Source organism: Cibotium barometz, chromosome 2 (genome assembly GCF_041138505.1).
Source record: "Cibotium barometz isolate CiBa-2024 chromosome 2, ASM4113850v1, whole genome shotgun sequence".
Taxonomy (NCBI): domain Eukaryota; kingdom Viridiplantae; phylum Streptophyta; class Polypodiopsida; order Cyatheales; family Cibotiaceae; genus Cibotium; species Cibotium barometz.
This window is the reverse complement of record NC_141047.1, coordinates 19,960,318-20,032,406: the sequence shown is the minus strand read 5'-3', so window position 1 is coordinate 20,032,406 and position 72,089 is coordinate 19,960,318. Positions and strand designations below refer to the sequence as shown.

At 37.9% G+C, this 72,089-nt stretch overlaps 3 protein-coding genes across 3 annotated transcripts in view; 2 read left to right on the top strand and 1 right to left on the bottom strand.

Annotated features, from left to right (window-relative positions):
• LOC147640780 (uncharacterized) overlaps positions 1–19,458 on the top strand; it is a 20,687-nt gene extending 1,229 nt beyond the window's left edge. The window contains exons 4-9 of the mRNA XM_086810983.1: positions 1–73; positions 997–1,195; positions 1,237–1,391; positions 1,506–1,840; positions 16,677–16,773; positions 19,246–19,458. The exon at positions 1–73 is cut by the window's left edge and continues 59 nt beyond it. Coding sequence (XP_086667109.1) covers positions 1–73; positions 997–1,195; positions 1,237–1,391; positions 1,506–1,840; positions 16,677–16,773; positions 19,246–19,458 — 1,072 coding nt within the window. The remainder of the gene's footprint in view (positions 74–996; positions 1,196–1,236; positions 1,392–1,505; positions 1,841–16,676; positions 16,774–19,245) is intronic.
• Positions 19,459–24,816: 5,358 nt separating this feature from the next.
• LOC147640779 (uncharacterized) lies at positions 24,817–26,348 on the top strand. The gene is made up of 2 exons (XM_086808976.1): positions 24,817–25,367; positions 25,710–26,348. Exons 1-2 carry the CDS (start codon positions 24,861–24,863, stop codon positions 26,076–26,078), a joined length of 876 nt encoding a protein of 291 aa, XP_086665102.1. The 5' UTR covers positions 24,817–24,860; the 3' UTR covers positions 26,079–26,348.
• An 18,243-nt stretch (positions 26,349–44,591) lies between these two features.
• On the bottom strand, positions 44,592–48,586 carry LOC147640778 (uncharacterized). The gene is made up of 3 exons (XM_086810972.1): positions 48,572–48,586; positions 47,345–47,578; positions 44,592–47,111 (listed from the first exon to the last, which is right to left on the bottom strand). Exons 1-3 carry the CDS (start codon positions 48,584–48,586, stop codon positions 44,592–44,594), a joined length of 2,769 nt encoding a protein of 922 aa, XP_086667098.1.
• Positions 48,587–72,089: the final 23,503 nt, after the last annotated feature.

Below are 72,089 nucleotides of genomic sequence, written 5' to 3'. Positions count from 1 at the left end.
GACCTATAAGGAAAACCCTGTCGTCTTGGTGAAAGAAGAGGAGGTTAAAAGGGTGGTTGAAAGTATGTCAGAGGTTAGCAATGCACATGTCCTATTTTTTGATGGTTCATATCGGAGAAGCCATGATGCAGCGTCAGGTGGCATAGCCCTCTACGACCCCCAAGGGAAGCTTATTTGTAAGCAGGGATTTAAGGTGGCTGCCCATAGTAATAATGAGGCAGAGTATTCTACATTAGAAACCGGGCTACACATCTGTTTTGAAGTATGGAGTGAAGAGGCTATGCATCAAGGGTGATGCTCTTTTGGTGGTGAAACAGGTTCTTGGAGTGTGGAAGAGCAAGAATCCCTCACTGAGAGAGATGTGTTTCAAGATCAAGAAGTTATTGAAACAATTTGAGTCATGGAGCATTCGACACATAGAGCGGTCTTTGAATGGGGAAGCACATGATGCTGCACAATGGATGATTGGAGAGCTCTTTGTGTTAAGGGCTGATGCACCTCTTTATCTTGGAAGGGAGACACTTGCCTAAGAAGAAGAATTTTTGTTGATAGGGATCATCCCCACGACCATAGAGAAGGCAAAGAAATATGGATTTGTACGAAGAGCATGTAAATATACCTTATTTTGGGAGATGTTTTGTACATGCAAGGGGCTGATTTGGTGCTAAGGTGTGTACCTTGGAAGGAGGAGCTTTACAAAGTCTTGGAGGAAAACCATGAAGGAACCTGTGGTGGCCATTTTGCCCTAAAGATCACACTACATAAGATTTTGCAAGAGGGTTATGTATGGCCAAGCATACAAAAGGATGTGTATCATTGGTGTAGGTCATGCAAAAGGTGCCAAACATTTGGGAAGCGAGTTCTAGAGCCGGAGTTGCGCAGAACTATTTTGGCATTTGATGTTTTTGAGAAATGGGGTATCGATGCAATAGGGCCACTACCTATCACCAGTAGGGGGAAAAGTTATATTTTGACAGCGGTGGTTTACCTGTCAAGGGGGCAGAAGCTAGAGCAGTGAGACACATCACAGCTAAAGATGTAGCAAAGTTTGTATATGAAGACATTTGCTGCAAGTTTGGGGTACCATTAGAGCTTCTTTCAGATCAAGGGCCAGGATTTAGAGCAGATTTGATGGAGTTTTTGTGTGACAAGATGAAGATTAAGCAAAATTTCACCACCCCTTACCACCCACAGTGTAATGGCCTAAACGAAAGGTTTAATGGAGAATTGGTGCAGATTCTTACAAAAGTGACAGAGTCTTAGGGCAAGAATTGGGATTTGGAATTGCATGGGCCTATCGGACATCAGTGAAGACAGGTACAAGATTCACCCCTTTTCGTCTTGTGTATGGAAAAGAAGCATTGCTGCCCATAGAGGTGGAGTTACCTGCGGTTAAGCTTTTAGAAAAATTACTGGGGCAGTCTAATGATGCATTCAAGGAAAGGCTTTTATACCTACAAGAGGTTCAATTGGACAGAATGAACTCCTTGAATCATTATTTGTAGATGCAAGACAAGGCTTTGGAGAAAGTAAATGAGAAAATCAAAGAGAAGGGTATTAAGGAGGGTGATCTAGTCTTGCGATACAACAGTAAATTGGACAGGACCTTTCAAAAGAAATTCCAAGTGAAATGGGAAGGTCCTTTCAAAGTGGTAGATTGCTTCCCAAATGGAACTTACCAATTGGCTGATCTTGATGGGATGTTACACGCCTCGAGGGTGAATGGGTTACAGCTAAAGAGGTACTATGCAAGACTTATGGTGGTGGAAAAAGAAGAGATGCCCCAAGATGTTGTGCCGATGGAAAACGCTATATTTTTTGATGCCGAAGGTGTCACAAGGTTGTTTGCTGCTGCTGCTGATCATGAATGATCTAGCAGGCTAGGGGATGGGCAAAGTATGTTAGGCATTTTTTTGATGCAAGTATTAGAGCATGTGTATATACAATGCATGGCCATCACAAAATAAGACGTGCTCATCTCCGAAGGTTTGAGAGTTTGTGGGCCCCACATGGTTCATGCTATGGTACTGCATGACTTTTGCTTTCCAATGTACAGTTTACTATGCTCTATGAGTAAATGGCTTCTAGTTATGGGTAGCGTCAAGAGGAAGTTAGAATAATGGCCGCCGATGTGGAAAGACAAGTGGATGGCAGTGGGTCCCACTACGCGTGCCTTGGATGATGTACACAGTGAAGTCACGGCCAGTGTCGGGTTGGTCAATTATGCAAAGAGGCCATCATTTGGGACAATAGGGGGTCAACTCCATGTGATTCGGTGTGCGTGGCGTGACAGAGACGGAGCTTTGGGTAGCTTCCTGTGGAAGCTTTATGCATGTGAAGTGTGCGGCAGACACGTGGAAAGCGACAGCTGGCGATCTTAGCCGTGTGGGCTCTCCCGGAGTCCGATTTGGTCACTTAAGGTGCCCATGGATGGCCACTTTCAAGGGCTAGGTCTGAAACCTGTAAAAATTGCAGAAAAAACCCGAGAGCTGTGTGGAAAGACCAAAGAATAGGAAGGAAGAACCGCTACCCTATTTTGAGTGTGCTGGGAGACTATTTTGGCCTTAATCTGCTCATACGACCTCGGATTTGAGCAATTGAACATCCTAAGTGGGGGTATTTGGCCGCTCCGGATGCAGTGGTGCAATCAATTTGGCCTAATTCCTCATCGTTTGTCTGCTGTTTAAACTGTGTGTAAGCTTCTCTTGTGTTTGAAGCTACTGCTCCATTCCTTGAGTGTTGTGGGAGATTTCAATGTGTGTATTGGCATCTGTGTTGAGTGGTGTCTCACGTAGTGTCTTCTCCTCTTTGTTCTCATCGTGTGTGTGTGTCCTGTCTCGGCCAGGCTTGTTGTGAGAGCCGAGTGGTGCCTCCCTTTGTGCGTGTGTATTTCTAAGAGTGTGTGAGAGGAAAGCTATAGAGGCAGTCCTGAGTTGTTTCCTTCGCCGCACAACGTGAAGTCCGGTTCATGCGAGAAGACGTGAAACAGCAGTTCACGCGAAAAAAACCACCCCTATTCGGAGGCCCGTATCTCCTAAACCGTATATCCGATGAAAGCGCTCTAGGGCTCATTGGAAAGCTGACATCGAGCTCTTCGACTTTGGATAGGTCATCCGAAGTCAAAATTGATCATTTTGGCCTTTGACCAGCAGCCTCAAAATTTGACCCGAAAATCGAGGCAAAAAACAACCCAAAAACCACATCGCAAAAACAGCACGAAAACGATGACGAGCCATATTCAGGCTACTTTTTGAGGGTCTAGACGACAAAATCACGGACGACTCAGAGAAATAAAGTTATAGTATCCCAAAAATACTACAACTCCCTCATATAGGATTTTTCAAAATTCCTTTTATAACACCCTCAGAAATGTGCTGCGAAACAGGGAAAAAATTCTCGAAAAAAAATTCATCTTGAGACAATGATGGAAAATAGGTTTTAGGACCTTCTCTTTGTTAGAATTCGTGGTGCTCATGCTAGATCAAGTATGTGGAGGAGAGGGACTCACAAAACACAAGAAAAATATCTTGCTTATTAAGTTGTTTATGAACACAACTAGGCCTTGCTCCAATACAAAATGCCTCCTAGCTTCACCTTTAAATAGGTGAGCTAGTGGACCTTAAGTCCCTTCACACACACACCCTTCTCTTCCCCTTCTACATAACCTTAGTCTCTTAAGGTTATGTAGAAGGGGAAGAGAAGGGTGTGTGTGTGAAGGGACTTAAGGTCCACTAGCTCACCTATTTAAAGGTGAAGCTAGGAGGCATTTTGTATTGAGCAAGGCCTAGTTGTGTTCATAAACAACTTAATAAGCAAGATATTTTTCTTGTATTTTGTGAGTCCCTCTCCTCCACATACTTGATCTAGCATGAGCACCACAAATTCTAACATGGTATCAGAGCTTAGGTTGATTAGGCCACTTTGTGGTGTAGAATAGGTCATTTTGCTTCACTTTCCCTTATCCTTTCACTTGTGGAGCTGAACCCCCTGGCAGTGGAGGGCCTCCAGCAACTTGTGGAGGCAAGAACTCGTGGAATGATGAACTAGGAACTTGTAGAGGAGTCTCGGGTGCACATATTCGTACAGCCAATCATTGCGCAGCAGTTGCCGTACAACCATACGTCATGTATAGGCAGTTGTAGGCTACATAACCTTAGTCTCTTAATACTCTTCCATCTGGGGAGTTCCTAGCATACGCTTTTTTTGAAAAAATATCTCGGCAAACGAACACCCGTTTGATCCAACGAAGAGTACGCCAAGCCTCTTGAGGCTGTAAAACGGGCTATGGGAAAGTAAAAAAAGCAAAAAAAAACTGTAATTGCTCATTAAGGAGCATTTAGGCACTCAAATGTGGCCACAACAAAAGGAGTACCAAGGATCACACAAGGACTCAACCCAATGGCTGACATCTTTGAACCATTGAGATCTATGCCACCAGTTCACCTCCCCATGCCATTGGCCATGCCTATAACAAGCATGTCATCGGGTTTTACACCCCTTGTCACTTCGATTTCACTGGTCCCTTGCCTAATATTCCCGCAAATCCTATAAGTACCAACCCTTTCCTGGATGCCCACACCTTGGACATACTGACTAGTCTAGGAAGGGTGGTGGCCCAAGTACTCTCACTGAGTCTATTCCAACAAGAGCACTCACATACGGCCTCAATGATTCATATAGAAATACGGCCGTACAAATTCCCAAAATTATGGGCAAATATGATGGAATAACCGACCCTGTTCAATTCATTCAAAATTATGGGCAAATATGATGGAACAATCGACCCTGTTCAATTCATTCAAATGTTTGAACAAAGATGTGAAGCCTTTGGAAATCCCAACTACCCCACTAAGGTACATGTGTTGAACTTATGCTTAGAGGGAAAAGCGAGTCGATGGTTCATTGCATTAATGCCAACGATCAAGACCAACTTCAAAACCTTGAAATCAGCTTTTATACATGGCTTTTCCAAACAAGGTGATCGATGGAGTGTAGTAACAGAACTCTATTTAATTGAACGTCAACCCAATGAATCCATTAGAGATTTTATCCTTCGGATAAAACTCTTGGACTCACGTTGTGAGTCATAGAAAAAATTAAATGATGTTCAATTGAGGAGATGTTTCATGATGGGCTTAAAGAATAAGAGCTTACACAACTTGATCATTATAACCAATCCGCGATCAAAGTTACAAAGAAGCAATACGTTTAGATGACAATATGCTAGAAGATGATTATGCTACGAGATGTTCCTCATCTAAACCAAGTGAAGCAATAGCAAAAGAAAGATCGATCTTGGAATTGACATTCCTAAAATTTTACGCAACCTTGTTTAAAACCTTATAGCCAACATCTATAAGAGAGGATGTAAACCTTCAAAACCGAACATCCTTAATACCTATAAAAGTGACGAGTGAAATGCCTTGTGTTGAAAGCAATCACTACGACCATCCCAATCCTCATTGTACATACAAAGTACCCATTTTTCTATACTGCATATATTGTAAAACCTTTGACCATGATACTAAAGAGTGTCCCACTTCATTCACAATGGACTCAAAACCTCCATGATACTAAAGAGTGTCCCACTTCATTCACAATGGACTCAAAACCTCCATCTTTTGTGCACCAAACAAAAACTGTCCAAAGGGTAGAAACTGCTCAGGAAGTAGTTAATCGAACACTTCAGTGTTTCTATTATCGTGGACCTCACAAGGTGGCAGACTGCACAGTTTGGAATACTTCCATGCCCATAGTCACTGACACCTTGCGACCAATGTGTGACGATGTGGCATAGATCACATGTTCCAAGATTTCCCAAGATGAGTTTCTTCAATGCAACTTGTCTCACAAAATACAACTCTTAACATCTTAAGTGTACAAAATGGGCAATTATCCACAGTGCCATTAAATGTGCTTACACGTTTATAAGCCAAGGCACGAGAAACAATCAAAAGGAAAGCAAAATACATTACCTCAACATGGGTAGAAGAACATGCTTTAAAACAGAACCCAAAAGAGAAAAGAAAACATTCTAAATTCAAGAAAAACAAAAGACAACAAACTATCGAAACCAAGGTCGAGTTAAAAGACATGGAAAAGGAGTCTATACATGACATAAACATGAAAGAGTCAAAAGCTATACAAGATGCAGAAGCATCCACATCAAAGACCACCACACAAACCTCAACACCCATATGTACAACACAGGATACAAAAACCCAAAAGAAAATTCGATCTCGTCGCATGGGTAAACATAATAAAAAACTGACAAACCAAATAAAGTCAAAGAATGAAACAAGTTCTAGTCCATCACTAAGTGAAGATGAGACAAGTTCTTACTCTTTGCTCAGTGCACCACATAGACCAATCAAGAAACTAGAACCCACCCAACCACCCCAAATGGATAATAATGATCACATGACATATGCAGAATGCAAAAAACGGGCTCAAGATTGCATGCTTAGCATGGTTGAATGTCTTACAAGGTCATCGGTTGTGATTGAACCTCGTAATGCCAAACCTAAAACAACAACCAAGATACAAAGCCTAGAGGAGTACCGCTTTCCCTTTCAAGAGGAAGACATACTCTCTACAGAAGAGTCATTTGAAACAGATTGTATGAATTATAGGCTTGAGAAAGCATGTAAGGAATTCGATAATTCCCTTACAAGATTAAAACAGTCTCTCAAAACCTCATTCAGAGGAATGCTCATCTCTCATGGTGATAAATGTTTAAACCCTAAGATCTCTCTAGATAATTGTTATGCATAACCATGCATAAATCAGGCGCATAAACTCATCCACCCGACCACCCCCGAGCCCAAGGGATACACACATGAGATAATGAAACCTAGCCTCAAGATAACATCGTCTTAGCCTCCCTTGAGTGTGCCCCATGCCCCTATTATATAGGAGGGCCCTCAAGTGACTCTTGACTCTCCATTTTTAATGTGTGACTGTGGATGCCTGACCCTAACCTTAACCCTTAAGGTTAGTCCTAACCCATGCTCCACTAGAGCTTGTTTCCATGCTCCCATGCTCATCACAAGCCTAATGTGGGTTAGTCTCCTAGTATATGCGCACATAATGTGCATATAACATACTTTCCCTCTCTCAAAACATTGCACTCTTGCAATGAATAGAAGGAGAATTGCACTGAACAATATCAACTGACTCCCAAGTCGAATACTCTATTTCCCTATTATTCCACCTAATTTTAACCTCAGGGATTAGACAACTATAAAGTCTCCTTTCCTTGAATTCAAGTACCTTATCAGGTTCATGTGGAACATAGGATAAATCTTTGACTTCAATGAGTTCTTGTTGATGAGGAGTAACTGTGTTATCCTCACCTCCTAGTTTCCCTTTCAATCCACTGATATAAAAGACTGGATGAACTCTAACATGTGGAGGCAGTTTTAGTTCATATGCAACCGTGCCAATCCGATGTATAACTTGAAATGAACCACAATATCTAGGAGATAAATTCGAGCATTTTCCTATTGATGACAAAGTTTGAGAATCTTTAGGAACTTTTAAATAAACCAACGCTCCTGGTTTAAAAGACCAAGTTGAGCATCCTCTATCAGCATAGAAGTAACGTGCCCTATCCTGAGCACTCCTGATAGAATCCCAAGCTTTGGCCAGCATTTCCTGCATATCATGCAAGAAATCCCTCGATGCATCAAGCTTGATGTCCTTAAGACCAACATCAATAGGTGCCCTGGTGGTTAATACCCATACATAAGCATGAATGGACTAATACCAATAGTCGTATATTTAAAACTGTTATAGGCAAATTCCATCATTGGAATATATTTTTTCTAATTTGATACTTTTCCAGAGACATGCACGAAGCATATCCTCTACAATCTGATTCATACGCTTTGTTTGCCCAGACTACGGATGATCATAGGAATTCATACTCAAAGTAATTTCCTCATTTTGTAAACCATTCGGAATAAAGTAGGAAAACATGGCATTATAACAGCAGGAACCAAGTATCCATCAGCGGCCCGATATACCCCACATCTCCTCATGGAATTATCGGCGTCCCAAGTTACCCATATCAACATAGAGAGTCATCAATGTCTCGATGAGTCACATATGTCCATCCGTAAACCACCATCAAGTTGACTGTATAAATCACCTAAAGTACGGAGCTAGAGAAAGAAATGACAACAAAGGAAAAATCTAAATTTTCTTAATCCGAACACAACAAAAACTCGTTGAACTCTAAAGAAAGATATTTCAACAAGTGAAAATGCCAACGAGATTACACTCATTATTACATGCAGGCTATAGATAAAAGTTTATCTAGAGAATGCCCACACAACAACTTTAAATGAAGTCAGAAAATGAGATTGTCTTTGAATGTTGAGGTCAATATGGTAAGTGATGTAAGCAAAGCAACAATCTTGAGCCCAAATTATCCCATAAGATAATATATGTGAGGGATCGCTAGCATACCACCATGATACCACCCATACATACCTTACCAATTTGAAACTCCCTAGTATGCCGTCTAGGAGATATGAATAAAATCCTTTATAAAAGAAATAAGATGGCCTTATCCCAAACTTTCATATACTAAAACCTGTCTCTATATTCCTAAGACCACATCAAGGAATAACTCTTTCTGAGTATATCAATTGAAAAGAATTTTGAATTATTGACCCTTTCTAATGATAACTACCCAATAAACTTAATAAAGTTAGGGTAAAAAAATAACAATTCACCTAGATATATAAGCAACTAGGTATCTAAGTTGGAATATGTACAAAAGTACAAGGAACATAGTACAAAATTACATGCAAAAAACGAAGGCAAGTGCTACCTTCAAAGCACATGATATTATCCAAAAGATCAAAAGATCCTTATAAAACCATGGATAAAAGCATAAAAGCTGCTCGAATCCATAAAAACCATAGTTGATCATAAAAATCAATGCATGCCATCTAATGGATATTAATCATGCCAAAAGAAGCATTAAAATTGGTGGCCAACTCATCAATCCGAAGTATATGAACGTGGTGTCGTTCAAGCAAAACTCCAAAGTAAGCAAGTGAAACACATGTGTGTAGCACTCATTAAAAAACCCCTAGACACAAGTGATCTAGGCAGAACTTGACGAGTCCAAATAAAAGTTAAAAAACATCCAATAAAATCCACCAAAACAAACAGATCAACTAACCCATGATAGAATTTGTCTTAGGCTTAAGAAATTAAGCATAGACCACACTTAAATAAGTGCAAAATAAATTATCATGGAAAAGTGTCAAAGGTGAAACACACTTTAAACGCAGATTATAGCCATCAAAAGTATGGCATGTTCAAAAAGAATGGCTAAAAATGATAAAAAATCATAAAAACATCGTTTAGAATAAATCCAAATAGAAATATCTACTAATACGAGGTATAATCGTATTAATAATATGTGAATAACCCACATCTATCTAATGTCAGCACATGAAAATTTACTTCAACATTAAATAACCCTCCAAAATATTAAATTCTCGAGAAAAAAATTTATCATGATTTTTTTTTAAATTTTCCTAATTTTATAGGGCCTCAAAATATGATAATTTTGAATTCCACCAAACCTATCTTATGGCATTCCAAACCTATATTTTTCTAGAAAATTTTTAGCAATTTAATTTACCAAAATACCATTGATATTTTATAAATATCAATTTTTCAAGATTTCTCAAAATAATTTCTAGAAAATTCCTAATTTTTTCTGAGAATCCCATCGTTCACGAAATTTCTAATTCCACCTGACAATTCTCAAATCAAATAAAAATTTATAATTTTAATGGATTTTTTAAATTTTTGGGTCAAAAAATATATTTTTAAAGGAATTTGAATGGTCACGGGCACCCGAATGGACACACCACATGCCAATCACCAACCCCACATTTTCTAGAAATTTAAAATAACATTTGTCTAATTTTCCACTAATTTTTAAAAAAATTTTAATTTATCCCGAACATATTTAGAATATGAACGGTCAAAAAATTTCGAAATCCCAAACGGTCTTCCCAGAATACGAAAAGCCAATAGTTTCGGAAAAATAAAAAGACAAAAAAATTAGAATGTGAAAGGTCAAAAGTTTCCAGAATCCAAAAGGTCAAAAGATTTTTTGGAATTTGGAAAGCCAATAGGTTTCGCGGGAGATGGAGGCTCCAAGAATAAAAAATTCAAAGAATTTTAGAGAAAAAAAATTCTCAGATCTCAAATTTTCTCTTTTTTTTTCCCAGCTTTTTTGATAAGCTTTTAAATAAAAACAAATCTTTTTTTATAATTATTAAGCTTTAATTAAAGATTTTTTAAGCATAACCTTCAAAGGTTATAAAAAAACGAATTAATGGGGGGGGGTTCGCCCGTCAACCTACAGCGAACCCCCACCCTCCCATCCCCGCCTTGTGCTTTTTTGTGTGAGAGAGGAGGAAGAGGGCTCCTCTCTCCTCTCTTCTTTCCCCAATCATCTCCTTCTACTTTCTTCTCCACCCCCTCCTTCTCTGTTAATAGAGAGGAGGATTAAGCAATAATTAAACAAACTTAATCATAATTAAAATTTAATCATGATTAATATTTAATCAAGTTGTGCCTATAGCAAGAGGCATTCACACGCGGGAGAGGAAAATAGAAGAGAAATTCAGATTTGAGAGGCATTCACACGCACACGGGAGATCATTCCATGCATCAATTGACTGCCCCACATTGCATTTCAGCAGAAAATTGGTAGAAAATCGAAAGCATCGCCGCGGAAAACCCGCTAAAATGCATTAAAAAAACATTTCTTAACCATAAAAATACTCTAAAATTTTCTTTTAAATTAAAAAAAATCTTAAAAATTTTAGAAATTAAGGGAATTCATTCTACCAAAAATATCCGCAATAAAATGTGCGGTATTTTGGTAAAAACTTCCATTAATGCTTATTTTAAACCACAAAAATAGAAAAAAATAGCATTAAGCTCACGGAATTCTCCCACAATGTCAATTCGTCCATTGAATAGAAGAAACGCACGTTCCAACCGCCATATCAATGATCCACATGAAAATCATCAACATAAATCAATAAAATAATATTTTTATTTAATAAATATTAAAATTTACTTCAAAAAATACCAAAAATTACAATAAGAAAGAAAAAATAACAACAATTAACTAGAGATTGCTCTGATACCACTGTTAAAACCCTAAGATCTCTCTAGATAATTGTCATGCATAAACATGTATAAATCAGTCACTCATCCACCCGACCACCCTCGAGCCCAAGGGATGCACACACATGAATTATAATGCAGTACATCATACCTTTACCTTGATGTCCCATACCATGAAGAGGTGTAACTCTAATCCAATAGCATGTAGCTATAGTGTGAAATGGTAGGTGAGTAGATATAATCCTCTATACAAGATAACATCATATCATAACCTAGCCTCAAGATAACATAGTCTTAGCCTCCCTTGACTATGCCCCATGTCCCTATTATATAGGAGGGCCCTCAAGTGACTCTTGACTCTCCATTTCCCATGTGTGACCCTTGGATGCCTGACCCTAACCTTAACCATTAAGGTTAGTCCTAACCCATGCTCTTGAGTGGCTGTCGATGAGACGAGGCCTTTGAGCATGTGGTTGTCTCTTTTGATGAGGTTTGTCGATGAAGATGCATAGGATCTGGGGCCTTTCCTTTGAGTTTCCTATTAGAGATAGATGGTTTGGCTGTGGGAATTTCTTTAGGAATAGATGTCGATTATTGCGAGGTCTTGGCATCGAACTTCGTAGGTGAGGATGGGATTGAAGGAGTAGAGGCTTTATCGGAGTCGGTCGTTGACGCATATGGTAGGTCATGGTGTAGAGGGGCTTTTGTGGAAGAGGCTTGTATCCTTTTGCATTCAACATCATAGATATCCATTAAAGTTGGATCTTCTTCCTAGTAGTATGGTATTGTCAATTTTTTGTCTTTGACCATCATGATGACTCTATCACTAGCAAAGCACAGTGGTGCTTGGGCAACAACAGTCCATTTATGCCCCAAGATCAAATCTGCTTCCAACACATACTCAACCACAAAAAACTTGCAAGTGAGGGGGTTAGTTTTAATATACATTGTATGTTCAAAGTACAACAGACATGGCATGTTCAAGTCTTGTGTAAAGGTAATCCTTTCACAGGATGTGCCATGGGTGTTGGTTGACCTAACAAATTCCATAGCTCGAGGGTCATGAGATTGTGTTCTCGTGTTGGATAAAGCTATGCTTGAGCTATAGTGATTTCATTTGAAATTTCCAATCCAACCAAAATCTTAGGGAGCTTTTCAGTAAGATATGTTGGAAGTTCCGGCTCCTGCAAGGTTTCTTCCTCCTGTAAAATAGCAATTGTACATTGCATGTAGGAGTGTTCAAGGTGACTGTTTGCATGGATTCATCGAGTGAATACAACGATTTACTTATCCAAGGTCCACCAATGATGATATCATACTCAAGGAAATCTAGGGTGACATGAAATGTAAATTCCATATCGCCGTTGATTGTTCGAGTAGTGTATTTAAAGTAACATGGAACTTTAATGGTTTGCTCATTGGTTCCTTTTGCAAGACTATTGCTTGTTGGGGTGAGTCCCAATGACACCCAAGTTTAGGTTTTTCCAATGACACCCAAGTGTCTATTGTCATGATGTTATTACTTGCTCGAGGGCTAATCAATGCGCGTTTGTATTGAACATCATTGCCTGTAGGGTAATCCAACCATACCATGATAGAATCTTCTAAAGAAACCACACGGGTGTTTCGGTTATTCGTTCAGCTTCAGATCCTACGTATGTTTCATATTCCCATTCACTTTCATCTCTGTTTGGGTCTCAACTTTTTCAAGAGCACCCAATGCGTACAATGGCACACTTGGCCCTCTGACAATCCTTAATGAGGCCTATTTGGAAACTTGCAAATCCTGATAGTCCTGTTTTATGTAGTTTGTTATATCCTTGTATAACTCAGGTTGAGCCATTAAAGGTGCAAATATTGATATGATGCTGGCTTTATTGTTATATGCACATTATGTGTGCATATACTAGGAGGCTAACCCACATAAGGCTTGTGAGCATGGAAGCATGGGAACAAGCTCTAGTACGGAGACTTAAGAGCACATCAAGAACAAAATAACAATGCTCTTGTCACTCCTCTGGAAATGATAAATTCACGTGGAAATTAAATTTTTTTTTTTGCGTCGGATTTTCGTTTACGTGAGATTTCCGTTCACGTGATTTTTCTGTTCACGTCATTTTTCTGTTCATGTGAGATTTCCGTTCACGTGAGATTTTCGTTCACGCGTTTTTTTTGGGAGTCTAGTGGGAAATACGAATTTTCTCTTTTGGGAGGAATATTTTTTTTGAATTTAAAATGAAAGGTATATGGGTATTTTCCCAAAAATATAAGTAGAATAAAAAAAGTCAACCCTTTAATGACACACCTTACACCCTTCATTATAAATGACCCCCAAAATGGACAAATTGACAACTCATGAGCATCTTCTCATTGAATGCTCATGAGTTGTGTAAAAAGGTGAGCCTTAATGAGTTGTGTAAAAAGGTGATTAAAAATTAATCCAAGATTAATTTTTTTCACTAATCTTTTCTTCTTTTACACTAATCAAGGACTCTAATTAACTACTAATATCTAATTAATTCACACAAGCAAGGAAAAACTAATCTTTGTACATCAATAATTGTGTAAATTAATCTAAATTAGGAGATTAATTAGACTTCTAATTATAGTCTTCTCTTTAAGGCAAAATTAAGCAAAGAGAGTCAAATTTCTCCAATTGATCAAACAATCGATGTGATTAGGTGTTTTGATGCATCTAGATGCTCTCAAAACACTCAAAAATCCTAATTTCGACTACTTATATGATCAATTTAGACTCCAATCAACACATTTTCTAGATTTTTAGCCTCTTTGAACAAGATTAATCACTCTTAATGATAAAACTAGTCCATTAAGAGAAATTAGTCAAATTCAAGGATTTTTTGATGGTTTTAAGAAATTTTTTGAAAGATTAAGCTACTCCTAATGCTTGTTAACACTCTAATCCAAATAATTTCAACAAAAAACATACAATTAAACTAAAATTAATGATCTTAGATCTATGTTTAAACTAAAGAGAGGTAACATTCACTAAGAAATGCATTCTCTTGTATTGTTTGATGCAATGGATGCAAACTAAGCCTAATACAAACTATGATCTAAAAATTAAGTAAAAAGCATTCTTTTCAAAAACAAAAAAGAGCTATTCTACACCAAATCTTACACAAATCACCATCAAATCCACATCTTTTTCATGGAAAACCGCTATTCAAGATAATGGGCAATGGGTTATGCGTAGATTAGAGACAAAATGATGGAAAAAGCCAAGGGATGGCTCCCCGACAGTGGCACCAAAAATGTTAAGGCTCACCCTAACTCTCCTTGAAACACATCCAAAGAGAGATTACTTGGTGAACCGCAATTGTGGTGAGGATCTTTCCAATGGCCGAGCTCGTAACCCTTGAGGTCTCCAAGCTTTACAACTCCTTGAGAAGCAATTCCACTGCGTCTCCCGTGAGCGTTGTCACACTGCTGCGTTGCACTACAGGTCCTCGTCCCTCCTCTCATCTCACTTCACTCACACTCACTCACTGCATGCATTAGGGAGAGAGATTAGCAAGAGCAAGACTCAATTGCACAATGGGAGAGTATGTTGTATTATGAGAGAAATTCACTTATATACATGGCCATAAGTGTTCACACTCACTTAAACTATGGTCGGTCGGGCACTTTAGGCTCATAAGAGGCCTAATGCTATTACAATGACTACTCTCATAATATATCCATGAAGTACATCACTTAGTTAGGACTTCATCCTAACTTGCTACCACACGATCTTGAAGCGGGAATCGCCATAAATACTCCGTCACACCATTATGGGCGCCCGTCCAAGCTGTAGCGTTGGACACTACTACTTGATATCTTGAATGTATGACCCTTTGGTGTATCTATCGTGACTCCTTGATGTAAGATAATGGCGGTAGCTCTTGTTAATCCTAGAATTGGATTAACAACCTTTTGAATATGTTAATCTCTCTCTCTCTCTCTCTCTCTCTCTCTCTCTCTATATATATATATATATATATATATATATATATATATATATATATATATACCAACTTCTCTCCCAATTTCATGTGTGTGTGTTCAAGTCAAGATTTTACCTTAGCCTTGTCGAGTCATGTGTCGGGGGCCTTGCCTCAGAGCCACAATGCAATTCCCTCTGATGTTGGTAGGGTAACTCATTCATTTGCATCCTTGCTCCATTGTTACAACATAATGCTCCTTGGCCAATGGGATGAAGGAACAACTCTCTTCACCTAGATGGAAGGAAAATAGAGATTGTACCTCGCTATGGTTCTCTCTCAAAAAAGACAAGGGAAAAAGAAGAAGCTAATGAAAGAGGGAATCCTATAAGAAAACCTATTCAAGAAAGAATATCCACCTAGAAAAAGAAGAAGTCTAATAGCATACAAGTAAAAAAGAGAAGAGCTCACAAGAAAGCACATCCATCTAGCAAAAGCATGAAGCATGAAGCATAAAAGCACATCCATCTAGCCAAAACATGAATCCAATAGCATACAAGAAAGCACAACAAGAAAATAGAAGATCTCGCAATCAAATATTCTATTACAAGGGAATGATTATGTAAATCTTATTGTTGTCAAAATTAACTTATATAAGTTAATTTTTCACACTAGACTGGCCAAACTTAAAAATGGTCCAGCCTCAATTACTAGTCTTAAGCAACTATGTACGTGGAGTCTGTACACTTTCCCTTTTTGACATTAAGCTCAAGGCAAGGTCACTTTATATGTTCCAATGATATCTTAGATAATATAATTGCCCATTTGAGTGGTTAAGATGGCAAAACACCTTTAATAGGTTGGGTAAAGCCATATTAACCTATGCAGTGGTAAAAACATACCCCCCCATCTTTGTATTACCCAGTCAATGGTGAAATTATTACTAGGGTAGAAAGGTGTGGATGGTCTTGGATACACCATGAAGGTGACATGTGAGGTTAAGTGGTAGATTTGGGACAATCAAATACAGTCAGATGTAGGACATATTAGTGATAAAGCGTTGGGTAGAGTCCTAGTCATTAGGAAAAAGGGGAGCTCATTTTGGGGCCTTTTAGGGTTTGGAGAAAATGTCTCGCAACCAATCAGGAGAAGGCCAACGTAACATAGAAAACCCACAAAAAAAGAGTGAAAAATAGAAAATAGAATAGTACTTTATGGTGGCAGAAGCGTGCGAGTTGAATAGGGAGATTTATTTTTGATTCTCTTCTCCATCATGTCTCTATCATGAGATTTTAGTCCATCTTTGAGTGTAAGAGTCTGTTTGAAACTTCCCGCTCGCGACAATCCAATTTCCTTTCTTCTCAGACTTTTGAGGGACTATTCCATCTTCGACAAGCATCCCTCCTTGCCATAGCTTTGTTGTAATTTTCTCTCTTCAACATTTCACCTGTTGTGGATATCTTTTTCTTCTTTCTTTTAAGTCGAACTGCATTACTTAGAATGTTAGATTAATTGAAATCTAACATCATACTATCTTTCTTTTTTGTTGGTTTCTATTAGGGGTGTGTTATATTCGGAGCCTGAGATGGCACCCAGAAACAATGGACGCGGCATTAGAAAACGTTTGGTGGGTTTAGATGGTGAAGACTCTGTTGATGTACGAAACATATCTTTGCCATGAAGGCCTATCACACAGATTTCAAGCATAGAGGTTTCCAATATTGTAACAGCAAATGCTAGTTGGAAAATGTTCGAAGTGGGAAAAGGAGCTTGGGTACTAATGCAACCCAAGAGGATGAGGAAGAAGAGCAAAAAGCAACAATCAACGAGTACTTTCCTGACATCCTCGAAAGGTAGAGTAAAAGGTTTTAGAGTGAAAGAAGGCAGAAGATGCGGCAGAAGATGCGTAAAAGAGATTCTGGTGCAGCATGTTTATATGCATCGAGAACTTCAATTACGAGAATATCCAGCTTATCTTCCACATCATAGACCGAATTGTAAACACATAATATAACTTAAATTGTTTTCAAGGCACAATTGTTTCTCCCTTTATAACTAAGATGATCTTTCTGAATGTTTCAGATCTATATCCTTCATCGTACGAGGAGTGGCAACAACCAGTGGAATGCATTTTAGGATTCTTCAATGTCATACATGGCACGGTAGGAGAGCTATAGTACAAAGGTAGATCTGTAATTAAGAGACTTGGCTAAAGCGGGTATTTTTTTCTATGATCACTTCAACCAGCTATTGGACCATGCTCATTCTTATGGCATATTACAAAGGCAAGATTTTTTGGAATGGAATATAATAGACTGGCTTGTTCCTCCCGATGGAAGTATAATAGACTGGCCTGTTCCTAAATACAAATTTACTCAACCTGATTGAACCAATTGCATTGCAAGTTTGTGGAAGAACACCAATCTTATTTTATCTTCTCATTCCATATAGATAATTGTTTATCTTTATTTAAATTTTCATAATTTCATTTACAGACACACCACAACAAACAGACCCATAGTCTTGTGGATGGAGATTACTTATAATAGCTAAATACATGTTGGACTCCTACTTTGGAGAGAAGCAGCCTGAGTTTTTAATTCAAAAGATTTACAATCTTCAAATTTTTCTGAAAATAATATTTTCTTTATTGTAGATGCAAGAAGATAGTTTTGGCTCTAACTACGTCTATAGTTTCAGAGCCAATACAATTTTGAGGTTGCTACGACTTGCTTCTCCTATTCCTGCATCTCCTCCACTTCTAAACGAGCCAATATCCCCTTCCAATATTAAGTGATTACTAAGCAGAAAGATGATTTGAAATCTTTCAATGTAAATGATAACATTCTTGAAGGGTTCCAGAAAGTTCAGGAGCAGCCTTCCAAAGTGCCCGAGGAGATAAAAATGGAAAATGAGCCTCTCCCACAAAATATGAAGTCTTTGGATGTAACTGAGGTGCAAAAGGAGAAGCCGAGGGAGAGCCATAGCGACAAGGAGCCTTTATCTGAGGAGTCTTTGGACCAAAGCCAGGCTCAGCTTGAGCTAGAATCCCAAATATAGGCATATTTGTACATCTGTAGATATACCCTCCTCTGTACATCTGTAGATATACCCTCCTCTGTACATCTGTAGATATACCCTCCTCTGTACATCTGAGAACAACAACAGTATTTGTTATACATTTACACAAATATAAATGCAATTACTTTTTCTCAATGGATCACTTTTTGGTTTGAAAATGTTAAGAATTCTATAATGCTTTTACTGTCTGGTAAAAGTATATATGAATTGTCTATTGTACGTGAGTTCAAGATGATTGAACTATTTGAATTGTTCTGCTTGCAATATCTCTGCATTATATCTTGCTTTCTCGTCTTTACAGTATCTGAAACAAAATCACAGTTTGAAAATGAGATGTCTATATTTTTTGAATTAAAATTTTGATAAAACAATTTTGCCAATCTTGAATGAGTACTTTAGGAAACTCAGTTTACCTTTTTGTTGTTTAAAATGAAGGAAATTCCCATGCAGACACTCCCTTCAGTCTCGCTTATAATGTCATTCCATAATCGAGAGAGTGTGCAGTATCTTCCAAGTGTGATGGATGCGCCATTCTCGACAACATCTATATCAATAATATCATTTTCTAGACATGAAGAGCTCTCATCTTGTTCCATTGGTACAAGTTGTGTACCTATCATCCTGCTTCGTTTTTATAGTAAAATGATAAAATAAAATTCTGGGAGGCAAACATGTACTTGAGATTGATTGTCACAATACACAGTGTTGGCCATAATTTTATACCAACCATCATCCAAAAATTTTGGAATGTCATCACAGCCTTTTGCTTTAAAAGAAAACATAGTCTTACAAACTTTGATTGAATATTCTTGAAAAATATCTATGAAAACATTGACAGGCATAAAATTGTGATTTTGACTATTCTTGTTGCAATATTTGGTTTCAATGAATGCTGCACTTCTGCATTCAGAATTTTATCATATCTGTACCTTACTCTCACTAATGTGTTGATATCCTTTTTCATTTTTGTCACCCTGTGTGCATGGGCAGCAACTAGCATGGTATCCTGGAAGAACTCTATGAGAAAATCTTCTGCTGCCTCTTGTAGGGTGAGAAGGGCTGTCCTACTCCACCTGAATCCGACACCCCAATAGTCACATATTTGTCTCACGAGTCTCTGGAAAGGAGCCATGGGCATTGCAAAGCCTACAGCCTTTTGTGCCTTCGTGATCTCCCTGAGAACATTGGCTCCTTGATTGATTCTCTTCTTCTGGCTTTTCTGGAGCATGTGCATGGGCTTGCCCTTCTTGGAGGACTTTGACCTCCCCTTTGAAGGACTTTGACCTCCAGCCCCACTGCCAAGTTAGACCCACTTCCCTTTCTTCTTGCAGTTTCCTTTGTTCTTGCCATCAGAACTGAGAGAAATAAGCAAAATGGTAAATTACCTTTAAAGATGACATCCAATCAAGGTAAGCTTCCACTCATAAATAGGTGCAATGATGAGAATTATCATGGAACAGAACATGGAAGAGGAGGACAAGAAATTCCCATCTGTCATCAAAATCAAGTAAGATATGGAATAGAGAACACGTCAAAGCAGCTCGAAATTTGCCGTCTCCACGAGAGAGCATGTCAAGGTGAAAGAACAGAATCTCATTTCGAATGGTATGTCCTGCAAATGAGATGAATATGCCAGAGACATTTCATGTCATTGGAAAGGGACGAAGATGATGTTTCTCACTACAAGGATGTTCAACACTCCTTTCAAATTGACTGACATTGTGGCTCAACACAAACACTTTTTGGAGGACGAGTTTGACAGCTGATGGAAGGATTGTGAATAAGGATGAGGCTTTTGTGCATATCAAGGACTTATGCCAAAGTGACAAGCTAAGGTATCATATGAACAAGAGATTTGATGTTCTACCTGGCTGCTTCAAGGGTATCTGCAATCTCCACAAGAGGGGCTGTAGGATATTGGAGGAGAGCTTTGCATTTGCCCTTTATTTACATTATGTTGAACTTGGTGTTTCTGAAAAGTCTGCTCAAGAACATGACTTGGAAGAATATGAGGAAAAGGAGGAGGAGTTGGCAAGTGAGCAAAGTGAAGAACTTCAAGATGAGGAGCAAAGCATTAATCTAGAGGAGGAGAAGTCTGCTATTGCAGCACTTGATCTTATATCTCTGAAATCAGAGACTTTAAGAGATGCAGTTACAATTGATAAAATTGAGCTTGATAGTTCCAGTTATGCTGTTCCCATCCTTCCATCATTCAAGATAGAAGGTGGAGAATATGTTTTCCTAAATGACATATTGTGCATTTTCAATCTAGGAGAGGACTATGCACTTGGCCTCATAGCTCAATCATGCAAGGTGGACAAGGAAGTAATGATAGATGATGACCCCTTGCTGGACCTAGAAGACAAGTTCAATCTTGTATTGGAACTTTCTACGTGTTTTAAGGAGGCAAGTAATTTTCAAGAGGTGGATGATGAAGTCTTTGAAGAGGTACAAGCCTGTATGAATCTCACTGGAAGCTCAGCTCTGGCACATCATTCTGAGCAGACATCAGAACATAGTATCTCATTGTGGAAAGAGAACTTGCTTGAGCAGGATGAGAATATGAAGGTAATGGCATCTTATTTGTGTACTTTTGTGATATTTCAATCCTTGCTTTTGAGTTCTAATTACCATTTAGGTAATCTAACAATAGTATCTACATGATTTTGCAGTTGGATATTGAATTTTTTCGACATCAACTCTACTTTCTGATATAAACTTTTCGACATCATCACGTTTCACCCTTTTGAACTTTTTTCATCTATATCAAACTCTGCACGACAACTTTAGAGACTAAACCTTTTATTTGCTTCACTGGAACAAGATTGGAATTTTCATTTACTTCACCAAGCCTTAAAATTTCCCTACAATAAGAAAGAAACACATCTACAATTATACATTTTTAAATATAAATAACTTCTCTACAATGAGACATTTATAACTCACCTTTAAAAGTTCATTGATTTACATTGAAATTTTTTGGTTACAGCATGGATATATTTATCTATGAAGTCAAATTTTGAAACTTCCTCATTCGTTTAAACAATTTGGATGCAATAAAGAAATAAACATGCAAATACTTGCATTTCTAGATGCTCATTAATGGAAGTTAACAAATAAGATATCGTCATACCTTGCTTTTTGAATTCAGCGCTTACATCCTCCAGAGCCAGCCTTCAACTCTGCAATGTTACGGATTTTTCTATTCCGTCAGTGCCTTTTCTCCTCGCTTTCAGCAGCAGTGCCTTTGTCTTTTTATGTTCTTCCTTCTCATTTTCTAGAAGTTGCTTCAATGCCACACACTCTATCTTATCTTGCCTTCTTCTTGCCTCCTCTCGTAGATATAAATTCTTGTACATATTTGCATTAGCACATTGAGCTGAGACGTATCCATACAATCCATTTACTCCATCGCCTACAAACTTCAATAGAGTTGTTGGATTAGAGAATGGAGGTGTTGAATTTCTAATGATGCATGTTGGATAGATGCTTTCGTCACACCACAAGTCTATATGCTGCAAACCTCCTTTTCGCAGCATGTCTCTTTGCTCAGTGCATAGATGCAAACTCTTTTGGCGCTTCAATATCGGTGCATAGTGTTGTTCCAAGTCGACATGGAAATGATGAAGTCGTTTCCTACTGGTTTCTCCTTCTGCCATGTTTCGCAACAATGCGATGTATTCTTTCTTACTATATATTGTTTTGTTTGAGAGTTGATGAAGGCGCTAAACATTTTTAAATTCAAAATGAGAGAGATTAGTTATGTAATACTGACAGAAGAATCGTTCACACGTGTGAGCCAAACCTATGAAAAGGTATCTTGTCAAAGCTTTTAATGATGATAAGGCCTCGTTGTTTGTGAGCAACAGTATATTTATTGCCTCAAACTGACGGTTTTGGACCTGTTGTGACTATTTTACGTAGTTTAAGAGCAAGATAAATAAGAAAATAGTGAATTTCTTAAAGGGCTCCAAAATGAGCTCCGAGTTGTAGGACATATTAGTGATAAAGCGTTGTGTAGAGCCCTAGTGGTATAAGTAGCTTGTCAAGTCAGAATAGAAGGTGATAAAAGATGTAGATGTTCTTCATGCAAGGCCTCAATTGGTTGTGGAACTGGCATAGACCCTTCAAAATTAGGGAGATGGTAGAAGCGGTCTTTAAAATTAGGTAGTTGGTAGAAATGGTATATACCCTATGATTAGTTGAATGAGTGTGAGGACTACTATGGAAAGATTTGCATGGGTAGATGGTGGTTTAGATCTTCTTAGCATGACATGATAGTATGTCCCAATCTCACAGTGTGATGCTTAAAGATTAGGCTTCTTATTAGCACAACATGATAGTATGCCCAATCTCATAGCGTGATGCTTAAAGATTAGGCTTCTTATTAGCACAACATGATAGTATGCCCAATCTCATAGCGTGATGCTTAAAGATTAGGCTTCTTCATGGGCAAATACATTGATAAGGTTCTATTGGTGTTGAATTTGAGTCAATGTAGAGATTACATGCATTGAAGATCTTTAGAGATACCTGCAAGATCAAGGGTTCTCCAGGTGACGGGTTATACCATGGGTCAGGCTTGTGATTGTGGTCCCCCATTCAGAGATGTACTTGAAGGGTTTGCATCGATGAGGTTAGTTATAGGTGCATGTGTTTGTGTGTGCTATGAGATGTGAGATGTGGAAAAATTATGACACACATAGTGAATTATGCAAGTGACATACATGTGTGTGCATGTGTGTCTTTGTGTGTGTATGACTCCTCTAGCTTAGAGATTCTCTGACTCCACAACTTCTTTCTTCGACTTCCTTTATTTATTTCTTTGATATTTACTTGACGTCCCTTTTCTTGGGGAGTTAGCTTTCCCCCCATAGTTGCAATGGAGTTGGGTGGCCTTTGTGGCTAGAGGGATTTGGTGTTAGCGAGCCCCAGTGATAAAGGTAAAGTGGACTAAGAGTTGGAGATAAGGCCTACTAATTTGAGGAGGATTCATGTGATGGGTTGTACCATGGACCAAGCTACGAATTTGAGGAGGATTCACGTGATGGGTTGTACCATGGGCCAGGCTTACGTCGACTGCCATGGCCCCCCATCCAGAATTGTACCAGGATGTGTCTCCCATCTAGAAATGGACTTGGATGCTTGTAGGTGATATGAGGTTTACTAGCAAGTTCTTGAAAGAGTGTTGCCTATGTGTCTATTATATACATAACCTATGTTTATTACATATATACCTCGTGTATATATCATGTTTATTACATATATAACCCGTGTATATATTGCAGGTATCATGCATGGGAATGGGGCTAAAGGTGTGCACATGAGAAGCTCCTTCCCGGCGTGAAAACTCCAAGACATATTACATACATAACCTATGTTTATTACATATATAACTCGTGCATATATTGCTGGTATCATGCATCAGAATGGGGCTAAAGGTGTGTATATGAGAAGCTCCTTCCTGTGAAAACTCCAAGACAGTGCTTTCTTCGACTTTTAATTATTCTTTCTCTTTGACTCTTTGTTCATGTGTGCGACATCCTTGGACAAGGGTTTTGCATCGACTTTGGCCCATAAAGAATTCAAAAAGCAGTCAATGAGGCCCGACACTATACATGTTGTGGGACGTAAAGCACCTTGTCCCTTATGTGCGGAACATGGATAATGCTTCTTGGGTGAGACTTACCAAAGCACATTGGTTCCAAAGATACCGCTGGTCTCATAAAAATTACAACAAAAGTAAGCCATCAATTGTATCGACACATGATCTTAAAGAGCTTCCAAAACCTAGTATTTGCCTGGCATATCTTTAAAAGTGAATAATGTATGGCGATGAAAGTATTTGACCATGCTGTAAAGATATATTGATTGGTGGCAGAAGCTAGGGCCTTCATTGAGATTGAAGAGACAAGCTGCTCTTTGCTTGTCCATTGGTTCGTGGCCACGTCTTTCAAGGATGAGGATGATGTATACCAGGTTTTATAAATTAATACGCACGTCAGCAAATAGTAATTATTGCAACCTAAATGGAGTTTTCTAAATAGGTTCCCTTTTGGTTTTTTCACAAGGACAATTAATTACATTAGGAGTGACCTTAGGGGATCTAATTTAGGCTCAGAAACCTTAGTCTCGCATTGATTTTGATTGATATGCTTAAGAATTGGTCTCGTGCTTTTTTTTTTGGATGCAAGAATGGATATTGAAATGCATACCACCAGGGCAAATTCGAACCCACATTCTAGAGGTGTTCTAGAGGTGTGGCTCTGAAAAGACCAACCTTTAATGTATCTTTCATTGGGTGGCATTAAAAAATCATGACTTGGTTGTATGACAGCTTTTGAACAGTTTCAGTTGATATAAAGAATTATTTCAGGTGATATAAATAATTATTACTGATCCTTAAAAAGAAATCCTAACAAAACTTGAGGAAAACCAATGGAAATCTAACATTTTTATTTATGAAACCCCCTCCAATTCATGTCATTTGGCGCACCCTAGAAGGTTGGGAAGCGATGCTTACTTAGAAAGGTTGTTAACATCAGCTTGTGGCTTAGGAGAGGCATATATTTAGTGGATGTTGCTGCTACGCCATGCCTCAAACGCTCAATCAAGAAGCGATGCGTGGGAGCAGCGGCTTAAATGGAAACATGAGCGTGTGTCATGTTTTGTTTGTTAACGACGATGGGCGGGAGGCAGGGTGTGGATTGGAAGGAGCGGTTCACGGCCAGCGTGGACCGCTTGCTGGACTCCTCGCCGGCCTTCTCTGCCTGCCTCCGCCGGGCCTTTCGAGAATTTCAAGACCCACCACCACCACCACCACCAGAGCAACAGCCCCAAAAACACGCCGAGACTCCTACGCCGACGCCAACACAGATTCCTGCACCGGAACCAACAGAGGAAGAGCTCCGAAAACAGGCCGAGACTCCTACGCCGGCGCCAGAACAGGTGCCGACGGCGACGGCGACGGCGACGCCGACGCCAACACCAACACCTACACCTACGCCGACAGCGCCAGCGCCTCCGCCTTCGCCAACGATGCCTGCGACGTCACCGACGCGGCCGCCACCACAAGGAACCGCCGCCGCCACCACCACTTCTAATGAGTCCGTTCCTCCTCCCATGCTTCCCCCACACAATGTCGTCCCGGCCCTCAACTTCTTGCTCAAGGTCTCTCTCTCTCTCTCTCTCTCATTACACTATGACAAAAATGTGTGTAGGTAAGAAATGAATAAGTCTCCATATATTTGAGTGTGCTGGGTGAGTTTTGAAGTGTTGTAACTCCATGCTTTTAAAAAAAAAATTGCATCTCAAATTTTGGTTAAATATATATTTAGGCTTTCTTAAATAATTTATTGTAACTCTGTATATGGAGTGAATTTTTTTATTATGGTTTTGTGAACGTTCAAATTTTCTAATGCAAAGTTAAAAGTTAAAACACAATTTATTTAAGTTCATGGGATTGGAAGACTTTGTAACCATAGCTTACTTTTTCCTACTTGATGAATTCAGAAGCTTATTGAAGGAGTGGATCCTAAGGTATCAAGGCTTAGCTTGAGGCAATTCACATATTGTGACATACAAGCACTCACAAATTGTGATACTTCTTTTGATCCATATCAACGCATAAGTTTTGAAAAATTTGAATGGGTTGCAAGGCAAGCTCTCAAAAATATGGCTTTGGAGAAAGGCAAACGTCTAGGAATGTTCTTCATAGGAGGTATGGTGGTGGTTCATATTCTAGGTGGCATAGTTGGAAAGATTCCTTATATAGGAAGGCATGCAAGAAAAATTAGGAGAATAATGATGCCAACACCGGTTATGGGGCCTTTGTTGGGTTTTGTGGGAGCAACATGTTGGGGAGAAAATGGCTTGCTCTAGATGCTCTCATTGTACAAACCTTGTAATTTTCTTGTCGTAGAAATGAAACAAGGTCTCCTTATGAACTCCAAATCAAAGGTAAAATGCTAGCAAACACACCCTTTTTGGGGAGAACACTGCTACCTATCATAGAAGCTCCCATTGTACATACCTTTTAAAAAATATATTCCAGAAAGGATACAAGGTCTCTTTATGCAATCCAAGTTAAGGATATAACACATAGAATACTTATAGTTACTTCAAAGATTGCAAGGAAGCCTATATTTCTTTTTATACGAGGATTGATGTAATAGATTTTTTCCATGTGTTTTCTTTCTTATCAATGTGTTGTTCATGTTGCACTTATATAATGTAGCTACTTTACAATGTGATTGTTGTGTGTATAGTGTTTAATGATTTATTTTTCATTATATTTTAACATGCTTCTTGTCATTTATATTGCATACATATGTTTTTATCTCTGATTATTCCATATGAAATTCAAGATTAAATATGAGCATCCTCCTCATGAATGCACACATGCACATACACATTCCTATTTTCCATTCACAGGCAACAACACATTTGAAATGTCTCAAATATGCCTTGTATAAAACAGTTTACAACACACACACACACACACACACACACACATCTGTACACACACATTCCTATTTTCTATTCACATACACAAATGTACACACACATTCCTATTTTCCATTCACATACACCAACACATTTGAAATGTCTTAAATATGCCTTGTATAAACACTTTATGTATGCATTCCAAAATTTGTCCCATTTTATTTTTTCCCTTAGTTTTCTATGATACTCCACCCCATTGTGGAGATCAACGTTAGGGATAACCATTAACTCTTACCTTAGATAAACGTATCTAGGTTATTTAACCACTTTTGCCTAGCTATCAATTTCTTGCATATTCTCGACTTCCTCTAGCTGCACCAATCTCACAATCAATCTCATGTGGGCATCAGCAAATCATGGGTAATCTTAATAAGATTAAACATTTATAGAAACATATACATAGATATATGCAAAAGCCTTGGACAAATAGTTGCTTGTGTTATGCTCGATTACAAAAGGGGGGTTATTATAAGTAATTGTTGCATGATTGAGTGACATGTGCTGGTTGAAACCTAAGCATTTGTTCACACTTACATTCCCCCTCCTATGAGAGGAAACATGTGTCTAAGACTACATGTGTAGAATTGAGATTCACCAGTGTGATTGGGGGTGAGTCGCCAGTTATTTGAGCTAGATACATGTGTAATGATGTGCTTAGCTTGGATCAATGAAAGTATGAGAGCCATAAGATATTTTGAACTTCTTCTTGACACGAGCTTGAAGTGAGCATGAATGAAATGTCAGCTTCATGATCTTCATGGAAGGAATCTACATCTTCTTCATGCTAGTACACTTCCCCTCTTCTAACAGTTGCACAACAAGACTATGTGGAGTATGAATAGTCAAACATCATAAGCATGTAATTGAACAAAAATGAGCAGCAAGAGTAGGCCTAAACCCTTAGCATATGGATCAATATAATTAACTTTAACACCAATCATATTTGGGACATTAGGAGCAGTATCATAACACCATCACGAACATCTGTAATGTAAAGTGCAGATGGTGCAGCATACACCAAAATATATTTTAAGCATTGATGAGTAGGTCCATCAAGGAACCAAAGTGCACATCCAAATATTGAGCATCTTCCAAAATAGGTGCATGCATGAGGCACCTATAGTAATAGACCACCAAGATAGTGCCATAGCTAGAGATAAAAATCTGAACTAATTGTTGCATGAGATGTAGTCTACACGCTTGATTTTTGACACACCCTTGCCCTTCGAAATTGACAGGTTTGGTGAAATATAACTAGTTTTTTTAAATATTTTAACGTATTTTTTTGACGAGCATTTTAAAATTTTGCAAGTATTTTACGGCCAAAATGCTCAAACATGCATGACTCTTGTAAAAAGCAACTATAGCTGTAGAGAGACATGTGTGGGGGTTGAAATCTAAGGAAGTGTTAACACTTACACTAGAGCAACATGCGTGGGTTGAAACTTAAGGAAGTGTTCACACTTACTGTTACATTCCCGTAACGCCGCTACGGGCATTACCACAAGAGGGGACGGCCTCTGGCTCACCACCCAGCCATAGAGGAAGAATGAGGATTGCCCCTCATCCCCCAAGCTATATAGTGTGTGGCCTGCCGTCCACACTAGCCTGGCCGCCCATGACTCCGCATGGGCGTCCTCTCCCACTGAACCCCGGACATGGCCATCCGGTCTGCCGTCGGTCACAGGCATTACAGCCTACGTGACATTACCCCCCCCTTAAGAAGAGTTTTCGTCCTCGAAAACAAACTGGGGAAACCTTTGGAAATTGCACTACGGCGTTCCCAGGTTGCTACACCTCATCCCTATCTGTCCATTTTTCAAGTACCTCCTGGTACACTTTATGTCGGGTGTGTCTGTCACGATACCGTAGAATCTTTTCAGATTCATGTGGTATCTTTGGTGGCTCTATCAAGTCCACCAAATCTTTGGAGAAACTATGTCTCTAACCCGTGAACTGATTTCTTCAGTTTACTGACATGGAAGACAGGATGGACTTGAGAACTCTCCGGTAACTCAAGTTTATATGCTACGTCCCCAATATTCTTAAGGACCTTGAAAGGACCGCAATATCTAGGAGAAAGTTTATCACACTTTTCCGTTTTCATGGTTGCTGACTGCGCAGGAACCTTTAAAAATACAAAGTCACCTTCTGCAAAGGTCACTTGTCTGCGTCCTTTATAGGCAAATGTTTTAGCGCGATCCTGTGCGCTACGAATGCTCTCGCGTGCAGCTTTGAGCATATCATTTATCAAGGAACTCCTTGACAGATTGAATTATCTCCTTTTTAGGCCTACAACCATCGGAGATCTCGGCTGGAATCCATACATTGACATGAATGGTGTAAATCCAGTCCTCGCTGAATGCTTGGAGTTGTTATAAGCAAACTCCAATATGGGCAAATATTCTTCCCAATTTGATTGCTTCTTACTTACATAAGAACGCAACATATCCTCGAGTATTTGGTTAACTTTTTCAGTTTGACCATCAGACTCCGGATGATCTACCATACTCATACTCAGAGTAGTATCCAACTTTTTGAAGATTTCCCTCCAAAAATGACTGTTGAACTTTTATCTCTATCCGACACTATATCTGCGGGCAGGCCATATAGCTTGTAGAGATGTTCAATAAAGAGTTTTGCCAACTCTGGCGTTTTTACAATTTTCTTCGTGGTAATAAACTTTGCCGGTTTAGTTGTCCACTACGACCCACACCGAGTCATTCCCTCGACTCGTCTTGGGTAAACCGGTAATGAAATCCATGGAAATGCTTTCCCATTTCCCTTGAGGAATCTCCAGCGGATGGAGTAGTCCTCCAACTTAAGACGTTCATGTTTATTGACCTGGCAGTTACCTCATTTCAGCACATAAGTCTGGACGTTCTTAAACAAACTAGGCCAATAAAACCGTCTTTTTACTAGTGCATAGGTCTTCTGAATCCCAGAATGACCCGCACTTGGACTATCAAAATTATACCCCGAAGGCTCGGCTAGCCTCTCCGGACTAACTCTCGCCTCGCTACCCGCCGCACCTACGGCCAGTCTCTCCGGACTAGCATTACGTGCCGGCGAGGAAGGTGGGCACGGCTGTGACAAAGTGTGTACGCGTACAGCACGCCAGACCTCTGTAAAGACAGGATCATGCTCACACAAGCCATGATTTGGTATTTCAACCAAAACCCCAAGGCAAATTTCATGCCTTGATTTTGCATCATGTCATTAGCACAGAAGCTAATGTACTGGAGAGCACTCTAGTAGCGCAAGTTGTTAGACTATGCTACTAGATATTTGTAGACTACGCTACCATGTTGCTTCACCAACTTGTTAAAACTTCTCCTTGGAAAGTTCTACGGCCATAGGAGAAATAAACTAGAGCCAATCTAATCATGCATCACAAGGATTAGTTCCAAAGCTGAGAGCTTTCTCCCTTAGAGTAACATCTTTGCACAAGCATATGCTCTAGAATCTTGTTGAGTTTCTAACTACCATCAATCTACGGATGGTTAAACTCCACTCTAACTCAGAGTAAATGTAAGTTTTGAAAATTTCCATTCAAAAATGACTGTCAAACTTCCTATCTCTTATGCCATACTATATATGCGGGGGCCATATAGTATGCGGAGATGTTTGATAAAGATTCTTGCACCACTACGGGTGTCTGGAGTTACATCCAATCACTTACAACTCTGTGTTGCTATTACCAGACACATCCCTTCCAGTATTGTCTGGACTCACACAACTATTCCAGTTTGTGTGATATTTGAGGATATCCCTCCTTTCCCTCAAGAAAGGTTTTTGTCCTCAAAAACTCTACTCTCAAGCGGACTACGCGCTAGTGTCATAGGTCCAAGAACAAATCTAGACCATGTTTAATATCATATGTTATATTCTTGATTCCTTCCAAGAAACTTTTAAACATCTTGCAACGAAGATGTGGTATAGTGTCTACGCACATATGGTGGTACTATTGATAAACTGCTTTGCAACAGATCAGTGGTTTCACACTTGTAACAAAGTGCTTCATTGTTGCATATTATTACCCTTCATAAGCGGTTACACACTTATGAATCATTTGGGTGGGTTGTACCATCTATCAAGAGAAATTCCAAACTACTAATAACCACATTATCAATCCACAGATAATGACTGAGCTTGCTGCTGCGAAGCCATAGGTTGCTAGATAATTGATGGTAATTACACAAGCCCAATGTATCATTACATCATACATTCAATATAAATGCAAACTTCACAGTACTTCGTGATGATAAACTTAGGAATTTCATCCTATCCCTGTTTGGTGTTGGTATGAAGTATAACTATGAGAACATTATTTGCTGCCTCCTCATCATAGCGGCAAAGCTACCTACCCATCATAGGTGGCAATCTCTACCAAGCTATAACCAATGACAAGCAAATAAACGAGTACTTTTGTAAGAACTTCATAACCATATCTCACACCAAACTCATAATCACTACGGATTAAATGCCAGGGTTTGCAAAATTGAATGTTATCTGATAGGTAGAGGGGATCATCAAACTACGGATGACCTCGACAACTCACTAGGACTAGTGATGTGTAACTTTTAAGTTACTCCACTCTCCTTGCTTATTCCATACCATCGAACAAATCGGTCCCTCGATTTGAGCAATGCAACATATTTATGAGTACCTCGATACTCATGTATTGTGGTTCGGTAATTTAAAATGTTGATCTAGAGTATTTTTACTCGAGGATCTTAATTTTATTAGCAGCTATGTATTAGTAGTGAGTAACTACGTACCCACTATCATCACATTAGTAGCTCCATACTAGTCTTTGAGTAACTCCGTACCCAATGGTGTACCTCCCCCGAGTGGGAGTACCATATACAATCATCTATAACAAGATGATTAAGTCACTTGTTGCTGCTAAGAAGTGACTACACAAATTGACCTTTCCATTGCACATTGCAGTACAATTTCTGGTATTACAACACGAATTTTCGGACGTCCTTATCATAGAGGTCAATTTAAAAACTAGTGCATAGGTCTTGTGGAGTCTCGGCTGACCTAACCACACCACTGGTGACTTCCTACAAAAAATGTGGCGCCGAAGTCACCACCTATGTACTTTAACTCCGTAAAGTACATGGTCTTCATCTATCATCTATGGAAAGTTGTAAAACATTCCTGCGAGATGGATTTTTATCACCCTAAAATTATTGTGCACTATTTTAGTGTGAAGAGCTTTTTTCCTGGGTACCATGGTATACCCCAAGCTCATCTTTTGCTAAATTCTCCGATTTAACAAAAGATATGTCTGCCTCCGAACACTCCGGTTCAGCCCCAGACTTTGAGTTTACTTCTTAACACTCCGGTTAAGTCAAAACTCACCAGATACAGTAGGATTTACCACTAAGCTGTCCGGCTTAGCCTTCTATCCTAACTCAGCCCAAGTTTATGTACACTTCATATGTCGGATCCGATACTAACAACAACCAGGCTCATCTGGAGTGAGATACTACTCACTATTGCCATGTAAAACCTTATTAAATCCTAGAAATGCTCCACTCATTTCCCAGGGGTCATACGACTTATAGGGTTTACACGCACATGAACTTTGTAAGCAAAATAGCCGATCATGCAATATTACAATTGCTTATGTAGGAAAGTAATATATTTCCCAAATTCATATGGTAGCAACTAAAATGTGCTCACACAATCGCACACTTACGTTGAACATAGGCAAGACTACACTTGCAAAATGCTATAGGGCGTCCCCCATGCATGAAACTGTCCAACCAAATTAGTCTTACTGCTAACCTCTAGATTTAGATCACTCCGGAACTAAATCACTCTGTTAGCACTAGTACACCATCATGGTCTTGCTACCTAGAGCTTCTCCGAACTCTGTAACTGGGTTTTATCCCAACTCATGGCTATATTTGTAATTTTCAAAGGTCAAATTTTATGTTGCACACTTTATCACTACGGACAAGTGTACATACAGACCTGCCAAAGAGTCAAGTTACATGCACAAGCCTTGGCGTCCCATTCCACCAAGACTACAATCGATTCCGTGAGAATTGATGTCCCATACCATCAAATTACCACCAAACCAATTGATGTGACATATAAAAAGGCTCTTTCCCCCCTCGAAAGATCACCACAAACTCTCGAGCAGTGGGATGTCGACGCATGGCAATAAAAAGAAGAGAAAACCATGCTAGTAAGTTTAAGAACAGTTCTCTTCGATCAAATTGTATAAGGGCATTGAGCATTACATCTCAAGACTATACCCCTTCAGATTTGTTTGTCTAGCAAAAGTTTAACTCTAGCAAGACGACGCTCGCAAAAGTGGAAATTGAAATCTGGCGAGGCTACGCTCCCAGAGTTGATCAAGGCTACTAGCAGGTAATTGATAAACGCGACCTCAATCCCAGCTATCTTAAATGCCATTGACCAATTTTAGAAGTCATGACCATGGCAAGACTGCGCTTGCAAAAGTGTCTCTACGGACTACATTTGTTCGTCACAATGGACCATGTCCAAGTAGACATTTTTCATTGGGTTTAAGCACATTGGAGTCACGAACTTCTTCTTGTGGACTTTCAACAAGAACAATGTGTCTGATGTGCTCTCATATTACTTTGTGGTAAACCACATGGTTAAACCACTAACAGAGAGAATTTATATCATGTATTTATGTATTAACAACGAATACTTCTCGAACTACGCGAGAACATTACCATCGATTTCCCTCTTGCCACCTTAAAAAAATTCTAGTGCACTACGGCACAATGTGGGTATGAGTGCACTTACGACGTGACACCAACATGTGCACGCCATGACATGACGTGTGTGCAAGACTGTCAATGGTTCAGCAGACATGGGCACGCTACGGCACCCTTAGACGTACGTGCTCCGTACGAGCAAGTGTGTTATGCCACAAATGGCTAGGTGCACTACGGCACGATTGGGTTGGACTCTACCAATGCGTCCACAACATTGGAGGATGCAGGCATTGCGCATATTCTTGCGGGCTACGGTCATAGACGTGTTCACTAGGCACAACGTCCATAGAACGGCTTTGTCTCGAAGGACTCGGCACTACGGCCGTGGGATTTGTCTCTCTCTTAGCACGCGGCGCTACGGCCGTGTGCGGTGGGTCTCTCTCGTGGAAAACAGGCACTACGGCCACACGGCACAACGGCTGTGTTGGGCTTGTTTCGTGGGGTGTACCGTTGTTTTGTTTGTGAGTTTTTTTTTAAAATAAAATAAAAAAATAACGGGCCGACGAACCGGCCCTCGCCGCTTCGGGCGTGGCCGCCCGCCCGTAGGGAGTGAAGGACGCTTCCGGGATGCTTCGATCCACGAGAAAAAATGCCGAGAGGTCCATTTTTAATTTCATAAAAATGAACAATAAAAATATAAATAAAAGAAAAAAAATGGTTTTTTTTTTTACCCTGTTCTTTCTTTTTTTTTTCTTTTTTCTTTTTTTTTTTCTGCAGCGTTTGCTGGTGGCTGGCGTTTTGCTGGCCGCCGGTCTTGGTGGTTATGCCGCCATTTGGCTGGCTGGCCTGGCTAGGCTGGCTGTGGCCGCCTAAGGCTGGCTGGCCTGGCCGTTTGGCTAGCCGCCTAGCTGGCCGCCTATGCTGGCTGGCCTGGCCGCCTAAGGCTGGCTGGCCTGGCCGCCCTTCAGACTCTGGCAGGGCCAGTCCATAGTGGTGCGGTGGGCGCCCGAGAAACACCGTCCATCGACTTGAACCAGCTCGTGAGCAACAACAATGGCGTATGCCGTGCCCAGGCGTCGACTTCGCTGGCTCAACGCATTTCTTCGCTCATGCAAGTCGGCACAGAACCTTGTGCTGGTTTTTGCCCTGGGCTTGCTTCGCCCCCCACCCCCACACACGGGTCAACGCCGCCTGGTCATCAATCGTGGGCTGGTGGCCATTCACAGCAGCTTCAAGTCGTGAGGGGGCTGCTCTTCGCCCCCCCCCCACCTCCCCCACACACAGTATAAAGGCGACCTTATCCTCAAAGCAGCCATACACAGCAAGTCACAGACAGTGGGGCTGTGCCGCCCTTTCCACACAGAAAACGAATTTTTCTTTTTCTTTTGCACACAAGCTTCAACGCAGCAAAAAACGAAAATAGCTTACCTCACAATTTGCTTGCTGTGTGTGACGGGGAGAGAGAGAGTCGGAGAGAGTTCTTCCCCTCCATTCTTCCATGGCTGCCTCCCTCCACACCTTCCATTCGAGATAAGGATAAGGAGACGAATGGTCGAAAACCATCGAGTGGGCTCCGGTCCCCCGGTCACGCGCGGGCTCTGACAATCCCATCGAACCACGCTCTGATACCAATGTTACATTCCCGTAACGCCGCTACGGGCATTACCACAAGAGGGGACGGCCTCTGGCTCACCACCCAGCCATAGAGGAAGAATGAGGATTGCCCCTCATCCCCCAAGCTATATAGTGTGTGGCCTGCCGTCCACACTAGCCTGGCCGCCCATGACTCCGCATGGGCGTCCTCTCCCACTGAACCCCGGACATGGCCATCCGGTCTGCCGTCGGTCACAGGCATTACAGCCTACGTGACACTTACACTATGGTTGTTTTTTTAACACACCAAATTAAGACACTATGCGTGCTTAACTGCGGTAGCTTCTCTGTTACCAACCCAAGGTTTTGGTATCACTTTAGTGCTATTAGACTCATACAAGCATTTGCTATTAGCAGACAAGCATCTCATCAATACATTTCACTACCCTCCAATTCTATTACTACTACAAAACCCATCATCGTATCACACCAGCCTTGCTCTTTGCATCCTAAAATCGCTGCATGACCAACCTCTGTAGCTAGTTTAGGCATTTAATTTTTAACCTTCTACACAATGGTAACCTTCAGCAAGAACCAAATTGGCTCATCCTCTCAGACTTTTAACTTGGTTGATTTCCTTTTACTCTCATCAACTTATATTTACAAAGTCAAGTAACCTTATTAAACCTTATTATCTTTATTTCAAGCTTGTCCTCCTAGATAATTTTTAAAAATTGTCTCCTAAGGTTTGTTGGCATAAGAATATATTTACATGATTCCTTTTTTTTTCTATACCTGCCAACCCATCTAGTTCTGAACCTTAATTTAGAGTATTATTTACCTTCTTATTTTTTATTTACTTTCTATTTGTCCTCATAAAGAAAAATTTAAATGTGTTTTAAAATCTTTCCCTTGTTTTAGTTGTTTAGTAATATTTTTTTCTAAAGATTCATACTCTCATTATTATGCACTTTATCTTTTTCTCATGAATGAATCATTCCAACTTGAGGTACTCAACCAATTTTTATGATTATTTTTGGTTTATCCGATTTTTTCCCTATTGCGCTTTTAGCTTTGGTGACAACTATAACATGTGTAAAGTCTTGATAACACTTGTCTTCCCACTACTAATACTTTTTTGTGTTGTTTTGGATGGTGGTAGGTATAGAGAATTTGCATCTAAAACTTGTTGTAATTTCTTTGGTTTTTGTTACTTGCTCATTTGTCAACACTCTTACAATTCATGAGTGTACTATTTTTACACAATAATGTTCATGATCCCTTTTTAGGATCCTCCAAATTTTTATATATTCCTATTTCTTCTAAGTCTTCTTGTGGTTATTCATGGCTATATCTTTTTTTTTCTCTCTCTCTCTCTCTCACACACACACACACGCACACACACGCACGCACGCACGCACGCACGCATACACACATGCATGTACACACGCATGCATGCATGCATGCACGCAAATGTACAGGCACACACAAAGATCGATGATTCAACTAGTTGAGGTGTTATCTAGACCTTGCATTGCTTAAAAGGATTTATTTTCCATTAACTCCACCCCAAAGATTATGAGCAAGCAACAATAAGGAGATTGAAAAGTTTTCAACATTAAAAATTAAGACCAAGCATGGGTAAGATAATACATCACAAAATGTAACTAGATTATGAACTTCAATGCTTTAATTTATACTCCTACGTGATCCATTAGGGCAACAAAGAATGTAGTTCTTTTGATTTTGTGGGTATGACGTCCCATACATGGAACTTCTCTTGCTCCTATACTGAGTGGCATGATGCCATGTCTATGAATCTAAAACCCTTAAAGCTTCAACATTGGTGAGGACTTTGTATTGATAGTCATGACATCACAAGTGTATTTCTTATAATTATGCTAGCTCTACCTTGGATAGAACATGAAAAGAAGACAAAGGATATATGTGTAAGGATTTGGGGATGGCATGTAAAATATGTATAGGGTATATACATGCAATCAATAATGAGGAATTATTTGTTACCTTTTTCTCATGAGGCTTATTCCATTGCTAGTCGCACACGAGAATTTCACTCGGCTACACACAAACACCATACTACTTATTTACCACACACCTGAATACCACTAGGGGGTAGCACGCTTCCAAATATTGGCCATTTTTGTAGGCAGCAAAATGAGCAAGCTGCGGGATGAACCCTACATTGCTTGGTCAATTGAAGTAAGCACCGTGCATAGATTTGGGTAGAAATGTGTATCACAAGTTGAGTCATAATTTTTGATGTCCATGGTAACCACCATCTCTTATCTAGAGCATGAGCTTGAAGGGAAAGCATTGCACATTATTGTTTCCATAGGATCACCAAAGAAAAGAGCGGAAGCAGGCATATAGCATGAAGCACTTTTAAGTTTGGCTGGCCTAGTATGAAAACTAGTCAATTATGTATAAGTCCTTTTTGATAATAAGCAATACACGATCATTCCCTTGCAATAGTTTACTTGTGAGCTCTCCTCTTCCCTCTTCTTGCTTACTTGTATGCCATTGAATCTTGCTTGCTTAATGAATGCACGCTAGATAGGTTTGATTGTAGGTCTTCTTCTTGCATTAGATTCTTCTTCTTCCCTGGCCTTTTGTTAGAGAGAACCACCACAAACATGGATCTCTTATTGCCTCCATCAAGGCATAGAGAGATTTCCATTCACCCCATTTAGTTTGTGGATCCAAGGCAAGATCAAAATGACACATGATTCGGTAAGGCTAAGGTAAGCTCTTGAATTGAACATATTTGGCACTACTTGGCGGGGGACTAGCCTAGGGCTTAGCTCTATTTATCCATCCATTTGAAGCTATTAGAATCATTCAGTACTGTCGGTGTTTATTAGGAGGTAAGACTCTTTAAAACGTATGATTTTGGAGCCATTGGATGTTTTTTTTTGGGTTGCTTTTGATTGTTCACTTGCATGAGAGCATTCTATTTTCATCTATTAGTAGGACAAAACTGTAGTTCTTTTGGTGATTTTCATGAGCCCAAGATTTCATTACCTTGATCTAAGGATTAGCTAAGCACTTATGATTAGGAGTGGAATCCACTCCAAAAACATGAGCATTGAGCCTATTACGGTGTGAATTAAAGTGGGATAGTCAATTTTTATTTATGCACTTCATAAAATTTCATTATTTGTTTATGGATTCTTGAATTGGTAGCTTAGAAGTATGTAAATCCATTTAAAAACAATAACAAAATATTTAATTGCTTATACAACAAGCATTAACTAGGATTAGGAGCCTTACTCACTCCCCATCAAGTCTAAAAACTCTAAAAAATCATTAAAAAACAGGTCAAACCAACTCTCGAGTAGGGGACATGAGCCCACAGTCCCATACAAAAAAATATGGATTTTGGAGATGTGAGCCTGTGGACATAAGTCTGGACACGTGAGCCTATAGACGTGAGTTTGGACATGTCAGCCTGTAGATGTGAGTGCATGGACATGTGAGCCTAGAGGTAACATTGTACGGACCAATTATTATTGCCATAAAGGCTCCTATGGACACACCTATTTGTGTCATTCAAAGATTTTCTTATCATACAATCTGTACTAGATACAGGAAATTTCTTATTCTTTGCAATTATTAAGAAATTAATATACACTTATTACCAACCTTGTCATAAACTTAGCTCCTAGATTTCTCTGTCATCCCAAGTTGGCTTATTTCATACAAGGGAAGTATGTGAGCTGAGTTCATAAAAAAAAGACATGAGCCTATAGATGTAAGCCTGCATACATGAGCTAAGTTCATCATTAGCCTACAGAGATGAGTCTAGAGACGTGAATCTATATACGTTAGCCTATATACATGAGCCTATAGACATGAGTCTAGAGATGTGAACCTAGAGACATAAACCTGGAGACATGAACTTACACACACGTGAGCCTAGCAAAAAAAACTTTTTAGATTCATGTTAGTCTTAACAGAAAGACGTTTCATGACCATCTCTATAGGTATAGGTACTACATCTTTGATGAGTGCTGCCTACGAGGCAATAATAGGTCTAGGCACTACATCTTTGATGAGCGAGGCAATAAACCTGGTAAAAAATCTTCAAGACAAGGATGTAGAGGCTATCTACCCTAACTAAGAGTTAGAAGATTCATCATCTAAAGCCTCATCAACTAAGGGTGCCCAACCAACACAAGTCCTAGTTAAGTACATGAGCATGAATGATTTGGTAGAGGACTTAATAGTTTAGGCTAGTAGTGGTAGGGCCAGCTCCCCAAGGGCAACCCCAAGCCCTAGCTATTTTGAGATTTTTCTAAGAAAGACCCAACATCAAGAAATGTAGGTAAGTCCTCATAGATGATTTTTGTGATCTAATTCTTGTTAAAAGATTATCTCTAGAGATCCAACGTTTGAGCCTAGCCTTGTCTAGTCCCACGAGTTAGCCAATCTGCCCAACCACTCAGGCGGATAAATTCAATGTGTTTTTTTGTTTTGGTTTGGGGGCTTTGTGCCCCAGTATAAAGGAAATTGCTCCAATGCCCCCTAACCTTCACAGTTTATATAGTCACATGCATATATTGAACACAAACACACCGACTAATATTTAATTATTTCCAATTAGTAACCTCTTCAACTTTACCAAAAATCCATATCAATTCCATACACCAACACAATATGCTAGGGACCAATTGATTTAGGTCCCATTATGCATCAGACTAATTCCTTTAGGTCATGGACCACTTAAACATCCAAGTCAGTTACTTTACTGTAAATTCACGGGTCGATATGTTGTTGTTCAGACTAGAAATGGGTAGATCAATGAACAAACAAATACTGGTTTCATAGGATTATAACAATTATTTTTAGGTGTGGTTCACACCATCGACCATTCAAAGAGAGCTCACTCTCTCGACCATTGTAAGGTGTGGCTCACACCATCAATCTCCCTCGTAATATGCTTGAGATCATCAAATTCCAAGTGAGCTCGTCCACCTCAAGGTTAACCAGGCCTAACTCTTTTCTTACCTTTGTGTATCCTATAACTCCATTAAAATCATCCATATACATAAGTAATTCATAACAACATTGACTCAAAATTAGGTACACTAATCAAAACCATTAATTAAACTTTAAAAATATAATGTTTATCTTAAAACATTGATAAAAGCATTAATATTACATATCATTAAATAAAATATTGTATTAAATACTTCAAATAAACAACATTAGAATCTATAAGATTTAAAAAATAAAGAATACTGACCCTCCATAGTTTTGTTCTTCTCTGAACTTGTAGTGTGACAAGAAAATAAAGAGTAAGATGGTTTTTTGGTTCCAATTCTGTGGCACCAGAAAGCCAACACACACTTCTAAATCTTTAATCCTTTTTTCTCACCCTAGTCTCTACCACACAAATGGGAATATCTATCACAATTAGTGTGAGAACAGAGGGAAAAGAGAGAGAGAGAGAGCTACCCACAGAGAAAGGAGGGAAAATAGATATTCATATTACGAAGTTAATAGTATTACAAAATACCAAACAAAAACATCAAATTATTGAAAATAAACCTTATAATCTAAGAATATGCATGAAATTTCTCAAATTAACAAAAAATTAAAATACTAAGCTAGAGTACATAATTGTTTAAATCCGGCACAGAGCATCAGAAGGTAAAATTCACCCCTGACTTGGTTATAGTACATAATAACAATAAAATTTTTAATGAATTTATTATAATATTAGTAAAAAGTGATCCCAAAGAGTACTAAAGGGAGAGAGCTAGTTTCTTAATTTTACCTTTTATCTTTCTCTTATCTATGTGGAAGAGAGAGAAACCCCTTAGACGGCCCTTTTTTTATACAAATTTTTCCTAATGGTGCCTCCATTTCCTCATGAACACAATTCATATAAATAAGTTTGCCTTCTTAAGTGTACCCTTATTATCTCATAAAGAATAGGGAATAGCACAAGCAAGCATAGGACTTCCCTATACCTAGAAAATACTTTAAACTCATATAACATAGCCAAGAATCTTCTTATTACTTTATGGCATCTTTCTCATGAGGATGACTACTATAGCTACTTAAGGATATGTAGAACATGCTAAGTTGGACTAAATGGTAGTACCTGTAATACTTTTATTTGCTATTAGAGTGTTATATAGAGTGCTTTAGAGAGTTTTAAGCGTGCTTAAAGCATAGGTAAATATGGGTGTTCAATGAGACATTAAAAGCACTCTCATTCTCACTTCTAACACTCTAGGTACCTTAGTTACTAGCAATTACCTTAGATTATTAGCAAGCAATAAAAGCATACTAGCAATTATATTACTAGCAAGTACCTTAGATTATTAGCAAGCAATAAAAGCATACTACCTTTGTTTTCCTACATATACTCATTTCTTAGGTTGAGTCCTTAGGCTTTGCTATGCTAGGACTAACCTCTTTATTTACCATGCTTGCAAGAACAACATCACATTTCCAAGGCTTGCGTGACCAATCACTTCCTTATAAATTTGAAGTGCTTTCATCACTAGGCAAGACTCAATCCTCATTTGAAATGCTTTGCAAGATGTCTATTTCCTTCATTACACGCTTAATTTTAAAGCTTTTTCTAGTGTATGGGTGAACTAGGATAAGAAAGAATTGCACATGTTATGAACTTTTTTCTTCATTTATTCAATGACAAAGATTAATGATAATAAGGGATCCACCTAACCCAGTAATGATAATGAAGTCATCGCTCAATGCCCTAGGTAGATGTTGACTAGCTTAGAATATCAAAGGAAGAAAATAACATATAGCATTAACACGGGTTATTATAAGCATTAGTTATCATCTATGGTTGTTTATTACATTGTACTCAAGAATAAGCAATTGTTCATGGATAAGAACTTGAGTTAAATTTACAAACTAGGTTACTTCAAGATATTTAAACAAATAATAATTTATTTATGAAATTAGATGAGCTTCCTTCAAGCATAAGCAATAAGCTAAGGTATCCTATTTCCTCTTTTCTTTAAAAAAAATACGTTAGATTTTTTTATAAATGATCTCATAATTCAAGAAATGAATTAATCCCATGAATCACTTGACCTAAGTGATTTGATTGCATTTTTTACCCAAGTCTAACTTATATAAGCTATGCAAAACATTAAATAGCTCGCCTCAAGCATCATAAGTAAACCTTCAATCTTAGAAGAGGAAAGAAAGAGACCATTTCACATTTCTTTTACAAAACCATCACATCATTGATACTCTTAACCTTACTCTTCTTAGCCCATGGTTCTTTAGAAGAAGTAAATATCACATAATCTCCTCTACAAGATCCTAGTCTCTGAAATACTTGAATAAACTTAAATCTAGCATGTGATCATTCCCTAAGCATGGTTGGATTAGATATTAAAAGGAAACATGATTAGTGACCCCTTCATTACTTTAATACCTTTTCTACTTTATAATCATCAATGGTAAGGCTAGATGTGAATCAAATGTTATTGAGGATAAATCAACCCTAGATGTGAGTTCTAAAACCATTTGTGAGCATGGGTTAGCAATATGGCCAATAATCTTTCACTAATTAAGTTATGGTTGGATCTTCTTGAGATCTAAGTGTTTTCAATAAGAGGCAAATCCTTTCTTCTTGAGACCCCATGAAAAAAAAAAGAGGAAATGCCTAGGATAAGACACTTTACCTTCTACTTTCAACTAATCCAATGGGTAATAGTATTTATTAGCACAACTAGGCATACCTTAAACAAGCTTAATTAGCCTTAATACTTTTCAATAAAAAATTACTTTGATGAAAACTATGATCTTTACCTAAGCAATAAAAAGAAGATAAAGAACATTTTTTTCTCTTCTATCTAATGCATCATATACAAAGCCTTAACCCACAAGTCTTCTTCTAATTAATTCCACTTAACAGACAAGCATGAAAAATTCATATTTTAGCCGCTTTTGGAAGCTTCAATCCATACATTTGGGACTCTACTACTTGCATTTGAACCATACTTGAACTATACATAAACCAACCTAGCTTATAAACAATCAAAGAGGCTTACCCAAGTTCATCACAACTAAACCCCTCAAGCTCCTCAAAAGTTGGCACTAAGTTTTACCCCAAGAGCAAATGTTTTTTAAAAAATTGCATCGCATAGGCACATACTGATTGCACTAGTAATTTTCCTAGTCTATTGTAAGCATAAACATCACTATGGGCACAAGAAATCGACACTTAAGCAATAGTAATTTTCACCTTCTTGAAAAAATACTTGAAAAAATTCGTGGGCTAGAAACATGGTTTTTAATCCGAAGGGAAGGGAACAAAGCAATCAAACCATATTAGAAGCCAAGATTACAAAAATAAGGATTTGAAGCCTCTTGATGAGTTTTTTAAAGAAAAATTTAAGAAAGCTAATCACTTGATTAAACCATGATTAATACATGAAGAGTATAGCAATGCCAGAAGAATCCATTTAGAGCTTTACCTTGGGTGGTTTGGAGTAGGAGAGGGCTTGCAAAGCTTGGAGTTGGCCAAAGCTCTCAACTGTGAAGAAAAAAGCTCACGCTTTTAAAACTGAGGAGGCTAATAGTTACAAAAGGAGGAAATAGGCTAATGTTCATATAAAGTCTTCAAGCTTAGTTTATAGGTAAGTATTAAAATCTTACACATGACTTCACATGGGTCTAGCCTAGATGGAGGGAATCAATCTCCTGCATAACACACTTGAGGTCATCAAGTTCCACGCGAGCCTATCTACCTCAAGGCACTTCCACTAGCCAGGCCTTAGAGAGCATACATAGTACACCCACCATGAGGCCGCTTTGATGTTCCATCACTCAGTTGTGTTGGGATCACAACCTTACTAAGGAGGGTCATAGCCTTGGAAGTTGGCACATCCACATTAGCCCCACTCAAGATGAACCCATGTGATGACAATTCACATGGCTTTTCGCCACACCAGTGCACTGGTTAATATATAATGGGATCCCCTATAATGTATCACATAGATGGCCTCTGTAGCCCCACCGATTGTATCATTCATTCCCTTTTCTCATCAACCATGGAAGGACAATTCTTTTATCAAATAATATCATTAACCAGATTGTTGGATCAATAGAGCATAGGAGAGATGAGAGGGAGAGAGACATTCACCACAGAGCATGCATAGAGCAGGAGAGCAAGAGGCAGGAGCAGGAGCAGCCACAACAGTGGTGCTGTAGCAGGAACTCAGATTGCAAGAGTGTACCACAACAATGATACTCCAAAAGTACAAAGAGAAACCTAAGTACAACAAAAACACTAACCTAATCTAGGATCTACTCTAACGGTGACACTTGGCAAACATCCAGTGTCCCAGAGTACTCCTTATTAAAATATGGTCTAAATAGACCCTTAAAGTCACACCTAACACCTAGGGCCTATTGGTTACACAATCTCGGTCACATGGATGACCAAAGTAACCTAACAGGACTTTTATTACATGAACATTTCCATTAACGGTGTAAACCCAACAAACCCCCCCTTAATGGAAATGTGAAAACAAAAACAAAAGTAAATACAAAGTGTCATGTAACATCAGCCCCCCCCTGGATCTGGAAAGCCAAGTAGTGAAGCCATAGCCGCTGCGGCACCAAGAAGACAAAATGTCGGTGTGCCCTGCGTACAAGAAAGTATGAACTCCACGGCTTCACGAAAAGTAACCGGGCTGAACATGATACGAACCGCCAGGAGATCATCAAAGTGTGTACATGGCTCCTCCACCAAAATGCAAGTCAAGCTCAAACATGCTTGATGTACGGAATGCATATGGAGAAACCCGTCAAAAAATACCATGATCCCTGGGTTGAAAACATCATCCACTTCCAATGAAGTGATGATCAGAACCTGTCGGAGATCCACAGGTAAACCAAAGTACAAATTGCTGAAACAAAGACTCGAATGGGTCGGGTGCAAAACGCCAAGAGTAGCCAATGAATGGTCATCCAAAAATGAAGGCAGGCTGCTGTCAAAAAACAGCAATGACAGCCAAGGAATGCCCGCCAGAATCCGCCAAAAAGAATACCATTCATAAGGAAATAAATGCACCCAAGTAGCCATTTGTCTCCGGTTGATTTGCTGCTGCAAATCACAAGAAAAATCAGCAAACAATGTGCAGGAAAACATGAAGATCTCATGAGGAGAATCTTCTACAAAATATTCTACCCGCTGCACATTGAATGTAGCTCCCCACGAGCTATGAACTGGTGCCAAAATTCTGCTGCAACATCTGAAAGTACAGCCCATAAAGTACAATGCATATGGCTGTCCCAAAGCAGAATTTACAAAGAAACCTTCAAGTATCCTTGCGTACAAACAATACAGGAATGTCGCAATCCAAATAGTAGCCAAATACAAAATAGGAGAGGCATCCAAACAGAGAAGACATGATGACACATGTCTTGCTGTAAAATCCAGCCTATACAAACCACCATGACGAGAACTTGTGGCAATAATGGTGTGAGAACGTGAAGAGTCTCTCACAAGACACCTTCGCTGCGAAAACTCCACCGTCATACCGAGGTCCACAAGTGATGAGACGGAGATGAGAGAAGTCTCCATGTGCGGAACATAGAGTACACCATGAAGTAGTCTCTGCTCGCCGCTGGATAGTGTAAGTGGTATAGAACCAACACCACAAACTTGTAGTGAAGTACCACTCCCCTCAAAAACTCTCCTGTTATCATCACAAGATTGCAGATCATAAAAAGCATCCACCCGCGATGTCATATGCCGGGTGGCACCACTGTCAAGGAACCAAGAGATTGGTTCAAGATCTGAAACTGAAAAAGCATGATGATGACATGGATAGGCTGCTATAAACAAAGGATTGCAGGATGGAAAATTCCTGCGCATATGTGAGTCAACAAAAGAATGCTCAAAGCCATCATGTGTGACCAGGAAGACCCAATCTTTCTCTTCACTTGTAGAAGCATTGTTTGTTTCCACACTCCCATCCTCAACAGAAACAATGTTACCTGAATTTCTGTTGTTCTCTTTGGCGAGGCGCTTCTTGCATTCGTTGATGAAGTGCCCGTATTTATGACAATAGTGGCACTTTCCCTTCTTACGTGGCTGAACCGAAGAATCCTGAGAATCGGACCTTGTAGTCGACTGACTACGGAAACTAGAAGCCGATTGCTTCTTCTGCCACCTCCTCTTCCCATCTGACAAGAATGCCTGCTCGGATGAACTGGATGAAGCTTCAAAATTCTTCCTGGTTTGCTCTTCCTGCAAGAGCAATCCCACAAGATCCTCAAAAGAAATAACAGACCCCCGCAGGGATATGCTCAAGGATGTGACAAATGTGAGATAAGATGATGAGAGCGAGTTCAAGGTGATGGATACAAGCTGTCCATCATCAATGACCTCGTCTATGTTGAGCAACTGCTCACGGAGATCCTTCACCAGTGTGAGGTGATCTGAAATGTGGTCACCCTCCTGCATCTTCAGCTGTGAAAGCTGATTCCTCAAATACAACACCCTGGCGGTGTTCTTTACCTGGTACATCTTCTCCAATGCATCCCATGCGGCCTTCGATGTCTTGCAGGAACGGATGTGTGGCAGTATAGACCTCTTGACCGCTAGGGCAATCACAGACATAGCCTGTGCATCCCTACGATCCCACTTACGTTGGTCTTCTGTCGGGACTACCACTGTAGCTGCAACAACTGGTGGAGGTGCTGTCCTGGGCGGAGTAGCAGGGGCAGCCGGATGAGGGGTAGGAGGTCTAGGCTCATCGCCCGAGACAAACTCCCAAAGGCCCTTTGCTACCATGACATTCTTTACCATGAAGCTCCAGAGAGAATAGTTTGAGCCATCCAACCGATCCTCAGAAAATGAAGCTCCAGAGAGAATAGTTTGAACAAAGCTCCCAATCCCTCTGATTCTCTTGCCATGATCACAAAGATGTACAACAACTGCCAAAAAGGAAATGTAGAAAGCAGGTACAAGTGACGGTACAAAAACTCTCAACTGGACAAAAAGATACAAGTGCTCAACAAAATAGCTCAACGCTATAGCACTGTCCAGTGACAAAGAGAGATTACAAAGTACTGCCTGCAATAAATAACAATAGACTTGCAGCAAGTACAGATAGCATGAAAGCTATGATATGACCATGATACTTACAAACATAGAAGCTCCACGAGCTGAAAAGTATCAAAGTACAAAATATGCTAGTAAGAAACAGAATTGGGCTCTCCTGAGTGAGAACTCCAAACTAGCATAACTAAATCAAAAATTGCCAACCAGAACAAGTATTTCTACTTGTAGCAATTATACAAGCTCACTAGCTTGTCAGAATCTTCAAAATGTACCGCTGAATCAAGCAAGTACCACGTACTTGCAGCTGGTACACAAGAGCATGAAATGCAGGTCAAAAGGACAGTAAAATGCAAAACTGTCACACTTGCACTAGACAAAAAGAACTGTCCACGACAGTACTTAGTGCAATACACTGCAAATGCCAAATGCTCAAGATTGTTTGGTAAACACTCTGCCACGGAAACAAGAGTCTCTGCTTGCTGAAAATGCCAACTTTCTCAATATACTGAAATCTGCAGTGATTCGACTTTACTGATTCGTTGCCGCCTTACTAACTGCCTGGTCCGTTGCCTCTTCACGCTTGTCCCTGACTAACTCTTGAAGAATTCCGCCCTACTGCCTTCTGATATTGACCAGCCGCTCCTTCTTCAAACTAACGTGACTCGGACTGTCTCTAACTTGATGCACGAACTGACTTCTCTACTTCAGCAGAGTGCGCTTCAGGAGCTCCAAGCGATGGCGACACAAGACCGCCTTCAGCTGCTCGTGAACAGGAGCATGCACAGGTGAGCTCTCTTCAACAAGACCTCTCAGCAGAATCTCTCCTCCACAGAGACAAGGCTCTGATACCAAATGTTGGATCAATAGAGCATAGGAGAGATGAGAGGGAGAGAGACATTCACCACAGAGCATGCATAGAGCAGGAGAGCAAGAGGCAGGAGCAGGAGCAGCCACAACAGTGGTGCTGTAGCAGGAACTCAGATTGCAAGAGTGTACCACAACAATGATACTCCAAAAGTACAAAGAGAAACCTAAGTACAACAAAAACACTAACCTAATCTAGGATCTACTCTAACGGTGACACTTGGCAAACATCCAGTGTCCCAGAGTACTCCTTATTAAAATATGGTCTAAATAGACCCTTAAAGTCACACCTAACACCTAGGGCCTATTGGTTACACAATCTCGGTCACATGGATGACCAAAGTAACCTAACAGGACTTTTATTACATGAACATTTCCATTAACGGTGTAAACCCAACACAGATCACTTAATTGTAATTCATATTTTCTTGATAAAAATTTTCTAGAATTTCAAGTACGAAGGGGTCAAGCTACGATCCAATTTTGAACTCATCATAGTTCTTTGAGGTTTCTCATGGGAAACCTCATTCTTGGTTTGATGAAACAATTTCGTCAGATAGCCTTATAAGCCAAACTGATTAAGTTCTTCTAGAAATCCTCAATCCCACCTTATCCTTCTTCATAACTTAAGGAGTCACTTAGCTTGGATTTCTCCCAAGGATGAACATTATTCTTAGAAATCATTCTTCCTCATGAACACAATTCATATCAACAATTTTGCATACCTAAGTGTACCCTTATTGTCTCATAAAGAATATGGAATATCGTAAGTAAGCATAGGACTTCCCTATACCTACAAAGTACTTTAAACTCATATAACATAGTCGAGAACCTTCTTAATACTTTATGGAATCTTTCTTATGATGATGACTACTATAGATACTTAAGGAAATGTCAAAAAATTTAGGCCGGTATAAACGATTACCTCAACCAATTCAAGGGAGAACATGCAAAAAGTAGTACCTAGAACACTTCTATTTGCTATTAGAGTGCTCTTTAGATCACTTTAGAGAGTTTTGAGTGAGCTTAAAGCATAGGCAAATATGGGTGCTCAAAGAGACATCAAAAGCACTCTCAGTTCTCACCTTAGATTACTCCGCAAACATCAATAAAAACTCACTACCTCTATTTCTTACATATACCATTTCTCACTTCGTAACTCTAGGTGCCTTAGTAGTAGTTACCTTAGATTCCTAGCAAGCATCAGTAAAAGCTCACTACTTTTGTTTTCTTGCATATACTCATTTCTTAGGGTGAGTCCTTAGGCTTCGCTGGTCTCATTTCTCACTTCTAACACTCTAGGTACCTTAATAGTAGTTACCTTAGATTACTAGCAAGCATCAATAAAATCTCACTACCACTGTTTTCTTGCATATACTCATTTCACAATTCTAACACTATAGGTACCTTAGTAGTATTCACACCTTGGGCTATTCTAAGCATTAGTTCTCATCTATGGTTGACCATTACATTGTACTCAAGAATAAGAAATCATTCATGGGTAACAACTTGAGTTAAATTTATGAACTACGTTACTTCAAGCGATTTGAACCAATCACAATTTACGAACTACGTTACTTCAAGAGATTTGAACCAATCACAATTTATTTATGAAATTAGACGAGCTTGATTCAAGCATATGAAATAAGCTAAGGTATCCTATTTACTCTTTTCTTGAAAAAAAAAGAAATTGGATTTTTTAATAAAATGATATCATATTTCAAAAAATGAATTAATCCCATGAATCACTTGACATAGAGCTGTGGTTGCATTTTCTACCCAAGTCTAGCTTACATGAAAATATGCAAAACATTGAATAACTCACTTCAATAATTTGTAAGTAAAACAAACCTTTCCCTCGTTAACCTTAAAGAATTTGTAAGGAAAATAAACCTTTCCCTAGTTAACTTTTTGGAAACCAAGATGAACGAATTCTTAGAGTTAACCCAGGGGAGCAGAACTATTGAAGTGTATCACCAAGCATTTGCTCTCCTCCTCAAATACTCGCCACCTTTGAAGAACAGCTGATGGCCAGGGGGCTGAATGAACCTTTGAATATCCTAGTGAAGAATGCCAAGCTAGTTTCCATAGTGCGGATGGCGAAGGATTTCGCCAAGGCCTTTGATGTCAAGGTCCCGCCGAAGCCAGCACCATCATCTTTTAAAAGATTTCTAGCTCTAGAAGGTGATTCCAACTTTCCACTGCCTAAGAGACAACAAGGTCAAGCTCACGATATGGAAAGTTCTAGAATGGAAGAAAGGTCCTTTTCCCAGAACTCAATCCCCTAGAATTCAACTTAAGAAGTTCCACCCTTAAATAAGGAAGTGAAATGCTATAACTGCCAAGGATTTGGACATTGCAATATGGATTGCCCAACTCCTTTTGGATCAAGGTTTTCAGGGCAGGGAAATCAAGGACCAAGATTCCAGACTCTAGCTCCTTCCTTCTAGAGTAATCAGGTTCCTTTCCGTCACAAAATCAAGGAAATCCCAGAGGTAGACCCTCTAACCAACCCTCAGTTTTAATCCAAAGTAATGCCAGACCTTCGCGCCTCAGAATAGGGGAAGTCAAAGAGAGATGTTCCCAGATCGGCCGTCCATTTCCAAGGCAGTAACACTGGAAGTGATTGAAGAAGAAGAAGATGAAAGAGATTATACTCCCCCTGCGAGATGAGGACATCTCGCGTTTTTTAAGTGGGGTAGGATGTAAGATTCCTCCCTCCAGCATTTGAGGTGCCACTGAGTATAAGGTTTATTAGTTAAAAACTATGAGATATTACTAAAAAATGAGATATTTTAGAATAATGGTGCATTTTTGACACCTTGGTAAGGAGAGGGAGACTCTTGAGGTAGGTGTCTAATTCACACATGTGGATGAGTTTTTAATTCAAAAAAATTGTGATATTTTTATCTCTCCTCTCTCTTAGATCACACCAAATATAAAAGGGAGCCAAACTGATCCAAATCTTGTCCAAATTGAGTCAAACTGAACCTCAAAAATTCTCGAACCTAGTTGGACTTGGTTAGTGGCCTCCCTCACCTATAAATAAATCCTTAGTCTTTTGTAAAAAAATCTATGAACTATACCATGCCAGTATTACATTAAAATAATGATATTTTCTATTATCCCTTAAAAATCCTCAACTTTTGGAGAGATTGGAGCTTCTCTCTCTCTTCAACAATCCTTGGAGCTTTCTTCTCAACATACTAAACCAATTGATTGGTTGGGGGCTTCCTTCTAAGATAAAGAAGAACCAAATCTAGAGATAAGAAGTCATTTCATGGTTTTCATTAATATTCTCAAAAGATTTCACTTCTCAACCCCTCTCAAGCTTGAGAAGTTTCAAATTAATTGTTTTCAATGAAAATCAAGCTTTCTATAAGAATTCTAATGATTAATCACAAAAAGTTAATCTTTATGCTTAATTAGGATGCTTTTTATGTATCTCTCTCTCTCCCAAAAGAATAGTCATTCCTATGACTAATTCTTTAGCAAATGAATGTTTCTCATTGATAAATTCTTAATTCAAAATCAATCTCTAAGTTTATTAAGCTAGAGGTTAAGAAAATGACTTTTTATGCTTTTATGCTAATAAAATTATGGTAAACTTATGATTTAATTCCATAAATTAGATTTAAGTCTAAGGATAGTATTCTAACATAATTGTATTACAAAGTCTTATTCTTTTTAGAAATATTAAAAATTATCAGTAATAGCTGCGAAGCTATGGTAAAATTTTTAAAAATTAATACATAGCTCATTTTTATGCATAATGTGAAAAGAGGACTTCCTACCATATTCTAGGATTGGTCATCCTATGCTAAAAGAATGATTTTCATCACATTCATAGAAAATAATATTTTAGTGTTTATGCATAAATAATTAATTAAAGAAAAGAGAAATTTTTGGTAATTTTAGTTTTATGCAAAGAGAGGAATTTCCATGATAATGGAGATCTATGTAATTAAATGGAAAAAGAGAAATTTTGGTATATGTATTGATAGGATCATGGATCGAGGTCGTTGTGGTAGGAATGATAACCCCCAACTCGATGAGGAAGAGCTCGACTTGGATGTTCATAAAACTCTTCATAGATCACAGCCTGGACCTTTCAAGGGTGAAGGGGAAAACTTGGGCGAGGCTGTGGAGAAGTGGATTGAAGCAATGGAAGAATACTTTGATGTCACTGAGTACAATGAGAAGAGTGAAATGGCTCTTGTAAGACTGAAGATAGTAGAAACAGCTAGAGTGGCATGGAGAAACCACTATGAGACAAACCGTCTGGATCGGAACACCAAGACATGGAATGATCTCAAAATTTACCTAAGGAAGAGATTCTATCCTCTCGGCTTTTTGGAAACCAAGATGAACAAATTCTTAGAGTTAACCCAGGGGGGCAGAACTATTGAAGTGTATCACCAAGCGTTCGCTCTCCTCCTCAAATGCTCGCCACCCCCGCTGGATGAAAAACAGCTGATGGCCAGGTTCATTCGGGGACTGAACGAACCTTAGAATATCCTAGTGAAGAATGCCAAGCCAGTTTCCATGGCCGGAGCAGTGCGGATGGCAAAGGATTTTGCCAAGGCCTTTGATGTCAAGGTCTCGCTGAAGCCAGCACCATCATCTTTCAAAAGATTTCTAGCTCCAGAAGGTGATTCCAACTTTCCATCGCCTAAGAGACAACAAGGTCAAGCTCAAGATATGGAAAGTTGGAGAATGGAATTCAACTTTGGAAGTTCCACCCTTGAACAAGGAAGTGAAATCCTATAACTGTCAAGGATTTGGACATCGCAGTATGGATTGCCCAACTCCTTTTGGATCAAGGTTTTCGGGGCACAGAAATCAGGGACCAAGATTCCAAACTCCAGCTCCTTCCTTCCAGACTAATCAGGTTCCTTTCCGTCACAAAATCAAGGAAATCCCAGAGGTAGACCCTCTAACCAACCCTAAGTTTCAATCCAAAGTAATGCCAGACCTCCGCCTCAGCATAGGGGAAGTCAAAGAGAGATGTTCCCAAATCGGCCGTCCACTTCCAAGGCAATAACGCTGGAAGTGATTGAAGAAGAAGAAGATGAAAGAGATTATACTCCACCTGCGCGATGAGGACATCTCGCATTTTTTAAGTGGGATAGGATGTAAGATTCTCCCCTCCAGCTTTTGAGGTGTAAAGGTGTAAAAACCTCCCCTTCTGTTCTTGTAATTATTTCCCTCTCTGAAATAGAAGAAAGATCTTGTTTTACCTTGTTTTGGCCTAGAGAGAGAAAAAGTCTAGAGAGAGATAATCCTAAATTAAGATATCTCGCATTTTTTAAGTGGGGTAGGATGTAAGATTTCCCCCTCCAGCTTTTGAGGTGTAAAGGTGTAAAAACCTCCCCTTCTGTTCTTGTAATTATTCCCCTCTCTGAAATAGAAGAAAGATCTTGTTTTACCCTGTTTTGGCCTAGAGAGAGAAAAAGTCTAGAGAGATATAATCCTAAATTAAGATATCTTTGGATATAAAAATCCTCTTAGTGTCTAAAGAGGATTCCCATGAAACAGAAATTCAAAAAGAACTTTCCAACATGCATTTGGAATTAATTAAAAATGTGTATAAAGGACCTTAGCCTAAGGGTCTACATTTTCAGAAACTTTTAGATTATGGTCCAATTAAGGTTCCAATGGGCCAATTGGATTAATCCAAGTGTTTGGATGTGATACATTCAAAGAATAAAAGAAAATACCCAAAAATGAGTAAATGCTCACATAAGATGAAGAGTTGACTGAGTACAAGGTTTATTAGTTAAAAACTATGAGATATTACTAAAAAAATGAGATATTTTGGAATAATGATGCATTTTTGACACCTTGGTAAGGAGAGGGGAACTCTTGAGGTAGGCGCCTAATTCACACATGTGGATGAGTTTTTAATTCAAAAAAATTGTGATATTTTTATCTCTCCTTTCTCTTGGATCAAACCAAATAAAAAAGGGAGCCTGATTGATCCAAATCTTGTCCAAATTGAGTCAAACTGAACCTGGAAAATTCTAGAACCTAGTTGGACTTGGTTAGTGGCCTCCCTCACCTATAAATAAATCCTTAGTCTTTGTAAAAAAATCTGTGAACTATACCATGCTAGTATTACTTAAAATAATGATATTTTCTATTATCCCTTAAAAATCCTCAACTTTTGGAGAGATTGGAGCTTCTCTCTCTCTTCAACAATCCTTGGAGCTTTCTTCTCAACATACTAAACCAATTGATTGGTTAGAGGCTTCCCTCTAAGATAAAGAAGCAAGCCAAATCTAGAGGTAAGAAGTAATTTCATGGTTCTCATTAATATTCTCAAAAGATTTCACTTCTCAAAAGATTTCACTTCTCAAACCCTCTCAAGCTTGAGAAGTTTCAAATTAATTGTTTTCAATTCAAATCAAGCTTTCTATAAGAATTATAATGATTAATCATAAAAAGTTAATCTTTATGCTTAATTAGGATGCTTTTTATGTATATCTCTCTCTCCCAAAAGAATAGTCATTCCTATGACTGATTCTTTAGTAAATGAATGCTTCTCATTGATAAATTCTTAATTCAAAATCAATCTCTAAGCTTGTTAAGCCAGAGGTTAAGAAAATGGCTTTTTATGCTTTTATGCTAAGAAAATTATGGTGAACTTATGATTTAATTCCATACATTAGATTTAAGTCTAAGGATAGTATTCTATCATAATTGTATTACAATGTCTTATTCTTTCTAGAAATATTAAAAATTATCAGTAATAGCAGCGAAGCTATGGTAAAATTTTTAAAAATTAATACATAGCTCATTTTTATGCATGATGTGAAAAGAGGACTTCCTGCCATATTCTAGGATTGGTCATCCTATGCTAAAAGAATGATTTTCTTAAAGAAAAGAGAAATTTTTCGTAATTTTATATTTATGCAAAAATAGAAATTCCCATGATAATGGAGATCCATGTAATTAAATAAAAAAAGAGAAATTTTGGTATATTAAAATAATGAATATTTTTATTTAAAGAGAAATTTTAGATAAATTTATTATATGTATGAGAAAATTTAAATGATAAAAGAGAAAATCCCATGACATTTGGAATTCAATCATTTAAATGGTAAAATTAGAATTCTTGGCATATTTGAAATAATGGATATTTTTATTAAAGAAAAGATAAAATTTAGATAAATTTATTTTACGATAAAAGAGGAATTCCCATGACATTTGGAATTCAATCATTTAAATGCAAAAAGAGGAATTCCTGTGATATTTGAGATCCAAGAAATTAAATGAAAAGAGAGAAATTTTTAGCATAATTTAAATTATGAGTATTTATCAAAAGTGGAATTTTGAGCATTATTGGAAAATATGGGTAGAATTGATTTTTGTAAATCCCACTTAAAAGAAGAATATTGAATATATTTCACTTGAGAAATTTGAGAAAGAATGTGAAAATATCCGTCGAGAAAAAGTACCTTTAACTAGGCCAAGCAATTGGCAGAAATTTAGAAAAAGTCCCATCATCGGTATCGAAGTAGAAAAAGCTACTAAATGTGATTACGGTGTGAATGCGATGTGAATGTGATGTAAATGGATGTGGATGTGAAGAGATGTGGATGGGATGTGATGTGATGTAAATGGATGCAGATGTGATGAGATGTGGATGGGATGTGATGTGATGTAAATGGATGTGGATGTGGATGTGGATGTGATGTAAATGGATGTGGATGTGAATGTGAATGTGATGAGATGAGATTGAGATGTGATGATATGTGAAAGGATGTGATGTGATGTAAATGGATGAGAATGAGATGTGGATGTGATATAATATGGATGGGATGTATGTGATGTGATGTGGATGTAATGAATGAGATGGATGTGAATGGATGCGATGAAATGTGAATGGATGACATGTGATGTGATGTAAATAGTTGTGAATGGATGAGGTGTGATGTGAAATGGATGTGATGTAAATAGATGTAAATGAATGAGATGTGATGTGATGTGATGTGAATAGGGATAGATGTGAATGAATGAGATGTGAATCGAGAAAGATGTGAATGGATGAGATGTGATGTGATGTGAATGAATGAGATGTGATGTGAATTCGGGATAGATGTGAATGGATGAGATGCAATGTGAATGGATGTGATGTAATGTGATATGGATATGGGTAGATGTGAATGGATGAGATGTGATGAGGATAGATGTGATGAGATGTAATATGATGTGACTAAATGAGAATGGATGAAGGACGATGGGAATACATATGATTGGATGTGGATTAAGCAATGTGAATTGATGTAGAGAAGAATGTGGAATAATGAGAAATGATGTGGGACAATGTGGAAAGATGAGAGTTCATTAGAAACTATATTTTTATGACCTGTTTTTAAATGAGTGTTTTATGTCAAGAATGCTAGGGAAGAATTTTGACCATCTTGTGAATGAGGTCATGGAGACCTAAGTGATAAAGTTGCAACAGCTGACGCGGAGGACGTCTCGCGTAGCAAGGTCGACCAGCCTCGGTTCGATTTAAATGGTGAGCTTCCGGTACGATGGATGAGGGACCAAGGAAGCAGCCTATGAGTGAAGCGCTAGGTGACCTGTGTGAGGGAGCCTAGAGGGTGCTGACCATACGGTGCTGAGGCTTTGGGTTGCGGAAGATACCCACACGTGCATCGAGGAAGAAAATGGAACAAGGAGTTAGAGTTGTTTTCTGAACTCGGAGATGGATCTGGTTGATTGTCCTTGTTGCTGGTCCTACGGATGAGTCCATGGCTCTTTTATATGGATCTGTTGGTTGATCTTGATGATCTTCAAGGGAGAGTCCATCTCGATTTTTATAAGTGAATATATTTCCAGGTACTATGAGCTGGGAACTATTGAAAAGGCCCCTGAGTGGACAGGTGGTGAGCGTTCTGGCTGCCAATGATGCCATAGGTACACCGATGAAGGAATGATTGGAATTCAACCGGATATTTTGGAGGATTATGATCAATGATACTATGGTTTCATTAAAAGATTGTTTTAAAGACAACTGAATCTGTGAAATAGGCAATTTCATATTGGGTGTTTAAGTGGTGTGACTATCTTGAAGTTTGCTTGAAGCGTCGGCTAGGGGGCCTGGGAACTCTTTTCCCTGGTACCCGGGGCAAAACATAACCAAGTTCCTAAATGGATCCTATCACTACAGCGGCTAGTTAACCCATGGGACTAGATTGGGTAAGGCACTGGACTAATGGATCCCTAAAATGAGACTCAATTCTATTATGGTACGATAGATGAAGTAAATCTCAGATAGTCTTTATTCTATGGAAAAGAATAAATGGCTGTGCCTCTTGATGAGGAAAAAAGCATTGGTCTCTATGGTCCAAGTGCAATTCTTTTCCTTGATCTGATCATGTGACTTACGGGTTCGGTCGGATCAGTTTTATATACAAGCCGGGGAAAAAAACCTCCTAAAGAGGGAAAAAGTGCCCCGGCGGTCCTAAGTGTGTTCACACACATCACTGCCTATATATATATGGCAACAATTTTCGGGTACTATGAGCTAGGAACTGTTGAAAAGGCCCCTGAGTGGACAGGTGGTGAGCGTTCTGGTTGCGAATGATGCCATAGGTACAACGATGAAGGAATGATTGAAAATTAGAATTCAGCTAGATATTTTGGAGGATTATGATCAATGATACTATGGTTTCATTAAAAGATTGTTTTAAAGACAGCTGAATCTGTAAAATAGTTGATTTCATATTGGGTGTGTAAGTGGTGTGACTATCTTGAAGTTTGCTTGAAGCACCGGCTAGGAGGCCTGGGAACTCTTTTCCCTGGTACTCGAGGCAAAACATAACCAAATTCCTAAATGGATCCTATCACTACAGTGGTTGGGCGGTTGGCTAACCCATAGGCTGGACTGATGGATCCCTAAAATGAGACTCAATTCTATTATGGTACGATAGATGAAGTAAATCTCGAATAGTCTTTGTTCTATGGAAAAGAATCAACGGCTATGCCTCTCGATGAGGAAAAAAGCGTTGGTCTCTATGATCTAAGTGCAAGCCTTTTCCTTGATCTGATCATGTGACTTACGAGTTTGGTCGGATCAGTTTGGTTAGTTAAGGCTCTTGACTACGTTAGAATAAAAATATCCTAGAGGAATCGCCCGTGCTTTCTAGGCAAGGGAAGTTTTCTCCGGGTTTGGTTTTGGAAGAACTGAGGGATTAGTCTCTTGTCCAGATATCCATGGGTGAGGCCTCGAGTGAGAGGCTCTGCCTTGCGCAAGAAGTGCTACTTCTGTTGCTATCAACCCAGATTTCGTTGCGCGGAGGGGGCAGGGATCTTCCACCTAGTTAACCTTCAAGCTTGGAAGATGGAAGAAAGAGACTACATTATAAAATTGTTAGATCACTTATACTCTTAACCATACTCTACTTAGACCACGGTTCTTAGAAAAAGTAAATATCACTCAATCTCATCTATAAGATCCTAGATTAAAATACTTGAATTAACTTAAAGCTAGCATGTGATTATTCCCTAAGCATGGTTGGATTTGGTATTAAAAAGAAAAACATGATTAGTAACCCCTTCATTACTTAATACCTTTTCTTCTTTTTGATAATCATCAATGGTAAGGCTAGATGCTTATTGATAATCAATCAACCCCCTAGATGTGAGTTCCAAAACCATTTATGAGCAAGGGTTAGCAATATTACCAATAATCTTTCATGAATTAAATTATAATTAAATCTTCTTGAGATCTAAGTGTTTGAATAAGAGGAAAATCCTTTCTTCTTGAGATCCCATGAAAAAAAGAGGCAATACCTTAGATATGACACTTAACCTTCTACTTCTAACTAATCTAATGGGTAATGCCTTGGATATGACAATTAACCTTCTACTTCCAACTAATCTAATAGATAATAGTGCTTATTTGTTAAAACCCTAAGATCTCTCTAGATAATTTTTATGCATAAACATGCATAAATCAGGCATAAACTCATCCACCCGACCAACCCCGAGCCCAAGGGATGCACACATGAATTATAATGAAGTACATCATACCTTTACCTTGATGCCCCATACCATCAAGAGGTATAACTCCAATCCAATAGCATGTAGCTATAGTGTGAAATGGTAGGTGAGTAGGTATAATCCTCTATACAAGAGAACATCATATCATAACCTAGCCCAGTCCCCTTTGAGTGTGCCCTATGCCCTTATTATATAGGAGGGCCCTCAAGTGGCTCTTGACTCTCCATTTCCCATGTGTGACCCTTAGATGCCTGACCCTAACCTTAACCCTTAAGGTTAGTGTCCTAACCCATGCTCCACTAGAGCTTGTTCCCATGCTCCCATGCTCACAAGCCTAATGTGGGTTAGCGTCCTAGTATATGCACACATAATGTGTATATAACATACTTCCCCTCTCTCAAAACATTGCACTCTTGCAATGAAAAGAAGGAGAACTATACTGAACAATCTCAACTGACTCCCAAGTTGAATCCTCTATTTCCCTATCTTTCCACCTAAATTTAACCTTAGAGATTAGTCAACTACAAAGTTTCTTTTCCCTGAATTCAAGTACCTTATCAGGTTCTTGTGGAACATAGGATAAATCTTTAACTTCAACAAGTTCTTGAGGAGTAACTATCTTATCCTCACCTCCCAGATTTCCTTTCAATCTATTAATATAAAAGATTGAATGAACTAGATCTAACATGTGGAGGTAGTTTAAGTTCATACGCAACCGTGCCAATCCGATGTATAAATCTAAATGGACCACAATATCTACGAGATAAATTCGAGCATTTTTCCATTGACAAAGTCTGAGAATCTTTAGAAACTTTTAAATAAACCAACGCTCCTGGTTTAAAAGACCAAGTTGATCGTGTCCTGTCCTGAGCACTCTTGATAGAATCCCGAGCACTCCTGATAGAATCCCGAGCTTCGATCAGCATTTCCTGCACATCATGCAAGAAATCCCTCAATGCATCAAGCTCGATGTCCTTAAGACCGACATCAATAGGTGCCCCGGGTTGATACCCATATAGAAGCATGAACGGACTAAAACCAATAGATGTATATTTAAAACTGTTATAGGCAAATTCCATCATTGGAAGATATTTTTTCCAATTTGATGCTTTTCCAGAGACATATGCACGAAGCATATCCTCTACAATCTCATTCATACACTCTATTTTTCCATCAGACTGCGGATGATCAAAGGAACTCATACTCAAAGTAGTTTCCTCGTTGTAACCATTTGAAATAAAGTAGGAAAACATGGCATTATAATAGTAGGAACCAAGGATTCATCGGTGCCCCGACGTACCCACATCTGCACATGGAATTATCGGCATCCCGAGTTACCCATATCAACATAGAAAGTCATCAATGTCTCGCGACGATGAGTCCATATGTCCATCCGTATACCATCAAGTTGATTGTATAAATCACCTAAAGTACGGAACTAGAGAAAGAAATGCCAACAAAGAAAAAATCCAAATTTCCTTAATCCGAACACAACAAGATAAACTCGTTGAACTTTAAAGAAAGAAATTTCAACAAGTGAAAATTTCGACGAGATTACACTCATCAATACATGCAGGCTATAGATAAAAGAAGTTTATCTAGAGAATGCCCACACAAGAACTTTAAATGATATCAGAAAATGAGATTGTCTTTGAATGTTGAGGTCAACATGCTAAGTGATGTTAGCAAAGCAACAATCTTGAGCCCAAATTATCCCACCATGATACCACCCATACATACCTTACCAATTTGAAACTCGCTAGTATGCCATCTAGGAAATATGAATAAAATCTTGTATAAAAGGAATAAGATGGCCTTATCCTAGACTTTCACATACTAAAACCTGTCTCTATATACTTGAGACCACATCAAGGAATAACTCTTTCGAGTACATCATTAGAAAAGAATTTGAATTATTGGTGCCTTTCTAATGATAACTACCCAAAACACAATAAAGTTAGGGTAGAAAAATAACTTACCTAGATATATAAGCAACTAAGTATCCAAGTTGGAATATGTACAAAAGTACAAGGAACATAGTCTAAAATTACATGCAAAAAACCGAAGGCAAATACTACCTTCAAAGCACATGATATTATCCAAAAGATCAAAAGATCCTTATAAAACCATGGATAAAAGCATAGAAGCTCCTCGAATCCATGAAAACCATAGTTGATCATAAAAATTAATGCATGACATCTAATGGTCATTAATCATACCAAAAGAAGCATTAAAATTGGTGGCCAACTCATCAATCCGGAGTATATGAATGTGTTGTTGTTCAAACAAAACTCCAAAGTAAGCAAGTAAAACATATGTGTGTAATACTCAATAAAAAACCCTAGACACAAGTGATCTAGGTAGAACCTGATGAGTCCATATAAAACCTGGAAAACATCCAATAAAATCTACCAAAACAAACCGATCAACTAACCCATGATAGAATTTGTGTTAGGCTTAAGAAATAAAGCACAGACCACACTTAAACAAGTGCAAAATAATTATTATGGTGAAACACACTTTGAACGCATATTATAGCCATCAAAAGAAATTAAGGAACATGTCCAAAAAGAATGGCTAAACAATTGTAAAAAATCATGAAAACATGTTTAGAATTAATCCAAACAGAAATAACTACTAATACAAGGTATAATCGTATTAATAATATGCGAATAACCCGCATCAATCTAATGTCTGCGCACGAGAAAACGTACTTCAACATTAAATAACCCTAAAAAATATTAAATTCTTGAGAAAAAGAATTATCATGATTTTTTAAAAAAAATTTCCTAATTTTATAGGGCATCAAAATTTGATAATTTTGAATTCCACCAAACCTATCTTATGGCATTCCAAACCTATATTTTTCTAGAAATTTTTTAGCAATTTAATTTGCCAAAATACCATTGATATTTTAAAAATATCAATTTTTAAGATTTTTAAAAATAATTTCTAGAAAAGTCCTAATTTTTCTTGAGAATCCATGTGAACGCTCCTTGCTCTTGTGACAATGAGACTACATGAGGTATCTCTCTGGAGTTTATCTCAACTCCTTCGTTATGTGGTCGGTATGTAGTAAGATTTGGTTCAGAGATAGCGGTTAAGGACAAACCTCTGAGGTAGCTAGCTATTGGGTCAAAAAGATTGGTAGCTGGCTAGACTGGTTAGGGTTCTCACCTCTTGGGATTGGACATCCTTCCATTGACTCAAATTCAGACAAAGTTATCACTGGCTGCATTGCAGGTCCTTGTACAACGCTAAACTGGATTCCAATTGAAGGTCTTGAGCCTAGTGTAGGTTGGTAACTCCCTAGCTCTTTGGACCCACTTTCCTCTAAATTGGCCTCTAAAACCTGCCCAAATTGTAGGTGCATGTGAGTATGGGGTGTTTTAAGGTCCTATAAATGCCCGAGACGAGTTTGAGAATTTGTGAGACTTGTTTTTAAAATATTTTTTAAAAATTTTTGGAAGGTCTAAATTTTTTCTAAAAAACATTTTTGGTTTTTCTTAACCCATCTGACACAAAAAATAATATACTTTTTTTAGGTCAGACAAGCATTACAGGTGCTAGCTCCCATAGTTAAGGAAGCTCCTTAACTATGGAAAAACGTAAACTTTTTAGGTGTTATATAAGTTGCATCAAAACGATCGCACAACATCCCATAACACGTTTTGGGTCAACTTATGTATGCGCTTTTCCAAAAATTTCTACACAATTTTTTGGCCCTCGAAACTTTTCCCTTTTCCCTTTTCCCTTTTACCTTTTCTCCTTTTTCAAACTTTTTGATTTTTTACTGTTTTGTTTTTTACTTTCATGGTTTCGATTTTTTATTTTATAAAAAAGGGATTATTTTGGAATCTTGGACTTGTAGTCCTGCCTAAAAGCCTGCACGCATTGAATGTGGCCATCTCCATCCCGAATTATCCAAAATTAATTAATGTTAGGATTTGGATTTTTATGACTAGTAGCCTAAAAGACTATACGCATTAAGCCATTTAATTTCTTGGATCTCAATTACCATGGGAATTCCTCTTTTTGCATTTGATTATTTACATTCCAATGTCATGGGAATTCCTCTTTTTTCGTCAATTATTTCTCATAGAATAAATTCATCTAAAATAAAATATCCATTATTTCAATATGCTAGGAATTTCTCTTTTCCCATCTAAATGATGGAATTTCAAATGTCATAGGAATTCCTCTTTTAACATTTAAATATTTCTCATAGATAAATAAATTTATCTAAAATTTATCTTTAAATTTAAATGAATTATCCAATAATTTCAATATGCTAGGAATTTCTCTTTTCCCATCTAAATGATGGAATTCCAAATGTCATAGAAATTCCTCTTTTAACATTTAAATATTTCTCATAGAGAAAATAAATTTATCTAAAATTCATCTTTGGATTTATTTAAAATACTCATTAATTCCAATATGCTAGGAATTTCTCTTTTCCCATCTCAATGATGGAATTCCAAATGTCATATGAATTCCTCTTTTAACATTTAAATATTTCTCATAGATAAAATAAATTTATCTAAATTTTATCTTTGAATTTAATTAAAATATTCATTAATTCCAATATGCTAGGAATTTCTCTTTTCTAATCTCAATGATGGAATTCCAAATGTTATAGGAATTCCTCTTTTAACATTTAAATATTTCTCATAGATAAATAAATTTATCTAGAATTTATCTTTGAATTTAAATGAATTATCCAATAATTCCAATATGCCAAGAATTTCAATATGCTAGGAATTTAAATGAATTATCCAATAATTCCAATATGCTAGGAATTTCTCTTTTTCCATCTAAATGATGGGAATTCGAAATGTCATAGGAATTCCTCTTTTAACATTTAAATATGAATTACTAGAAATTCCTCTTTTGCTAATTACTATTTATGCATAAACATAAAAATCAAAATTTTTATGATTATAATGAGAATCATTCGATTAATCTAGGATGATTAATCCTAGAATATGGTAGGAAGTCCTCTTTTCATATTATGAATGAAAATGATTTATGTGTTTATTTTTTAAAATTTTTGCCATAGCTCCGCTGCTATTACTGATAATTCTCAATAAATTTGAAAGAATAAAGTTTAGTATTATCCAATTATGGATTGATTCTTAATTTTACCATAAATTAAATAGCATAAAAGTATTAAAAAGCCATTATTTTGGCCTCCAATTAGACAAGAATAGAATTTAGTTTTAGATTAGAGAAATGCTTCATGAGAAGCTTCATTTGAATTGAGAATAGGTCATAGAAATGACCATGCTTTGGGAGAAAGAGAGAAATGCTTAAAAACCATTATAAATTAAGCATAAATGGAAATTTATGTATTTCTTCAATACAATACATTAAATAACTTCAATAGTATTCAAAAGCCATTCAAATTAATGCTTCTCAAGCTTGAGAGGGGTTGAGAAGAGAAACATTTGGAGATTTAAGAAAAAGAAGACAATAATCCACACTTTACCTCCTAAATTACTTGATTCTTTGATCACAGTAGAGGCCCCCAACCAATCAATTGGTTTGGTATGTTGTTGGAGTCACCAAGGAAGATTGAAGAGAGAGAGAAGCTCCAATCTCTTCAATTTGTAGAGGATTTTTAGAGGATAATAGAAAATATCATTATTTCAGTATAATACTGGCATGGTATAGTTCTCATATTTTTTTACAAAGGGCTACACAAAGGGCTAAGGATCTATTTATAGGTGAGGGAGGCCTCTAACCAAGTCCAACTAGTTTCTAGAATTTTCTAGGTTCAGTTTGGCTGAATTTGAATAAGATTTGGACCTAGTTTGGCTCCCTTTTGATTTGGTTTGATCCAGGAGAGAGGAGAGATAAAAATATCACAATATTTTTGAGTTTAAAACTCCACCACACATGTGAAATAGGTGCCTCCTTGAAGAGCCCCCTTCTCCCTACCAAGGTGTCAAAATTGAATCATTATATACAAAATATCTCTTTTTTTTAGTAATACTCATAGTTTTTTACTAATAAACCTTGTCCTTAGTCAACTCTTCATCTTATGTGAGCATTTACTTATTTTTGGGGGTTTTTCTTTTATAAATTGTATTTATCTCCTCCCCACACTTGGATTGATCCTATTGGCCCATAGGAACCTTAATTGGACCATAATCCAAAAATTTCTGAAAATCTAGACCCTTAGGCGAAGGTCCTTTATACATAATTTCAATTAATTCCAATTGCATTTGGAAAGTTCTTTTTTGAATTTCTGTTTCAAGGGAACCCATTTTAGACACTAGGAGGATTTTTATATTCAAAAGTATCTCAATTTTGGATCACCTCCCTCTAGACATTTTCTCTCTCTAGGTCGAAACAGGGTAAAACAGAATCTTTCTTTTATTTCAAAGAGGGAAATAATTATAAGATCAGAAGGAGAGGTTCTTATACCTGTACACCTCAAAAGCTGGAGGGAGAAATCTTACACACATCCACATCCATTTACATCACATTCTTTCACATCCACATCCATTTACATCACATTCTTTCACATACACATACACATCCACATCCATTTACTTCCCATCTCACCCTTTCACATATCCTCTCATCTCATCATTCACATCCACATCCATTTACTTCACATCTTATCCACATTCATTTTCATCAGAGCACATCCTATCACATCCCGTTCACAACTTATCACATCCATTCACATCCTATCGCATCCCATTTACATCTTATCACATCCTATCACATCCCATTTACATCTTATCACATCTATTCACATCCCATTCACATCTTATCGCATCCCATTTACATCTTAGCACATCCTATCACATCCCATTTACATCTTATAACATCCATTCACATCCTATCGTATCCTATTCACATCTTATTCCCATTTAGTAGCTTTTCCTACTTCGATACCGATAATGGCACTTTTTCTAAATTTTTGCCAATTGTTTGGCTCAGATAAAGGTTCTTTTTCTCAACGACTATTTCCATATTCTTTCTCAATTTCTAAAATGAATTATATTCAATATTCCTCTTTTGAATAGAAGAATTCATGGGATTTACAAAAATCAATTCTATCCATATTTTCATTTTTGATAAATATTCATAAATTAAATTATACTAAAAATTCATCTTTTTCCCATTTAATTTCTTGGATCTCAAATATCATGGGAATTCCTCTTTTTACATTTAATTGCTTGAATTCTAAATGTCATGGAATTCCTCTTTTATCATCAAATAAATTTATCTAAAACTCCTCTTTTTCTTGAATAAAAATATCCATTAATTCAATATGCCAAGAATTTCACTTTTACTATTTAAATGATTGAATTCCAAATGTCATGGAAATTTCTCTTTTATTATTTAAATATTTCTCATAAAATATATTTATCTAAAATAAAATATCCATTAATTCTAATATGTTAAGAATTTCACTTTTACTATTTAAATGATTGAATTCTAAATGTCATGGGAATTCCTCTTTTATCATTTAAATATTTCTCATGCATACAATAAATTTATCTAAAATTTCTCTTTGAATTTAAATAAAATATCCATTAATTCCAATATACTAAGAATTCCACTCTTCCTATTTAAACGATTGAATTCCAAATGTCATGGGAATTCCTCTTTTATCATTTAAATAAAATTACCATAATTTTCTCTTTTTTTCATAACTATTTAATTATACATAAATCTTAAAAATTAGTTTTCCATTGAATGTGATGAAAATCATTCTTTTAGCCTAGGATATTCAATCCTAGAATATGGTAGGAAGTCCTCTTTTCACGTTATGCAGCATAAGAATGAATTATGTATCAATTTCTTAAAAATTTTGCCATAGCTCCGCTGCTATTATTGACAATTTTCAATATTTTTGAAAAGAATAAGACTTAGTAATGTAATTAATCTTTTAACCTTAAATCCAATTTATAGATTTAACTTATAAGATTACCATAATTTACTAGTATATAAGTATAAAAAACCATTTTCTTAACCTCTAGCTTCACAACCCTAGAGTTTGATTTGTGAATTGAGAATTTCGCCATGAGAAGCATCAATTGAATAGAGAATTGGTCATAGGAATGACCATTCTTTGGGGGAGAGAGAGATAAACATAAAAGGCATCCTAATTAAGCATAAATGTAAACTTTTTTTAATTATTCATTACAACTCTTAAGAAAAGCTTGATTTGCATTATAAACACTTAATTTAGAAACTTCTCAAGCTTGAGAGGGATTGAGAAGTGAAAACATTGAGAATAGTAGAGAAAACCCATAAAATTACACTTTACCTCTTGTTTTTACTTGCTTCTCTATCTTAGAAGAAGCCCCCAACCAATCAATTCTAAAATATATCAACCAGCATTCGAATTCATCATCTGGATGGCATTTTTGCTTATAATTTTAAGGTCTTAGATTTACTCGTATATACTGCCAGTAAAGAGCTACAGTTATACCCTCAGTATATACGGGTAGTAATGGTCCTTGGAATTATAAAGTAAATACCATCATGTCTAGGCCTCAAGCAAGTCAGGGATTCCATACAATTGCGGTACTTCCATCTGAAGACCCAATTACAAATTTATGAATCTTCATTCTGAATATCAATTTGTATGAATTTCATCACACAATTACAACCTTTTACTGCTACTTCATAAAATTTTGACATTTCTGGCTTCTCGGTTGATCCACTTTAGCCAATTCGCTCTGATACTAGCTGAAAGATCCATGCCCCCTCCATGCAACGAATTCGAGGGTGCTAGGAGCAGCAGAAGTAGCACTTCTTGCGCGGGACAGATCCTCTCACTCGGGGCCTCACCCAACGGATATCCGGACAAGAGACTAATCCCTCGGTTCTTCCAAAATCGAACCCGGAAAAACTTCCCTCGCCCACAAAGAACGGGCGATTCCTCCATGATATTTTTATTCTAACGTAGTCAAGGTCTTCACTAACCAAACTGATCCAACCGAACTTGTAAGTCACATGGTCAGATCAAGGAAAAGACTTGCACTTGGATCATAGAGACCAACGCTTTTTTTCCTCATCAAGAGGCACAGCCGTTGATTCTTTTCCATAGAACAAGGACTGTCTGGGATTTACTTCATCTATCGTACCATAATAGAATTGAGTCTCATTTTAGGGATCCATCAGTCCAGCCTAAGTCCATGCCCAACCACTGTAGTGATAGAATCCGTTTAGGAATTTGGTTATGTTTTGTCCCAGGTACCAGGGAAAAGAGTTCCCACGTCCCCTAGCGCCGGCGCTTCATGAAAACTTCAAGATAGTCACACCACTTACACACTTTGCCTGTTTCACATATTCAGCTAACTTTAAAACAATCTTTTAATGAAATCATAGTATCACTCATAATCCTCCAAAATATCCGGTTGAATTCTAGTTTCCAATTATTCCTTCATCGGTGTACCTATGGCATCATTGGCAACCAGAACGCTCACCACATGTCCACTCAGGGGCCTTTTCAATAGTTCTTAACTCATAGTACTCGGAAATATATTCACTTATAAAAATCCAGATGGACTCTCTGTTGAAGATCAGCAAGATCAACCAACAGATCCATATAAAAGAGCCATGGACTCGTCCGTTGAGGACTAGCAAGGTCAATCAACCAGATCCATGCCTGAATTCAGAAAACAACTCTTACTCCTTGTTCCAATATCTTCCTCGACGCACGAGTGGGTATCTTCGACAAGCCACAGACCGAGCACTGTATGGTTAGCACCCTCTAGGATCCTTCGCAAGTCACCTAGCGCTTCACTCATAGGCCGCTTCCTTGGTCCCTCATCCACCGTACCGAAAGCTCACCATTCCTCCGTTGACTCTCTGTCAGCTGTTGCAACTTTTTCACTTAGGTCTCCACACGACCTCATTCACAAGCCGGTCAAAATGCTTTTCCAGCATTCTTGACATAAAACAGTCATTTAAAAACAAGTCATAAATACAGTTTCTATAACGAACTCTCGTCTTTCCACATTGTTCCACATCAATCCACATTACTTAATCCAAGTCCAATCATATGTATTCCCATCGTCCTTCATCCAATCACATCATTTTCCATCTCATCACATCTTTCCACATTTATACTCATCACATCTCATCCACTCGCATCATCTACCCATATCCACATCTCATCACATCACATTCATTCACATCTCATCCATTCATATTTACCTCGATCCACATCACATCACATCCATTTCACCTCTCATCTCATTCATTCACATCTATCCTGATTCACATCCCATCACATCTCATCCATTCACATTACATCTCATTCATTCACATCTATCCCGATTTACATCACATCACATCACATCCATTCACATCACTTATCATCCATTCACATCTATTCCAATTTACATGACATCCATTTCACATCACATCTCATTCATTCACATCTATCCTGATTCACATCACATCACATCCATTCACATCACATATCATCCATTCACATCAATCCCAACTTACATCATATCACATCACATCCATTTCACATCACATCTCACCCATTCACACTTATCCCCCGCCGACTCACATCACATCACATCCATTCACATTTATCACATTCATTGTATCCCCATTCCATCACATACATTCTATCCACATTACATCATGTCCACATCTATCCACATCATATCTCATTCATTCCATCCACTTTACATCACATCCACATCATATCTCATTCATACATATCCCATCTCATTCATCCACATCCATCCAATCATTCACATGCACGACTATCCACATCTATCCATACATTCACATCTATCACTTCACATCTACATATATTCACATCACATCATATTTCATCCACATCTCTTTACATCACATCACATCTCATCCACATCCACATCTCTTTACATTACATCAAATCTCATCCACATCCACATCACATTCACATCCACATCCCCTTACATCACATCACATCTCATCCACATCCACATCTCTTTTCAGCACATCACAACTCATCCACATCCACATCCCTTTACATTACATTCTTTCACATATACATCCACATCCATTTACATCACATTCCTATCCACATCCATTTACATCACATTCTTTCACATACACATCCACATCCATTTACATCACATTCTTTTACATACACATCCACATCCATTTACATCACATTCTTTCACATCCACATCCATTTACTTCCCATCTCACCCTTTCACATATCCTCTCATCTCATCATTCACATCCACATCCATTTACTTCACATCTCATCCACATTCATTTTCATCACAGCACATCCTATCACATCCCATTCACATCTTATCACATCCATTCACATCCTATCGCATCCCATTTACATCCTATCACATCCCATTTACATCTTATCACATCTATTCACATCCTATCACATCTCATTCACATCTTATCGCATCCCATTTACATGTATTCACATCTTATCACATCTCATTTACATCTTATCACATCCATTCACATCCTATCGCATCCCATTCACATCTTATTCCCATTTAGTAGCTTTTCCTACTTCGATACCGATAATGGAACTTTTTCTAAATTTCTGTCAATTGTTTGGCTTAGATAAAGGTTCTTTTTCTCGACGACTATTTCCATATTCTTTCTCAATTTCTCAAATGAATTATATTCAATATTCCTCTTTTGAATAAAAGAATTCATGGGATTTACAAAAATCAATTCTACCCATATTTCCATTTTTTATAAATATTCATAAATTGAATTATACTAAAAATTTCTCTTTTTTCCATTTAATTTCTTGGATCTCAAATATCATGGGAATTTCTCTTTTTACATTTAATTGCTTGAATTCTAAATGTCATGGGAATTCCTCTTTTATCATCATCAAATAAATTTATCTAAAATTTCTCTTTTCTTTAATAGAAATATCCATTAATTCAATATGCCAAGAATTTCACTTTTACTATTTAAATGACTGAATTCCAAATGTCATGGAAATTCCTCTTTTATTATTTAAATATTTCTCATAAAATAAATTTATCTAAAATAAAATATCCATTAATTCCAATATGCTAAGAATTTCACTTTTACTATTTAAATGATTGAATTTCAAATATCATGGAAATTCCTCTTTTATCATTTAAATATTTCTCATGCATAAAATAAATTTATCTAAAATTTCTCTTTGAATTTAAATAAAATATCCATTAATTTCAATATGCTAAAAATTCCACTCTTCCTATTTAAATGATTGAATTCCAAATGTCATGGGAATTTCTCTTTTATCATTTAAATAAAATTACCATAATTTTCTCTTTTCTTAATTATTTAATTATACATAAACCTTAAAAATTAGTTTTCCATTGAATGTGATGAAAATCGTTCTTTTAGCCTAGGATATTCAATCCTAGAATATGGTAGGAAGTCCCCTTTTTACATTATGCATAAGAATGAATTACGTATCAATTTCTTAAAAAATTTACCATAGCTCCGATGCTGCTATTACTACTGATAATTTTTAATATTTTTTAAAAGAATAAGACTTAGTAATGTAATTATGATAGTAAAACTATCTTTTAACCTTAAATCCAATTTATGGATTTAACTCATAAGATTACCATAATTTACTAGCATATAAGTATAAAAAACTATTTTCTTAACCTCTAGCTTTACAACCCTAGAGTTTGATTTGTGAATTGAGAATTTCTCCATGAGAAGCATCAATTGAATAGAGAATTGATCATAGGAATGACCATTCTTTGGGAGAGAGAGAGATAAACATAAAAGGCATCCTAATTAAGCATAAATGTAAACTTTTCTTAATTATTCATTACAACTCTTAAGAAAAGCTTGATTTGCATTATAAACACTTAATTTAGAAACTTCTCAAGCTTGAGAGGGATTGAGAAGTGAAAACATTGAGAATAGTAGAGAAAAACCATAAAATTACACTTTACCTCTTGTTTTTGCTTGCTTCTCTATCTTAGAAGAAGCCCCCAACCAATCAATTGGTTAGTGCGTTGAAAGAAAAGCTCCAAGGAAGGTTGAAGAGAGAGAGAGGCTACACTCTCTCCAAAAGTAGAGGATTTTTAAGGGATAATAACAAATATCATTATTTTAATATAATACTGGCATGGTATAGTT

Excerpts from the sequence above, each read along its gene's own strand:
- LOC147640779 (XM_086808976.1), top strand. The coding sequence starts at position 24,861 with ATGTTTTGTTTGTTAACGACGATGGGCGGGAGGCAGGGTGTGGATTGG. Across the intron at positions 25,368-25,709 it reads CCCTCAACTTCTTGCTCAAG|AAGCTTATTGAAGGAGTGGA; the intron begins GTCTCTCTCTCT and ends TGATGAATTCAG.
- LOC147640778 (XM_086810972.1), bottom strand. Across the intron at positions 47,112-47,344 it reads TTGAAGATTCTGACAAGCTA|GCAGTACTTTGTAATCTCTC; the intron begins GTGAGCTTGTAT and ends TATTTATTGCAG.